The sequence below is a fragment of the Melozone crissalis genome, unplaced genomic scaffold (assembly GCF_028551555.1).
Source record: "Melozone crissalis strain CALT ecotype California unplaced genomic scaffold, PUWL_Pcris_2 ptg000023l_1, whole genome shotgun sequence".
NCBI lineage: Eukaryota > Metazoa > Chordata > Aves > Passeriformes > Passerellidae > Melozone > Melozone crissalis.
The window spans coordinates 490,804-559,333 of NW_026535801.1; the positions used below are offsets into that span (position 1 = coordinate 490,804).

The following is a 68,530-nucleotide window of genomic DNA, read 5'->3' on the forward strand; positions in this document are numbered from 1 at the left end:
TCAGGAATTGTCTTAAAAGGTATCCTGAGACGGATAAACAACATTTGGGCTGCTGGGGGACTATCACCCTTGCCATCTCCCAAATCCTCTCCCCAGCATGGCTAAAGGCCCTGCACCTTGTGGCTGCCCTGACAGTAAAAGCAAAGGAACCAATTGAATTTTTTTTCCTGGTTGCTCTCTCCAGTGAAGCATGCATTTCCAGGAGAGGCAGCAGTAGGCTTCTCCCACCAAAAACCTTCCATCTGCTGATCCATGGCAGCGGAGAGCACAGCTCCATCCCTACATGGCCAGCTCGCCTGCTAGCTCTCATGGACTACATCAGGAAATTTGGTCAGGAATGTTCAAAAGCATCACTCAGGATGCTGAAGGAGTCATTTCTCAACAGCAGAGTGCCCAAACCCCAGCAAAATCCCGCCTCCTGCTCCCAGATAAAAGCACCTGAGGATGCAAGGAATTCCAATGCATCGAGATGTGACCAATCCCAAAAATCAGCCTCTGGAGACTACAGGATTTCACTGCCCTTAGCTCATCCCAGTGAGGCCACAGGGACCCAGGGGCTGGGCAGCACCTGCAGCTTGATGACACCCCCTGCACTGGAGCCCTCGGCCACTCCATTGCAGGGGGCTCGAAATTTGGTCTGGGATGGGAATAGAGGAAACACAAACATGTGGACAGATCTGGGGCCATCAGCAGAACGCCAAGGAGAAGGACTGAGGGTGGCTCCTTGCTCATGCCCATCTTCCAAGGTGAGCTGGTGGTACTTCCACATGGGGGCAGCTCCCATGCCTGGTCCCACAGGGTTGTGAAAACTCCCTGCTCTCCTACCACCCCAAATACCACATCCCCTACTCCACACCACTCCCCTTCCCCAAAAACACCAAAGCCTGCTGCAACACCCACCCTGCCTCTCCTGCCAACTCAGGACTTCAGCTTCCCCTTGCTGGTGAGTCCCTGGATTTTTGTGACCATCAGGAACCTTCCTTGGGATGTTTGGGACCATGGGGCACATGTGCAAGGTCCAAGCTCTGCAGAGAGCGTGGAGAGCTCGGAGAGGTCCTACAGCTTTGCTGTGACCCTCCAGGGAAAATTCAAGGTCTTTTGGAAGGCATGCCGTGCAATGGTGAGGGAGGGATGGGATGGGAATGGGAATGGCTGTGATGGGATGGATGGTATGGGGATGAGACAGGATGTGACGGGATGAGATGGATGGAATGGGGCAGGATAGGATGGGATGGGATGAGATGAGATGGGAATGGAGATGGGATGGGATGGGATGGGATGGGACAGGATGGGAATGTTCTCCCACCACACCACCAAACCCTGATCCACAGGACACCCCAAAGGCAGGAATACCAGTGAGATGGCTCCATCTGCATTGACCCCCAAGCTGCCAGCCCCCTCTGTGCTGGAGGGAACTCCCCTTCTCTCTCCTGGGGATGCAGCAGCCCCCACACTGCCGGGATCTGCGCTGCTCTGGGGTTCTGGGCGCCACCGCTCCCTGCGCAGGGAGAGAGGGATCCTGCCCTGACCCGTGTTCCCATCACCCGCCCGTCCGGGTGCTCCACGCAGACAGAGGCAACGATTGTGATGTCCCAGTGAACAAGCTGTCGGGATGCATCAGCCTCAAAGAGCAGCCTTCAGAGCTGCCTTCTCCTCCCCTGCGCTGCCCGGGCGAGGAAAATGAAATCCAGCTTCGAGCACGCACACACACGCAAACACGCGCGCACACACACACACCGCGTCACCAGTGCCTGAGGTTTTCCAGCCTTTTAGCTAAAAATCCTTGCAAACCTTGCCCACGAGGAGGGGGAGGCAGCAAGCCCGGGGTGGGGGTCGGAGGGGAGGTGCTGCCCAGCTGGCAGAGGGGCAGCCCCACGGGCAGAGCCCCGTGACGTGATGGAACCTGAGCGCTGCAGAGCCGTCAGGAGCATGGGCAGAGATGAGCTGAGAAAAGCCATGAGCAGAGCTGACATCTGCCCCCTGGGTGGGTACCTAATGAGCGGAGACACTGTCCATTTGTGGAGATGAGGAAAAGTTAAAAGATTTCCAAGCTGACACCTGGCAGCCTCCATCGGTGTTCCTGACCACACAGCACGGCAAGGAGAGCAGCGGTCGCCCCCCGGCGCTGCAGGGCTGGGTGAGCTCCATGGCCGTGGGCTTGACATCTCAGCAGCTCATCCACGCTGCCCAAATCTCCCCTGCTTGTGTTTTTCTGTCACCTTAAAAGAGAAACTGGTGCTTTATGGGAGCTGGGGGTGGCGTGGTCTGGCAGGGTCCCATGCCCATACCCATACCCCAGGAAAAGGCAGCAGCATGGCAGGGAGCACATTCCTGGGTCTAGCAGCACGCCAGACCTGCTCTAGGCTGGGATCTGGGCACGGGCAAAGGCTCCCTGTATCCTGTGGTCTCCACATCCCAGGAGCAGGACGGCACTCAGGAATGCCTCAGCCCCCGGCGTGGCCCAGCAGCCCCCCACGCTTCCACAAACCCAGTTCTGTCAGTGCCTATAAATCCAGCCTCCCTAAGCCCACTTGTCACAAGTTCTTCTGTAACTCACCTCCAGCCTCTTCCCTACCCACCACCTTCCACTGGTGACAAGACAGGAGCAATGGAGCAGAAGGGAGAGCCCTGTATCACTCCAACCGCCTCCCAGCTTTCTCCTCAGGAAAACCTGGGTCTAAAAGTACTTGTGAGCCAGTAAACAGCCCCATTCCCCCCAAAACCCACAGTGAAATGCTCTTCTCCCCACCTGCCTGCCTGCTTTCCTACAGGCCAAGTGGATTTACAGAGAAAACACCTCTCTGCAAGTATCCTGGCTGAAAGGGGAGACCCTGGAGCATCCTCAAGGCTTTTCACCAGCCTAAAAAGCACCTTAAAAAAACACTGACATTACTTCACATGGTTTTCACCACCTCCATCAGCCAACAGTCTCAGGTCTAAACCCCATTACAAGCATGACTTTCACCTTCCTGGCTCCAGGGACTTTTGCTCCTTTCCAACAAATATAGCCAGAAATGACCAAAAGAAGGGTGCAACCCTTTCCCTGGGATGCCTGGGAGTACAAACAGCAGCTGGGTTCAGGCTGCTCTTCCCTGGCACCCACTCACCTGCTGGGCTCGAGCAGATGGAGCAGCCACAAATCCCCCTGTAAGCCAGGGAAGGGACTAATCTCCTAGAGGACAAATCGATTGGCGAGGGGGGGGAACCTCAACATTCCACCTTTTCCTCCCTCCTCTGGCAAACCCAGCAGCACCCAGCACACCTAGAGGGATCACAGCACTCCCAAGGGCAGAGGAGGCACCAGGAGTTTGGGCACCTGGTGGAGACCCAGTCTGGGGACAAGCAGACATTCAGGTCACAGCGAGCTAAGCCTTACATGCCCTGTGCAGACAGGGGCAGCAGCTGGCGTGTCCCTGCGGAAAACCACATCTGGTGAGCTCTTAAAACTTCCAAAATGCTCTCCAGCCATGACGGGCTGAGGCTTCTTCAAGACTGAGAGGTCCTTGGTGGGTGTGGAAAGCCAGAGGAGCAGCCACTGGGATGAGGTGGATTACGCACAGTGGAATCCCTGGTCCTTCCTCACTGTTGGAGGAGGATTAAGTCCACTGGAGAGGGTTAGTCCAGGTTCACAGGATGAGATCTAGAGAGCCAAACACGCTCTCTCCAAAACACAGATATGCCCAGAAGGACTGGGAATGACAACGTGCCAATGCCAAAGCCCCACAGCAGATCCCACCACGGACATCACCCCATGTCCTTCAGAAAGGTGTTTCTGCCCCAAAGACCCCAAACCACAGGTCAGCCCAAAGATGCACAGCCAGGTCCCACTCCTGTGGCCATCCACAAGCGCCAACCCTCTCCAACTCATTTTCCTTCTGCTCCAGAGGCCACAGAAAGTAAGAAGGTCAGCAAATTTCGTGCCACCCTTCATTCTTCTGGGTTGTGTTCTTTTCTTTCTTGTGCTCCCTCTTCCCTTGCCTAAGGGCTGGAAAATTCCTCCTGTGTGCTGGCAAGGGACAAATGTCTCGCCAGATATTGTCGGCCCTGCTCAGAAAGCTCCAAGGCGGGAGCGCTGATGAGGACAGGCACGAGAGCTCTCAGAATCGCTTGGGAGGAGGAGGCTGTGCCCGAGGGAGAGGATGGAAAGGTACAGGCTGGGCTGTGCGGCATCTGGGTTTGGATTGCACCCTGCCCCTCAGATGGAGGATCAGGAATGGCCAGCAGAGCCCGGGGAAGCCCTGATGAGGTGTGATACCCATGAGTGCAGCACAGCACCAGGGCCACTGCACATCCAAAGGAATGGCCTGGGACAGAGGGTAAGCCATTGCTGTGTCCCTGGGGATCATGGCCACTCAAGCTATGCAGCCAAAATAGGCAATTTCAAGTCCCCCACAAATCCATCCCATTGTCCTGGAGGGGAGATTTGGGGAAAATCCCAAAATTTCCCTGAGGGAACCCCAGAAAAACCTGTTTTCCAGTTGAGGAAACTGAGTCACAGAGGAAACCACCATGGACAGGCTTGCCTGTCCCATGGAGCCACACAGAGGCCAGGGAAGGGCTTAATTTCCTAGATACCCTGGGCTCATGTTGTCATGCCCTACCTTCATGTTATCAGTCCAATAAAAGCCTTTAAATAGAGAATTGTTTCTACATTTTAAGGAAAGTTTAGAGGCACAGAGTGAGTGAGCATCTCTGGAGGTCTCTGGCCCAGCTCCCACCCCGAGCAGGGTCACTCCAGAGATGGATTAGGCTGCCTGGTATGAAATTACTCCACCCTGAAACCTCAAAACTTTTTCCAAGCCCTCCATTTTCTGCCTGCACAGAAGGAGATGTTCCCTGGATGCCCTCAGCCACTGCCATTGCCCAAAGGTCTCATTTTTATCCTTTTCTGAGCACACTGGACAGCAGGGACATCATCACCTGGATAAAAGGGGACCACTCCATGGGGGTGCCCACAGTGGTGACGTCCCCATACCCACGGTTGTGACCCCATGCCCACAGCAGTGTCCAGCCTGGAATGGCCACCAGCCCGCGTGACCCGTGCCGGGGGGAACGTGCCACCATCACCCCAAGGGTCCCCTGGACAGCCCCAGGCCCGGGATGGGGCTGTTCCTGCCCCCTCACCTCTGGAGCGGGCTGCAGGCACTGCACAACCTGGAGGCACATCTGGAAGGGTGGTGCTGCAGCTGGATGGGCAGCTCCTTCCCTGCGGAATAAAGGGAGGAGAGTCAGTTATGGACCAACTCTCCCCAACAATGTGCCTACCACAGGTCCCCATCGTGGGGACACCCACACAAGCGTCTGAACCCGTGCCAGAGATGTCACCACCACAGTTCTCTCAGGACAAGCAAGTCCTAGATGCAGCTTTCCCCAGCCCAGCTGAGCAGAGCCCTATAAGGCATGATCAGAGGCCTCTGGGGCAGCTGGATTTTCAGGAAATCATCACCTTGGGCTGAGAAAGTAGGGACAAGAGGGTTTGCTCCTGGGTGGCAGGGATGCATGAGTCATCCTCCAGCCTGATGCCCTTGAAACAGAGCCAAAAAAGCTTTTACCCAAAGTAGCCAGCAATAGGATACCAGAGCTGGAGTTCCAGCATTAACCCTTTCCTGGCAGAAGCTGGCTGGCTGCCCTGCCATGCAGACCCTTTCTCCTCCTCTGCTCAGTGCTGGGTTTTCCCCACTGTGTGCACCCACCAGATGCCAACACTGCCCTGGCAAGGGCAGGGGGGGACATGCCGTAAGACCCCAGACCTGGGCTGCTGCCAGACCAAATGGGGTTGGAAACACAGGCCCCTCAAGTGGGGAACATCATTTCTCTTCCACATGTCTCACCACAAAGCCTGCCCAGCAAACAGGACAATGTTTGGGGTCCACCAAAGTGAAAACACAACTCAAAAAAATAAAGTGGAAAATTTAAAGCTCTCTATTTCCACTGCTTTGAGGGGAAGGCTCTTGATCCCTGCAGTCCTGAGTCCTTGCTTCATTTAGGAACCCACCAACCATCCGTAGTTCTGATGGGATGGTGTGCCGAGACTTGGTGTGCCAAGACTGGATGAGCTTTCCCCAAATAGGGGGAACTAGCCTACTGGAGAACCACATATTCCCTCCCTGATGGAAAAGTGCCCCTTGGGGACAAGTGGGAATTTCTGTGTTAAAAGGAGGTTTTCCTCCCTGCAGGCAGGCAGAGAGGTGGCAGCTCCCAGCTTTCCTACCAACCTGATGACAATGGACCTATTCCTGCGTGGAAAGGTGGGAGCTTCAAACCATGGCCGTGGCAGTGGGCACGAGCATCACTGAGCTGGGACAGGGCAGGAAGATGAAGGGTGATGCTCCCAGCTCCCAGGGCTGGGAGTGAAGGATCCACCCAGGAGTGGCTGCTGCACTGCAGCCTTGCTGTACCGGGCCCCAAAACAAGCCCAGCCTCTCCTGGGGCCGTCAAAAAGAGAAGGGAAAGGTGCTGGGGGTTACACTGGTACTAAGCTGGGCTGGGGCCTCCTGCCATGGCCCCATGGACCCAAGCATCACTCGATCCACTTTAGCAGTCTGGCAGTGCTTTGGTACCTGCAAGGACCCGCCCAGGGCATTTAAAGCAAGACAGAGATTTCCCTCTCGCATTCTCCCACAGGCCGCTACGCAAATGCTCCTTGAAAGCACGGATCAGGTCATGGAGATTTTGATGAGCTTCACCTTGCCGAGGGTTCTCCATCCCCAGTTTGCTTCCTTACAGTCTGCAGTGGGGGCTGCTGAGCATCCCCTCAACCCTGGGGGATCCCTGTGCCCCTGCCAGCTCACCCAGAGCCCAGGTGCAGCGCCGTGTGTCTCCCACCAGGACCACCCGCTCCCTGGCACCGCATCCCTTGTGACGCACCGACGCTCTTGGCTCTCCCGAGGATGGGCAGCATGAACCACCCAGGCCTGGAAAGCTGGAACATCCAACCTGTGCCACAGCAGCAGCAGCAGGCGTTCCCCAACACCCCCAGCCCCCAGATGGGGCCCCGAGCTGCCCCACCTGCCCTGCCTGCCTGCAGTGATTGCCGGGGAGCCACGCAGCACCCGCACGGGGTGGGGATCCCTGCAGCGCCTGCGGGAGCGCGCTGCACTGGCCGGGCTGCTGCACAGAGCCCTCCCCAGAACGGGGGTCACCCAGGCCCCGGGAGGACCTGCTGAAAGGAGGTCAGCAAAAGACACAGCCCTGGGAGCCAGAGCTGAATAAACTGGCCCCTCCTGAGCCTGCTCCGTGCGATGAGAGGTGGTGGCTCCAGTGGGGAGCACAGGGCACCCACTGCTCCCTTGATGTCCCTCGAGGCACATACTGAAGAACCAGCTCAGTGACACAGTGGGTGACAGCCCTGTGTGTGGCAGGGGGTGGTCTCTAAGGTCCTTTCCAACCCAAATCATTCTGCGATTCTATGATGATTCTGACTTCGGAGGAAGGACACAAAGTTCTGCCTGGGGAAATGGGTTCCCAGGAGATATCTACCCAAATACAGCAGAAATTTTGAGGCCTAGGACCCCTTTTCTCCCCCCAGTGCTGATGCTGAAGCTGCATTTGCATCACTTGGTAATCACCACACCTGGAGCACGGCTCATAAATGACCACCAGCCTGACACTCGTGAGACGCCATGGGCGCTGGCACCCAAAAATAGCAGCCAGGGCTCAGAAAAGCACCGTGGGACTCCTCGGGATATTCCCAGCCAAAGTCACGAAGTATCCCCGCCGTCACCCATCCCTATGCACACTTCTCCCTGCGCTAGCGAGTGGGGGCGGAATTGGAAAGCCGTTCCCCTTGGGGATCCCCACTTATCCCCACGCGGGGACAGCACTTTGGGATTGTTTCAGCAGAGTCCGGGAGCCTCCCAGCGACGGGAGCCAGGGACCGCAAACTCCCAGCAGCCGGGAAGGCGGCAGCACACGGGGGCACCTCTTGGGGACACGGGGACAGGCTCGGTGGGCGCACGCCCTCCGCTCCCCGGAGCGATGGGGAGCGCCGGGAGCCGCCCAGCCCCGGTGCTGCCGCCCCCACACGCATCGGCGGCCCCGCACCGGGACCCTCCTTCCCCGTTCCGGGTCCCGGCCCCCCAGGCCCAGAACGCGCCCCTCAGAGAAGGCAAAGTCCTACCTGTGTCCGGACGGACGGACGGACGGAGCGACGGACGGCTGGGGCAGGGCGGGGAGCGGCGGGGCTGAGCCAGGGGCGGTGGCAGCCGGAGCCGAGCGGGAGCGCCCAGCCCAGCCCTGCCCGCACCCGCCCGGCTCTGCCCGGCCCCCCGACTTCCTGCCCCGGCCCCGGCCCTTCCCGTCCCAGAGCCAGTCCCTGCCCCTGTTCCCGTCTCTATACCTGCTCCTCCCCTGCCCCAACTCCTCCTCTAGCCCCTGCTCCTGCCCCAGCCCCTTCACTGCCCTCTCCCTAATTCAGCCCCTGCCGCAGCCCCTGTACCTGCTCCTCCCCTGCCCCTACTACTGCTCTTCCCCCTACTCAGTCTCTGCTCCTGCCCCCGCCCCGTCATTGCCCTCTCGCTAATACATCCCCTGCCCCTGTTCCTGCCCTTAAACCGGCTCCTCCTGTCCCAGCTCCTGCTTTCCACCCTATTCAGTCCCTACTCCTTCCCCCGCCCTTCACTGTCCTCGCCCTACTGCAGCCCCTGTTCCTGTCCCTAAAGCAGCTCTGCCCGTATCCAGTCCCTGCCGCTGCCCTGTGGCGGCTGGGGGCAGTCCCAGGTGACGCCGCCCACGGTGACTCTGCCCCAGGGTGGCTCTGCCCCAGGATGCTGGCATTTCCCGGGTGCCCAACACCGCCCCGTCCCCACACCCTGCGGAGCTCCTGCACCCGGAGCCGCCTGCGTGTACGGGAGGGACCCAACCCTGCCTCCATCCTGGCCACCAGCGAGGGACAGACAGGTCCCACCTGCCCGCGGGAGGGACAGCGTGCGCACCGGGAACTGACGGACACGTCTGCTGTGGTCTGGCCACCCTCCCCAGGACCACCTGGGGGGCTCAGTTGGGCTGGAAGCCTCTGGGTTGGAATATCCAGGGCTGCCTGGACCTTACAGGCTGGCTTGAGTGTGTGTGTGTGTGTGTGTGTGTGTGTGTGTGAGAGAGAGAGAGACAGTCCCCGGACGTCTGGGATCCTGCTGCCGCACTTCCAGGCGGGAAGACATAAATATTTCAGCGGAATAGCCGAGCCCTGTCAGCTTGCATTTGCTTCTGGCAGGGTGAGCGCTGGGAAAGGGGGAGGAAAGGCGGGGAGAGAAGATGCCCTCGGAAGATGCACTCTGAAGATGCATCATCTCCCGGGAGATGGGGCACTAGCTCACTAGCTCCGAGGCCCGATTCTCGGGGGGCTCCACCTCCTCTAGGGATGCTCTTCCCTCCGGAAGAAGTGCACGGCCATGCTTCAGCCCCTCCAGGTCCTGAAGGTCGGACTCACCCCATAAGCAACTCTCGGGGGTCGCTGCCAGGCCGGGTGAGGGGACGTGAAGTTTCGGAAGCTCTGCTTGGAGCACAGCGGGGACTGTTCGGGACCCTCTGGGATACGGCACAACTGCGTAGACTGGAACAAATCCACCCCCAGGAAACAACCGGAGTGCAGAAATAAATCCAGGCAGCCATGGGTATCATAAATCAGCGGAGGCAGCCAAGGCGGGGGCAGCGTCCCCCAGGACCCGCAGCCCAGCGGCCACGGCAGATGGGCAAGGAGCGGAGCCCGGCTGAGGGCAGTGGAAAAGGGGCTCCTTCACGCCCTGCCGACGCCTTCGGAGGGGCATTTGTCCCTATACGGGACTCAGGGGCCGGCACAGCTCTGTTCCGGCGTGCCCGGGCTTTTCCTGTTCCTCCTCTCCCCTTCCTCCCGCCCGCTGCACTCTGGGGTTTGGAGTCCCCACGCCGCCCCGCACCTGGACATGGACTACATTTCCCGAGGTACTCCTTCATTCTCCTCCTCCTCCTCCTCCTCCTCCTCCTCCTCCTCCTGCTGCTGCTGCTGCTGCTGCTGCTGCTGCTGTCGCTGTCCCGGGCTCGCCGCCGCCGACCGGGCTCGGGTGGCAGCGGGGAGCCGCGGATCCCGCCTGGCCGCGGTCCGCAGTGCCCATGCCCACAGGTACGGGGGGCGGGCTGCGGGTGCCGTGCCCGGGGCGCTCCCTGGGATGCCGGCAGTGTTGTTTCCCCCGGGTGCTGGGCATGTGTGCCGGGTGCTGTGTTGTTTCCCCCCGCTCTGTTGGTTCCCACCGCCGTTGTTTCGGGGTGATGAGGTGCCGCGTGCCCCCAACACCCTCCTCTGCCAAGCGCACCCCGCACCACCCCGCAGCGCCCATTCCTTGGTGCTGGGCGGTGGGAGGCAGAGAGGTGCCCGTACGGTGGGCGAGGGGGCATTCTCAGGAGCTTCCCAGCCCTTGTTTTAGGGAGGGTACCCCAGGGATTCGCGCGCCCCATTCGGCGCGGCAGCTCCGCACACAGCACGTGGCGCCTCGGCAGTGTCCCTTGTGTGCCCCAGGGCCGTCCCCTCCGGACCGCGGTGGCTCTGCCGCCAGTGTCGCCTCTGACCCCGGGATGGCAGCGGTGTGTGACGTGACAGTGATCCATGTCAAGGTCACACCCAGGTAACTCGGTGATAAGCAGGTTCACACGGTGATAACGGACCGGCTCTGCTCCCTCTCCCTCCCTTTCTCTTCTCCTTTTTCCTCTTTCCTCAACTCCCTGGCTTGCCCCAGGTACTCATGCCCTCTCACTTCGAGCTAAGTAGCTCCATGGATGTTTTGGACAAGGGGGATTGAGTGCAGCTAGGTGGGTTCTGGTCTGGAGTCCCTTAGTGTGTGGGGACACACATGCTGGAAGGTAGGAGCCAGTGCTCCTGGGAATGGAGCAGCTTCATCCTGGATTTAGTGTGGATGGTGTTCTGTGGGCCAGGGATCCATGTATATATCCCTCCTGGATGGACAGGGCAGGAATGGGGAGCGGAGGGTGGCAAACATCCCTAAGGGGTTGTGGTGCACGTGGCGGCAAGCAGCTGCTGCAGGTGACATCTACAGCCCAGCCTGGGGACAAGAAAGTGATGGAGCAGAGTCCAGGCTCCCGCAGCTGGCAGTGGCCCCGGCATGGTGCTGGGCTGGGTGTTTGCCGGGGGTTAGCCCTTGTTCCTTGCTCCTTGCCCTTCCTGCCACCGCAGGGGCCGGTGCTCCAGCCGGTGCCGGACTGGCAGCGAGGGAGCAAGCGAGCGCCTCTTTGATCCCCAGGGATCTGTTTAGGGGCTGCCCCAGCCGTGAGCTCTGGCACACACATGTTTTGGTGATACTCAGGCACCAGTGCTGAAATCCCATGGGAATGCTGCTGGAGTGGTGGGTCCTCACTGGGGTAGATGGACACTTGGCGTCCTGTAGGTTTAGGTCACCACCAGCTTCCTCTGCCACCACTGGTGCTGGCTCATGTCCCTGTTTATCCTGTGTTATCTGGCAGCAGGGCGCGGGATTATCCCCCAGTTTCACCATGCAGGATGCAGTGGGACAGAGACTAGGACCATGAACTTACTTTTTAATGACTGTGATTAGTTGTTCTGTGGTTATCTGGGTAATCAGGTTTCTAAACCTTGCTCCTGCGGCGTGTGTTGGAATAGAAGGAATCATGTGGCATGATAAGTCACCTAGGTGACTTCTTGTGGGAGTGCGGAGTGCTGGGAGGACATCAGTCCAGGCCTTCTCCTGTCCCTGCCCTCATCCCATGACTGCTAATCGGGTCTCCTGGCACTGCCAGCTTTCCTGCAGCCAAACCTCAGGATTTGAGCTTTTAATCCCTCTCTGGACCATGAATCTCGTGGCATTTTGCATTTCCCCAGGCTGGGCATTGTGTCCCCCTGGGAAGAGCCAAGGGGCAGCCGCTTGCCTGCAGCTCAGCTGAAGTCCTGCCAGTCATCCCGCTACTGAGTAACACGGGTGGCCCCGTGCCCGGTGTGCACATTAACTCATTTCCACAGCCAGCACATTCTTGTGCCGTCCCCTCCAGAGCATTCCCGGTGCAGGGCGTCTGCATCCCTCTGCCTCTGCAGCCCAGAGGAAGTGTTGCTCCAAGAAGCAGCAAAACCCCACTGAGTCTTAAAGGGGAGGAAAAGGAGGTGTTGGGAGCTGAGGATGCCCCACTGTGGATCCAGATGCTCCGTGCATCCAGGCTCCGGATGCACGTGATGTACGAATGACCCCCCCCCCCCGGCTTCTGCACAGCAAGATGCACGGCTGCTTTTCTTCTTCCCAGAACATCTCCTGGGGAGAAGGTAGTGGTATTTATTTGCCTTGCGATTCTTGAGGAATTTTGAGCCTGTGCCAAATGCTGCTTTTTCCACAGAAACTGCAGCGCCCTGGTTTTCCATGCGTCCGAGAGCGCCTGTGGACAGAGAGGGGCTGCGTGGTCCAGCAGAGCCAGTGTAGCTGATGGCTCCCAGGATAATGCTGCTGTCCTGCTGCAGAGCCGTGCCCAAGAATGATGGCGCCAAAAAGCCGGCGCCGGAGAAGGTGCCGGACCAGCGCTGGAAGCTACAAGTCTGCTACCTCTGCTTCTATGGCTTCATGACACAGATCCGGCCTGGGGAGAGCTTCATCACCCCCTATCTGCTGGGGACCGACAAGAACTTCACAAAGGCAGAGGTGAGCTGTGGACATCTGGTCCCCCACCCTGGTGTCCCCCTTTATGGCCATGTTCACCATCCTGGGGCTGTACAGAGCATCCCTTGGTGCTTCTGGGGTGCACAGGGGTGTCATGTCCTGGGCATGGCAGCATGTGGTGACTCATGGTGGTGCTTTCTGGGCAGGGAAGGTGGGGTGTTGTGGGGCCTTGTCTCACTTGGCTGTGAGGTCACCCTATGCCCTGAGTCTCAGGCTCAACTTGCCCTGGCATAAAACCTCGTGCCCAGGCTGGCAAGTGATTTTGGGGGCAGTGTGTGACTGCTGCCCAACTTAGCAGCCTGTTGGAGAGTGCTGGGCTGGGAGAAGTCATGCCCCATCCCACTGGGGAGACTTTTCCGTGATGGCATAGTGCACTGCTAGGCCGCTGGCAACGATGGGGTTAGACAAGGAGGGGCACAATGTCTTCATCTCCCAACCAAGGGATGCTGGCCTCAATCCCAGCTGGCTGCTGCGCTGTGGGAACGCTGCATTCCCGGCACGGGAAGGGGCCAGGGCTCAGCCAGACCCCCAGCTGAGCATGCTGCTGGTCACAGTCCTCCCCGAGGAGGCGCTGCCATGGGGGTCAGCAGCCAGTGCCCATGCCACCTGCAGGTTGGGGGGCATTGCCAGGGATGTGCCCAGCGCTCAGCCCCTCCTTGCCCTCATGGCAGGTGACCAATGCGATCACACCGGTGCTGTCCTACTCCTACATGGCCGTGCTGGTGCCCATCTTCCTGCTGACAGACTACCTGCGCTACAAGCCCGTGCTGGTGCTGCAGAGCCTGAGCCACATCTCCATCTGGCTGCTGCTGGTGCGAGGCAGTTCTGTCCTGGCCATGCAGCTGATGGAGTTCTTCTACGGCATCACCATGGCTGCCCGCATTGCCTACTCTTCCTACATCTTCTCCCTGGTTGCCCCGTCCCGCTACCAGCGGATGGCCAGTTACTCCCGCTCCGCTGTGCTCCTGGGGGTTTTCACCAGCTCCGTGTTGGGCCAGCTCTGCGTCACCTTGGGTGGTGTCCCCTTCCTCACCCTTAACTACGTCTCCTTGGGCTTCGTCAGCTTCGGCCTCATCCTCACCCTCTTCCTCGAGCGGCCCCGGCGCAGCCTCTTCTTCAATCGTCCCGGGGGGGCTGGTGACGCCGCTGTGCCCACCGAGCTGGACAGGATGGCCGGGGGGGACGGCGGGAGGGGGACACGGGGCTGGCGGGACATGGTGCTCTGCCGGATGCTGCAGGAGTTGGGAGCGCTGGCCAGGCAGCCCCAGCTCCGCCTCTGGTCCCTGTGGTGGGTCTTCAACTCGGCTGGGTACTACCTGATGCTGTACTATGCTCACATCCTCTGGAACGAGATCTCTCCCTCCACAGACAACCGCCGGGTGTACAATGGAGGCGTGGATGCTGCCTCCACTTTGCTGGGTAACTCGCCTGGGTTGGGACACTGGGGGTGTGGGGGGACACTCACATTCTGCTGCCTCCTGTGGGAATGGCTGGGGACACCAGAGAGGCAGGGAGTCACTGCTGTCCTGCTGCACCCCTTGGGAATGGTGGTCCTTACGGTATTTTTGGTGGTTTGGCATTGGGGATGACATTATGGTTACTGGGCTGGGTCCCAGCTTAGGTAGGGCGGGGGATCCTTGAGCTGTTCACAGCATCCTTCATCCCTCCTCAGGAGCTGTCGCCTCCTTCGCTGCTGGCTACGTGAAGATCCGCTGGAAGCTGTGGTCAGAGCTGGTGATTGGAGTGGTTACGGCATTCCAGGCGGGATTGCTCCTGCTTATGAACTCCACCACCAACATCTGGCTGTGCTATGCTGCCTACATCCTCTTCCGTGGCTCCCACCAGTTCCTGGTGCCCATTGCCATGTGCGTGGTGCTCCTGGGGACCCACTCCCACCCCGGCAGCTGGGTTGATGCCAGGGGTTCACCAGTGCTCCCATTTTTCCCAGTTTCCAGATTGCTACCTCCCTCTCCAAAGAGCTCTGTGCTCTGGTCTTCGGGGTCAACACCTTCTTTGCCACAGTGCTGAAGACCATCATCACCATCATCGTGGCTGACAAGAGGGGCTTGGGCTTATCCGTGCATCCCCAGGTAGGGGTGGGGTCGCACCTAGGGTGGGGGTGGTCCCTGAATGATGCGGGATGAAGGGAGGGCTCCAAGTGCTCTTCTCCCCTCTCTCCTCTTTTACAGTTTTATGTGTATTTTGGCTACTTCACCCTGCTGGCAGTGGTCTACCTGTTGGCGGCCATCAGAGTGGGTGTCCAGCACAGCCACCGCAGGCAGCCGGTGGAGCTGGCCCTGGCCAAGGAGCCGTGCCAGCTCCCAGTGGAAATTCCAGCACAGGAGAAAAGCCCAGAGGCGGGCACCGTACGAGCCTGAGCGCTGGTGCCGTGACACTGTGGCCGGCTCTTGGCTCCCCACGTGAGCATTGTCGTCGCCACCGTGTGCTCGGCATCCTGTCCCACTGCTGGTCCTGGCTGCTGTTCCGTCAAGGATGGAACGGCTGGGACATGTCTTCTGCTCTGTGAGGACAGGGCTGTGCCCCTTCCCTGTCCCCACACACAGAGTGGGGGCAAGATTCCCATGGTACGACTGCCATGTGTCACACACACACAGGGTATGGATGGGGATCCCATCCCGCTGCATCCCCATCATGGTACGGAGCCAGGCTACAAGAGAATGTTTCTTTATTCAGTGCCTTTAGAAAATGGTTTATAGGACACAACCGATGACAAAAAAAAAATATAAAGATCCACACGCTTTAAATTGCATTAATTACACAAAATACAGTAGACTGTAAGAAATAGAAACCGTGTGACTCGCACAGCTTTTATGGTAATAATTTCCATAGAATAACAAAAAAGCTAGTTACAAATTTCTCTTTTTTCTTTTCTTTTTTTTTTTTTGGTTTTTTTTTTTAGCACCTTGGATTTGCCCCCACCAATTCCAACCAGCTTTGCTGTGCCTTTGCCATTCGAGCCCAGCAAAGGTGGCACGGGGAGGGGGAATTGGCAGTGCCGGCCCTTGGTAGCACATGTGCTCAACACGCACACATAGAGAAACACGTGCAGGGGCACAGCTGGCCACACCTTGGGGCCACCCTGTCACCCCAGTACCTGGGCTGGCTGGAGCTGTACCTGGGCTGTGGGGGCACAGCCGGGGATCCCCAGGGTGCATGGATGGGATGGGGGAGACCAGACCCCCACCAGAGCTCTGCTGGCTGAGAGGTGGAGGTGAGAATGATGATGGGATGGTCCTTACCTGGGGAGGATGGAGACCATCTGGGAGAGCCCCAGCATCACCACAGGACAATCCCTTGGGTGGGATGCTGGTGTCTTGGCTGGAGAAGACCCTATGGCCTCAGCAGCGGGGATTTGGTTCCAACCCCAAGCTCCTGGTGAGGACAGTGTGGGGCCGGGGGCTGGGGTGAGAGAGGCCCTACAGGCTTTTTTTACGGGCGGGGAACAGCCCACATGGCAGCATTGAAATCTCCCTGCCGAGCATCCTCCCACCCAGCCATACCAGAAACAGCAACTGAGCAGGGAGGGGAACAAGCTGAAGTGGTTAAATATTAGGAGTTAGAAGAGGAGGAGGAGGAGGAGGAGGAAGGCCACCAGCCCATGGCTGCCCTGCCCCGGGTGGGACCTGAGCCCCTGCCAACCCAGGGCAGGGGCCATGGCAATACTCTTTGGCTTCAGGTCTGCAGGAGAACGAAACCCTGCGGGGCAAGAGTGGGCGCGTGGAGGGGGCTGAGGGGCCCAGGGGTGCTGGGGTGCAGGCTTGCCCAACCCTCCCCAGGGACATGGGGGTACTCGGGGGTGCCAGGGCGGGTATCACTTTTTGGTGGCGGTCATGAAGCTGTTCTCAATGCAGAGGACAATGAAGGCTTGCTGGCAGCTGCTGGCTGCCTGCTCCAGCAGTTTTCCAGAGGCCAAGGAGGAAGCCTGGCCGGTGACTGCGCGCTCCTCTGTCCGCCATGTCTCGCAGTAGCTCTCGGGCAGGCGCCGACCCTTGGCATCTGAGCCGTGCCAGACGCTCTTCTGCGGCCTGGAAGGGTGAAAGGTGGGGGGCTGCTGCTGCCCCGCCATGCTCCAAACCCCAATTCCTCATCACTCATCACTCAGTCCTGCACTCACCATCCCGCATCCCGCAGGACATCCCGGCCATCAAAGGAGAGGATGCGGGCGCCGGTTCTCAGTGGGGCCCCGCTGCCCGTGAAAAGGGCTTCCCAGTTATTGAAGAGCACTTCATCCTGGTGGGAAGGGTGGGAAAATGGAGGAGGAGGGGGTTTAGCACTGCCTGGACCCCAGGAGCAGCCCAGAAGCTCCAAGCCCCAGCAGCCTCTGGGAAGGAGGTGCTTCATAATGGATGGCAGCTTTGCTATGCTCTGCATCCCAGACCTTGGTGGTGCTGGGTTAATAGCTGGACTTGCTGATCTTAAAGAGATCTTTCCCAACCGTAATGACTCTGTGATCCAATGAGAGCTCAGAGAGTGTTGAGAAGGGGATGGGACAAGCATACCCGGAGGTTGACGATGGGGACGGCGGCGCGGTCAGCCCTGCGCACGATGCTGTAGAGATCCTGCAGGCGCGAGGACAAGAAGGCGCGGAAGGTGCCGGCCAGCCCAACCTGTCGGGCTTGCTGGAAGCACTGGAAATCAGCACCCCGGATGCCACGCATGCCGCCGCTCAGTGGGGTGTTCAGGGCCACCAGGTGAAGCTGCCAAGAGGGGACAACAGGGCTTGAGGGATACAGCTTTGGCCACCAGCATCAGCTCCCCTCAGCCTGCATGTGGCACTCACGGCAGGCTGGAAGTCCTGGTGCACATGGGCAGCCACAGGGGCGGGCTCTGGCCGGCGGTGGATGTAGTACCCGTTGATGAGCTCGTGCTGGTGGTGCAGCAGGGGCTGCTCGGGCAGGCGGTGCTGGTTGGCCACCACCTCGTCCCCACGCCAGGGACGGGCGGTGGCCGAGGGGACGTGGTTGCGGAGCGGGTGCATGGGCCCGCGGGGCTGGGGGCCGGCGTAGTGGAGGGTGGGCGGCTTGTCGTACACCTCGTTGTCCTGGGGAGGGGGACACAGTTTGGGGGAGGTGTGGTGCCCCAGGTGGGGATGGGGATGGGGATGGAGAATGTTGGGCATGGATGGAGGTGGTTGTGGTTGGATGAAAATGGGCATGGAGATGGTCGGGGTTGGATGGATATGGCGCTGGGAATGGAGATGGTTGGGAATGGGGATGGATATGGTTGGGGATGAATGGAGAAGGAGATGAAGTTGATTGATGATGGATAGAGCTGGTTGTGGATGGGATGAGGATAGATGAGGATGGAGGATACGGATGGGATTGGGAAGGAGGATAGGAATGAGGACGTGCATGGGAAATAGAGGACTCACCAGAGCCGAACTGGGGATCAGATTGTGCTCCTCCAGCTGCAAGGGCATGACACATCAGATTCCAGCTGCCTCCCTCTCCTCTTCCTCGCGCACGGGTGGGGGGACCCCAGGCATCACCAAGAGTCCCCACCGAGCCCCCGGGGTGGTGCTGTGCGTATCCCCCTCCAGCCGGGCAGTGCAGCCCTCTGCCCCCCACTCACCAGCACCCTGCGGAAGCCCCCGCGGAGGCGCACGTAGAGCTCCTGCCGGTCCGTCAGGAAGACGAGGCCGCCCTCGGGCAGCTCGTGCGCGGCGCTCAGCATCGCCTGGTACGTGGGCATGGCCTGGAGCTGTGGGCACAGCCCGGGGCAGGGCTCAGGGACCGGCTGCCTGCACCATGGGCAACCCCTGCCCAGAGCCCTGACTCACCCCCAGGGATATCCCGCTAGTGCCTGGTGGTCCAGGGGGTCCTGGTGGTCCCGGGGGTCCAGGGATGCTGACAGCTGTGGGGGAAGGAGGGTGAGATGGAGAGAGGTGCAGCATGGGGAGGAATGCAGAGCTGCAAGGAGGGATGCATGGGATACAATCGGGAATGCTGGGGGGGCAGGGAGGGATGTGGGGGTGCAGGGTGGAATGCAGCAGAGCAGGTACTCACCTTGTCTGTGGGGACCTGGGAAGGAGGGTGGCCCGGGTGGACCAGGAGGGCCAGGGGGGCCCTGCCGCCCCTCGTATCCGATACCAGGGGGACCCTGAGGTCCTGGAGGCCCCGGTGGCCCAACAATACTGTCTCCCTTGGGACCCTAGGCAGTGTGAGAGAGAATCTGTTGGAGCAAAGCCCCCAGGGATGCCACCTCCCACTGTGCCCCCCTTTACTCTCCACCCTATGAGGTACTCACCGGCAGCCCGGGGTATCCCTGGGGCCCTGGAGGCCCTGGAAGTCCAGAGACTCCAGGACTGTAGAGTGGGGTGCTGCCTGGCTCGCCCTTCTCACCCTTGGGACCTGCATCCCCCTTGTCGCCCTGTGGGATGGCACAGTCTTAGGGTGAGCAGCTGGGATGCGCTGGGCACCCCAAGTGGTGCTGGGTTCCAGCTGCCAGCGTGCAAAGGGCTTACCCGCAGGCTGGTACCAAAGTGACTCACGTCGTAGGGGAACTGGCCTGTGGAGAGAGGCAGAGGAGGGGAGAGGAGTCAGGATGGGCGTGAGCCACCGCCTGCCTTCCTCTGCCAGCAGGGACCAGTTACCTACCTGGCGGTCCTGGGGGTCCGGTGTCACCTTTCTCTCCCTTTTGTCCTGAGACCTGGTGGAAACCTGTGGGGAGCAGCAGAGATGCCATCTCAGAGTTGCAGCTACAAGGGATGGGAGGGGGTTCCTCCCCGGCCCTGCTTTGCCAAGGTTCCCCAAAATGCCCAGAGGGGGTGGGGAGAGGGACACCCACTTACCAGGGAACGCTGGGTGGCTGGAGTCACTGAAAGTCTGTGGAGATGCAAAGGAAGTGGCTGCAGAGACAGCAGCATCCTTGGAGACCCCCCCTAATGCTGGTGACAGTCCCACATGCCAGCTCCAGCCAGGATGTCACCAGAGCATTCTCAGTTTCCTCCAGGCAGGCAGGGGACACTGGGGGCCCAGTCACCAGCATGTCCATCACGGTGACCGTGGTGATACTCACATTGCCATTGTTGTAGACTATGCTGCCAGGTGGCCCAGGGGGCCCAGGGGGTCCTGGGGGGCCTGGGGGACCCTGTGGGGGTCGAGAAGATTTGTCAAAGTCCTGCAAAGGGGACAATCCCCACCATGGAGGGGGACAAGCAGCCCCTGAGAAAAGGAGACATGCCCTTTGCCTGAGGGATTGGGGTCCTTGGGGAGACCCTCAGGGTGTGTGCCCCGGCCTGCAGGGCCAGCAGCTGGGGGGTCACAGCAGTGCTCACCCGCAAGCCCCGCACGTCCGCGGGGTCACCCTTCTCGCCCTTCAGCCCGTTCATGCCAGGACGTCCCTGCGGATGAGCAGCGCAATGAGCCTTGTCCCCGCTCCCCTGCCAGCCCCCGGTGTCACGTCTGGGGCTCCAGAGTCACCTCCGCCCCCCCAGCACCCCCCATCCCTCAGGGACACGGCGGGGCGTGGGGCTTGGTGCGTGCAGACGCAGAGGGGGGCGCGGTGGACACAAACAAACCGGGAGCAGCTCTTACGGGTCTGCCCGGAAAGCCAATCTCTCCCTTGGTCCCTGCTCGTCCTGGGGGACCCTGGAAGGGAAAGAGGATGAGGGTGAGGGATGCTCAGTATGGAGGCGTCCCCTCTGCCTAGGATCATCTCCATCCCTCCCCATGCGACACAAGGAGGGGGATGGTGAGGGTGACTTACCAATGGTCCCATTGGGCCCTGCAGCCCTGGCTCCCCCTGCAAATAATGGAGACGGACAGGGCATCACCACTGGGACCAGCTGGCACTGTCCCAGGGGGATGTGCCCCCCATTCCTGCCAGGAACCCACCTTTTCTCCTTTCACCTTGGCAGTGACCACGGTCCCGTCAGGGCTGATGATGACGCCGGGCTCCCCCTTCTCCCCCTGCAAGAGAAGAGGAGGTGAGAGGGGACACGCAGGGACCAGGCTCCCTCCCATGACAGAGCTGGTGTCACCTGATGGCCAGGTAGGATAGGGGACCAGGAATGTGACCACTCAATGGGGTGCAGGTGGCCTGGAGCAATTACCTTCAGCCCTGGGGCACCCTGGGGACCAGGTGACCCCTGGTCTCCTTTCGGTCCCACCGGGCCCTGCAGAAAGGACACAGAGTCCATGTCATTCCCAGCTCAACAAAGGCAGGCTCCAAACTCCCCCTCCATCACCACCACTCTGCAGCAAAGCACAGCAGGACTGGCGACCACAGCTGTCACCAGGGCCACCCCGTGGTCCCCAGATGTGTCACCAACTCACCGGGAAGCCAGCGCGGCCTGGTCTGCCCTGCAGAGAGAAGCAGAGATGCTCCTAAGAGCAAACCCCATCTTTCCAAAAACAGGCTGCCCTCCTGGCACTGCTGAGGGGTGGGCACAGGTGGCAGGAGGGCACCTACCTCTGGACCAGGAAAAGCCACCAAGGACTTCTGCAAAAAGAGACAAAATGAGGTTTTCCCCCCGATCTTGGCTCTGAGGGTCAGAGCTGCTGGCAAGGTCTCCCTCACGATGGCTGCTGGAATACCCCTTCCCCTGCCCCGTGCTGAAGCCAGGTGCCACCACTTACATCTTCACCGGAGACCCCGATGACCTGTCCGGGGGGACCAGGTGGGCCGGGGGGGCCAGGCAGCCCCACTCCATCTTGGCCTCGCTCTCCCTGGAAAACACAAGCCATCAGCCCCGGGACACCAGTGGCTGGTCCCCATCCCCAGCCTGGTGGCACCTACCTTCTCACCAGTACTGCCTTTGTCACCTTTGGGTCCCTGCAAAGAGGAGCAGGAGGGAGTGAGTGCCAAATGGAGAGGGACTCTGCCTCACCAGTGCAGACCCCCTCCCACCTCTGGCTCAAAAATTCCTTCAGGCAGCCTCACCTCTGCCTCCAGCTCCAGGCAATGGGCCGAGCTGCAATGATTTTGGGTGGAGGTGGTGGCCAGTGAGGTGACAAGGTGGGGGGGACAGGATCCTAGGGGGTGTGGGCACCCCTGACATGCGGTGAGCCAGGTGCCACAGCAGGGAGGGGGAATTTGGGCTGCTGGGGATGGAGCAGCTGCCATCAAAGGTGCCCTGCCTGGAGTGGAGGCGTGTCTCCTGGAGCTGGGGGGCTGAAGCTCCTACCTGTGGTCCAGGGAAGCCCTCCAGGCCAGGGCGGCCATCCAAGCCAGGCATGCCAGCATCTCCCTGCAATGGGAGCAGGAGAGGGCAGGATGCAGCCTGCAGAGCACAGGGGTCCTGCCTGCTGCCCTGCACACCCGGGTGCTGGCACAAAGCCATCCCAATCTCCCAGTGCTCCTACCTTTGGTCCCGGCAAGCCAGGCTGTCCGGGGCTGCCGACCTCTCCCTGCAAGGAAAGAGGTGTCAGAGGCATCCCTACAGGCTGCCTGCAGGGATCCCACGTGGATGGAGCCAGGAGCATGTTGTAAGGGTTCCTCACCTTCAGCCCCGGCAGTCCTGGCACGCCCTGCAAGCAACAAGGGGACCATGAGCACTGGGTGATGGCAGGGGACATGATGGCCAGGAATTCCCCAGGGAGCCCAGGATGGAGAGGAGGGAAAGGGCAGGACTGGCCCTACCTGTGGTCCTTCAGGCCCAGGCGGTCCAGGGGTGAATGACAGCCCCGAGCCCTCCATGTCACCCTAAATGCAGGGAGAAGGGGCTGAGCTGTGTCTGTCTCTGGCTCCATCCCATCCCAGCCCATCCCATCCCATCCCAGCCCAGCCCAGCCCAGCCCATCCCAGCCCATCCCTGCAGTGACCACTCACAAATCCAGCCTCGTAGCCCGGCCCCGGTGGTCCCGGGGGGCCGGGGGGCCCTGGCTGCCCTCGGGGTCCCACGGGCCCGGGAAGGCCGGCTAAGCCCATTTCTCCTGGGGGCCCTGCTGGTCCTGTTTCTCCTTTGTTGCCCTGCAAAGGAGGCAAAAAGGGCACGGATGGAAGGTGGCAGTGGTCACTGCCTGGAGCTTGCAAGCAGGAGGCAGAGCATCCCCTCACAAATCCCCTCTGGGACAGGACATGGAGGATCTCCCTGATGTTCCCCTGTCTAGGGGCTTTGTGGGAGGGGGCATTGCCCAGCTTGGGCGCCCTTCATCCCACCAGCTCTCCTTGCAATGTCCTCAGTGGCCACCAGAGGCTCGTCTAAAATCATAAAATGGGAATGTCTTTGCACGTGGGGCTGGCTCCACTGCTGCAGCAGAGCTCAGTGCCGTGAAGGAATGCTCACTGGTATTCCAGGAATTGCAATGGCTCTGGAAGCAGCGAGCTTGGACCTTACACATGCTGCCGCCCCATCTGCCCTCTGGGTGCTGCAGAAGTGCAGAAAGTTAGAATTAAGGTTAAGAAGCCTTAATTTTTGAGGTTTTTGCCCGCAGTTCAGGCTGTAGTGGACGGTCATCACAAGGGGCAGCATCCCAACTCTAAGGAGCTCCCATCCCAGCAAGCCTTTGGGGATGCAGGGTGGAAAGAAGCTGGAGCAAGCAGGCAGGAGAGAGTGATGCACAGAAGATGGGGTGTTTTCCAGTGGGGTGTGAGCATCCCCCAAGCAAAGTCTCCTCTGTGTCTTGAAACACCTCTCCTTGGTTTTCCTGCCCACTTCCTGATGTGGCAGTGCCTGGAGCAAAGCCAAGGCAGGGTGGCAGGAGCCCAGTGAGCATCCTTTGTGGGCTCAGCAGCTCCATGCACCTTTGACGTACGGCCCTGATCTGGGAGGAACACAAGTAGCAGCACCCCCCTCCCCATTCCTGTGCAAGACGGCTCCCCCAGGCAACATCCCTGCCTCCAGTCTGCAACGGAGGATCCAAAAAACCCACCCCAGGCACAGTACCTTGGGTCCTGGTAGGCCAGGGAGGCCAAGGTCACCCACATCGCCCTGGGAAGGAGAAGAGGGTGTGGAGAAGCTGCCCAGCCCCAGGCAGGAGCAGAACGGTGCTCCCCAGCCCAGGAACTGGCGCCTCCTAGAGATGTGGGACGGCTGTGACACGCTCCTGGGGCACACGGGACAGGGCCAACCTGCCACTCACCCGCTCTCCTTTGGGCCCCGGCTGCCCATCCTCCCCATCTCTTCCTGGAGGACCCTGAGGACCCTGTAAGATCCCAGGAGTTGGTTCCAGCACAGGAAAACCCCGTGGGGCTGGTGGGCACTGAGCCCCCACCGCCACAGAGTGGCCCTGGCTGGGTCTCCCTGGCCACCCCCAGACCTACCGCTGGCCCCGGGGGCCCGGGGGTCCCGTCCCTGCCTGGCGGCCCCGGCGGTCCCGGCAGCTCCGTGCGGTTCGTCCCAAACCGTCCTGGCTCCCCGGGCAAACCAGGCACACCAGGCGGCCCTGGGGGACCAGGTGGCCCTCGTGGACCCTAGAAGAGACATGGAGGGCCATGGCTGAGGGTGTCCCCTGCTCCCAGCTGGCAAGACAGGCACTCAACCCCACTCACCCGCAGGCTCTCCAGGTCACCAGCGAAGCCAGAGCCCTCCATGTCGATGAAAGTCTGGGAGAGAAGCACAAGGGGGATGTCAGGGCACTCGGTGGCACTGGGGCTCGCCCGGGGGCTGGTGGGATCACTCTGCACCTCTGTGGCTTGATGGACCCCCCATCCCTCAAATCCCTGTGTCCCAGGGGGCACCCACCAGCTTGTCATTCTTGGAGGAGGGTCCCGGTGGTCCCGGAGGGCCAGGTGGTCCAGGGGGTCCCCTCGGCCCCACGCCTGGGTCACCCTAGCACAGAGGAGAGAGCGTGGTTTGGGGGTGCAGCTGAGCTGGGACGAGAGGAAGGGGGGCAACACTGGCACTCACCTTGTCCCCCTTCAGGCCCGGCTCCCCCGGCATGCCAGGGAACCCTGGGGGCCCCATTTCACCCTGCAAAGGGGAGCAGTGGAGGGTCAGCAGGTGGCAAGGCAAGGGGGTGGCCATGCCCCATCACCCTGCTGCACCCCCTCCACCCCACTTACGGGTTTGCCGTCCTCGCCAGGATCTCCCTAGGGATGGCAGAGAGGGGACAGGTCAGTGTGCAGGCGGGTAGAGTAGGGGCACAGGCACACCCTGTGTGGGGGGAATTGACTCACAGGCTCGCCATCCCTGCCAGGGGCTCCGTCCTTCCCCGGTGCCCCCGGAGGGCCAGTGACCTGCTCCAGCACCGAGCCATCGGCATGCCGAGAGAGGGTCCCGGGGAGTCCAGGGTCACCTGGTTCTCCTTTTTGGCCTTTAGAGCCAGGGTAGCCAAATCCAGCACTGCCCTAGGGAGGGGAGGGAGATGGGAGAAGGTGGCAGGTCTCTGAGCTGGCAGCCTGGGTAGGGCATAGCTCTGTGCCAGCTCCCCCAGTGATGCTCACCTTGACACCCAGGTCTCCTTTCTCCCCCTGAAGATCAGAAATAGAGAGAAGTGTGTGTCAAACACAGACATGTCACTCGCACCCTCGAGCCCCTAGGGACCAGCTCTCACCCACCTTTTGACCCTTGACACTGCCTGGCCCTACAATGCCACTGGTCCCTGAGTCCCCTTTCAAGCCACGTTCCCCCTTCTCTCCCTTTTCGCCTTTCCGACCGGCACCTGTGGAAAAGGAAAAGGACCGAGTCGGGGCTGAGCATGGCCACACTACCGCCCTGTCCCCACCTGTGCACCCTGGGGAAGGGGAAAGATGCTGGAATTACCTCCCGTGGAGACCCGCAGCGTCTCCTCTGCTCTGGTCCTCTCGGCTTGCTGCGGGGCCCCCCCGGCACTCCTGGGGCCACTGCCCCCCACCACGGGCGGGGAGGTCACGGGGACGGCGTCCAGCAGCCCTGGGACACCCTGCACCAACAGCGAGGGGACACCACGACACCCTTCACCTCCCAGTGCCTTCCCGTAAGGGACAGGAGCTGGGACATCATCAAACATGCCATGACCTCAGCCATGCAAGGCACTCTGCTCTCCGCATCGCGAGAATTTTGGGGTCCTGCCCTGAGTGCTACACCTGCGGGCAGCAACTCACCTCGACCTTGCCTGAGGGCTGCTGTCTGCCTTCCATCCCGCTGCCAAAATCCCCAGAGACCTGCGTTTGCCCATGGAGAAGGGGTGAGAGCTGAGCTGGGAGCATGGTGGGGGCACCCCCGAGCCCTCCCCGGCTGTGCTGCCAGTGCTCACCTCTGTGTCATCCTCCTCTTCCTCGCACTGGCGCTCGGCCGCCCGAGGGTCCCCCCGGAGCTTCAGATCTGCAATGACCCCCTGCAAGGAGACCGTGCGTGGGTGGGGGACACAGATGAGCCACCCGGCTGTGACGGGACCTGCTGTGCCACTCGGCCACCACATCCTCGGGCGGGAGACAAAGGATGGATGAGATCTGCTGTCCGCACTGCGAGCAGCTGGAAAAGGTCACCACCCAGCTGGGGGCATTTGCTTGTGAGAGGAAATGTTATAATTTTTAAATTATATATAAACTATGTATTTATAATATATTTATTATATAACTTAATCTACTTGTAATTCATTAGTATTATGTCACAGTCAGCCTAGCTGAACTGCGACTGCCCTGATCCCTATTTTCCCAAGTCCATCGCATTTCCTTGCCCGGATGTGGTGCCCTGTGCTTTCAGGCCAGCTCAAATATTATTTTAGTTGTCTTGCCCAAAGAAGAGACACCAAGGGGGAGGTATCTCCTCTCTCAGAGTTCACTTCCCAGCATGGTCCCCTGCTCCTCCCCACTGAGATCAGAGCGATGGGCAGCATCCCAGCTTGGCAGACTCCCATCCCGAGAGCATCCCTGTGTGCCACCCTGCACCGAGGACCCAGGCTGGGCTCTGGGATGTGCTGGGGGACCCCGCTTGCAGTGGGAGCTGTGGGGTCCAGCCTAGTACCCGCACCACCTCTCCTGCTGAGTCCCGGATGCTACAGAGGTTTGGCTGGAGGCAGCATCCTTAGGAAGGGATTTGTGGTGGTTTCTTGCATAAACAAGTGGCCTGGATGCACACGGTGCTTGCAAAACACAAATAAATAGTAAGGAAGTGCAGATTATCCCAGGAAATACAACACGTGGGCTGCAGAACCTGCCAGCTGTCCTTGCGTGGGGCAGGGCAGTCAGCTGTGGCCAGGGAGCCCTCAGCAGAGGAAAAACAAAGAGCACGGCCAAAAGATCCCTGTAAAAGCTCTGCTGGGTGTCCGGCCGGGTCCTGGCTGCTACCTCTGCTCAGCCCATGTGATGCCAGCTCTGGCACGTGGCTTGTCCAGCCATGCTGGTGGTGCTGGGCAGTGGCTGCAAGGTTGAAATCTAGGGCTTTCCAAAGGCATGGCAAAAAAGCCCCTTCCAAGCCCTGAAGCGAGGCAGTCCCACAAGAGATAGCGATAGGGGACCTTTGCAGCCCCTTTGCTCTGATAAAGGAAGCAGCAGCACCAAAGATCTTATAGTAGATCCATAGAACCATGGAATCGTTTAGGCTGGAAAAGCCCTCTAGGACCATTGAGTTCAACCATTAACCAGTGCTGCCAGGTCCCCCAGGCAACCATGTCCCCAAGTGCCACTTCCAGCTGCAAACAAATCCTCCTGCCAGGCCCTAGCTGAGACCCCGTTTGCCCCATGAGAGCTGCTGTCCCAGGGGCTTCTGCGTCACCTGCAGGCTTTGCCCCTCCAGGTTTCCTGCCATGGCCACAAAGGCGACCCGGGAAGGAGCAGAGGTGCCAGGACACTCCTCCAGCTGCCTCCCAGCAAGTTCATCCTGAGGCCTGACCCAGGGCCAGGCTTTAATCCACTTGATGCCCCATTAGTTCCAGATAACGGGAGGCAGGGCTGGACAGTGATGGAAACACCACGAGGCAGTCAGATGCCGCTCCCCTCTCGCCCAGCCAAGGCCTCCTTCCCTCCTCGGCCAGCTATTCCCCATGGGAAAACCGGGGGCGAGCAGTGGGATCAGGGGTTGGCAGGCCTGGGAGCATCACCTGCTAGAAGGGTCTGCTCTGCTCCAGGCTGCTGCCGTGCCTTCCATGTGGTGCCAAACCCCTCAAGCTGGGGAGAGGAGCTCCTCCACAGCCATGACCTGGCCCTCCCAGCACGTTCAAGAGCAAAGAAATTGCTCTTCAAGAGCAAAGAGTTGCTCTTCAAGGGAGCAGTCGGAATCCCAGTGCAAACCAGTTTGTAGCCCATCAATGATTAACCCCTTCCTGGGGGAGCTTTCCCTGCCCAAAGCCATTCCAGGGGGAATGCGGCCGTACAGTCAGGATGATGTTTAAGCTCAGAAACGTGCTTTGCAGAACTCCACAGGAAAAACATTGCTCCCCTCAGCAGAGCCTCTGTTGCTGGGCAAATCCTACTCAGCCCAGGATAAACCTGAACATTCCTCTCCTCAAGTAAAGCAGGGAATTTCCATGTCAGCTGGGCATTTTCCCCACACTTTCCGCAACCCTTATCTGGAACACGAGTCCTGCTCAAAGCACTGGCTGAGCTATCACATCCTTCCTCACCCTCCAAAGTCTTCCTGGAGATACCGCCCAACATCAGCCAGCAAAGATATGCTCCAGCCCAAGCATTTTTTCCATGTAAGGGAGACATTTTCTCAGACAAACCAGCTTCTCCACCAAAGGAGCTGGGTATTTTTAGGAATGGGAAGATCTGAAGAGGCTCCATGTGTTTGCTGGGAAAAGGCAATGGTGGGAGCTGCATGGCAACCCCATGTCCCCCTGCCAGCCCAGCTCGAGAGCTTTGCTTTGGTGAGCTCCAGGACAGTAAATCAGTGGCATCTCAAGCCACCTCCATGTCACGTGTTCCCTTTCCCAGGGACACACATGGAGCTGGCTGTCTTCTGGGCATGGGCAGTGTCACATGTCTCCAGGCTTTTGGGGGATACTCCCTGGGGTGACCCAAGCTCTTACCTGGTATTTGTCTGGGTCAGCGCCTCCAGCCTGAGCAACAAAGAGCCCGGAGCCCTCTTCCAACTCCATCTCATCCGGGGAGCGCTCAAAGCGGACACGCTCGTGCTCCTCACAGTCCAGGTAGAGGACAACCTCCTCCTCCTCCACGCTGATGGCGAAGCGCGTCCACTGGTTGAGCAGGGTGGGCACGGTGAAGGTGGCGGCCGGGTAGGAGCTGGGCGAGCCCGGCTCCGTGTAGTAGAAGATGATCTGCTGCTGGCCCGCGCGCAGCTCCGAGAGCTTGACGCCCACGTAGATGATGCTCTGCGAGGAGTCCGTGACGGCGAAGAGCACGCCGGCCCGGGGTGTGGTGGGCTGGATGTGGAACAGCAGCGAGAAGTCTCGGTAGAAAGGGCTCGGCAGGTGGTACCGAGCCACCTGGCCCGTGTTGGCGTTGGGACCAAAGACGTAGCCAGGGTTGTTGTCGGGGCCATAAATTCTGTGGATCTCCTCCGTCGGCGGGTCCCCAATCAGCTCCAGCAGGCTGATTTCAGCACTCAGGCTCTCTGCAAGGAGGAAGGACAGGGGATGGTCTCAGGTCCAGCCAAGGATGGTCACTCAGCAAGGACACCCCTGCCCGTGCCTCCCAAACACACTGTCCTTCAGTGGCTCCCTCCACTCACCGGCCCCAAGATTTGTGTGTTGGCCGAGACAGTGACCTTCAGCTGCTCCCACTACATCATTCAGATACATCTCCCAAAATGCTCCCCATTCCCAGCTGCTGGCCCTCCAACCACAGCTGGGACATCACAGAATCATAATAATACTTGGGTGGGAAGGGACCTTAAAGACCATCTCATTCCAATCCCCCTGCCATGAGCGAGGACACAATCCACTAGACAGGTTGCTCAGATTCCCTGAGATGGGATAAAACCAAAGGGGTTTTGCCCATGGTAGGGAGATGCTGCTGGAGCACCAGGATGCTGAACTACCATGGAGCCCTGGGGCAGTGTGTTGCATCCATACTCATTCCAGGACCACAGTGACCTCTCGCATCATCCCAGGACAAGATCCAGCGGTCACCCCAGCTGGGAATAAATCAGAGCCATCCCCTCGCAACACCCTGGGAACGCAGCTCAAGCCAGCTCAGCTTCCCAGATGCTCTCAATTTGGAGGTCGCCTCCTTTCCCAACTCCTACTGAGAATTAGGGAATTGGGGAAGTTCTGCTGGAGAGAGTCTCTCCTGCCCAGCACAGCTGAACATCTGGTGAGGGTGAGCCAGCGCTGTGTCTGCCAGCTCCCGTTGTTCTGGCAGCCAGCACATCCTCATCGCCCACACACCGGGCGCTGGATTCCTCCTCTCCTATGTCAACTGCTTGGGGCCAGTGCCAGCTCCAAAGGAGAGGCTTTTTAACCTCTCCTTTCCTGGGAGGGAGGAAACCCAACTACCCTGGCTCCGAAACAGCTGAAGGATCTGCACTGGGAATGGATGCTCAGCGCTGAGTTTTGGCCCCATCCCGAGCCAGGAGCAAGAGCTGACACAATTCAGTGTCCCCAGTTCCATCACTGATTTTCACATGAGCAATGGGGAGTGAGGGAAATCAGAGGTGTATCCAGAGGTAACCTGGGCTGAACCCAGGAGGATCAGCCAAGAACCTCCACCCAACTCTGGAGCCAGGCATTTTCCTCCAAAGCTCTTTAAAAAAAAGAAAAAGAAAAAGAAAAAGAAAAAGAAAAGAAAAAGAAAAAGAAAAAGAAAAAGAAAAAGAAAAAGAAAAAGAAAAAGAAAAGAAAAAGAAAAGGAAAAAGAAAAAGAAAAATAATCAGCCCAGCCTTGCCCAGCCCAAAAGGAAAACACGTCTCTTGGGGTGGTGATGAAAACCTGGGTGCCTCTTCCAAAGCCTGAGACATGGAACATTCCCAGGCTCCCCTACTGCCAAGCCCCCATGCCAGCAACAGACCCGTGACAGGGACCCAACAGTGGGCACATAAGAACTGGCACCAACTAAAGGTGGGGGCAAACTTTTGCTCTGTCAGAGCCAGACACACTGATCCTCTGAAACTCTGTCTCTGAAACTGCTCCGTGTCCACCCTGCTCCCCAAGCCCCCAGTCCCTCCCAACCTTGGCACCCCAAAACTGAACACCTGACTGGGAGAAAATCTCCTTCCCAGGCTTTGCACCAGTTCCAGCCCCTTCATGTGCCCTGCACTGGGATCAGGCTTCCGCATGGGGCATCCCCTTGGCCTGCTGAGAGGAGAACCTCTGGATCCTGGGGTCCAGCACCTTTCACTCCCAGATGTGCACAGCCCCACACCAAACCCGATGGGGTCAGTGAGTGGGGCTGCCCCAGACTCTCAGCCTGCCACCCACCCTTGAGCCACGCCATGCTCAGCACCTCACAAGCTCATTCCAACTGCAAATGCCAGGATGCAGGGACTGCGTTTATCTGGGGTTGGAGGAAGTCAAATTCATGGCAGGTTTAAGGAAAAAGGAAACCAGAGCTTCCTCCCAGGGGTCTACACGGGTGTAAGAGCCAGTGCTGCAATTCCTGCAGCCAGACAAGTCACTGTGTCCCCCCCAGGGCTCAGGATGACAGGACACACTGAAAGAGGCTTTTGTTAGCAGGGCAATTTGCAACCATTCTCCCCTTGGAGCTGCAGCCGGCTCTGGGAATCTCCCTCCTCCTCAAACATGCCACTCGCCCCCGAGTCCGGGTGGGAGCTGGGTGCTAGCACTTCCCAAAGCAAATGAACTTTCTTTGTGTGTGACAGAAGCTGGATGGGAACTGGGGAGCAGAAGGGTAAGGGGAGACCCCTTCAAATGCCTGCTCTCCTACAAAAGCCAAGGGGCCCTTCTCATTCCCAGAGCTTTCAGGCCACACCTGCTTTTTCCAGAGGGCATCCAGAACCCAAACATCACAGCCCATCATCCCTGTGGCAAACTGGGGATGCACCAGGGAACATGAAGAGTTGGTGGGGACCGCAGTGAGTTTGGCGCTGGCACGGGATGGCTGTGGGGATGTCTCTGTACACAGTGAATCTGCCATTGGGAATGTCCCCAGGATACTCCAAGCCACCTTCCCCCTCTGCCATAACCTTCCTGAGCCCAGGCTGCCAGCATGGGATTCAGGGGACCTCCAGCACATGGCAGCACACCAAGTCACTCCATGGGGTGCACCACAGCCCCCACATTCCTCACTCGTTCCTGACACTGCCCATCCAAGCAATCACAGTGCAGTCCCAGATAGGAATGCACCTCCTCTGCAAGCATCCCCATGATCCCAGTGCATCCCCCCACAAACAGAGCCTCTTTGACACCGAGGGGACCCTGTCCTCGACCCTGGTGTGCCAGCCCCCAGTCTCGGCATTCCTCCTTGGCATCTCCCGGCCATCCCCCGAGGGCGCAGGGGTCGGCACGGGAACACAGCCTCATTCAGAGGCTTTGGCAGGCGGGGGGGAGCTCCAGCTTTCATCCCAACTGCATTTCTCCAAGCACCAGTCAACCCCCGTCCCCACTCCCTTCTCTCACCCCCTGCCCTGTCTGGGTCCCTAGAAGGTCACAGCCACCGAATGATGAAGCCGGGGGTGAAGTAACCTCTCCCTCTTTTCCAAGCAGCAGGGATCAAACATTAGCCGCCATCGAGTGAATCATTAACCCCGAAGGGCTGCTCGGGGAGAGGGGAGCGTGTGGGCATGGCTGAGGGTCACCTTGAAACCTCCTCACCACCACGGTGCTGTGGCTGGATGGGCACAGGGTCTGCGTCCTTGCCCTGCTCCTGCAGGGAGCTGCCAGCTCTCCACGTGCTCCGATCCCAGCCAGGACAGCCCAAAGCCCTGTGACACCTGGGAACTGGCCCTGAAGGCCAGCACGATGTGCTTGGGGAGCATCCCCTGCGCTGGCCACTGTGATTCACCGGGAGTGATGCCCGGTCTTGTGAAGGGAGCTAAAACTCACTGGTTCTGCTTGGAAAAGCCAAGGCTGGATAGAAAGTGATTTTGGATTCAGCAGCATCCCATGGGCACAAGGCAGAAGCATCCCCCAGCGCCTGGGGGAGTCTGGGCAGGGGAGACACAACGCAGGGACATTGCCCAGCCACGTTACCTGCAGAAGCATTAATAAAGACGCAAGAAACCCCTTCATCCTCCTCAGGGAGAGCATCGCAAGGCAGAGGCAGGCGCCTGCCGGCCAAGGGAGTCCAACACAGGTCTCTGACGGCCTCGCAGAAGCCCTGGCACGGCGGGGGGGTTATGGGGACCGAGGGGCTACAGCCGGGGAGCAGCAGCAAGCAGAGGAACCACTCCAGGTAGCGATGGCACCGCGACTCAAGCAGCCCCTCCCACTCATGCAAAGCCGCCCGAATTTCCTCCTCGCTGCCATGCTGAAGGTAATTTGGCACTCGGACATGGCTGGTGCCCAGCACGCTGCAGAAGGGCAGGCGGGTCGGGATGGGCTGGCAGCGGCCAGCCACTGGCATCAGTCCTGGAAAGAAGGATGTGAGCCCCGCGCCGTCACTCCTGTAGAGCTGCATGGTAGCACTCAGTAAATCAAACTCCAGAGGGACAGAGCTATCGGCAGCAGGAGAATCCACACCCTTATCCACCCTCTGGTCAGGCCAAGGAGGGCTCTGGCTCCTGCTCCTGCTGGCCAGAGCCAGCCCTGGGTGGCCAGGGCCATGCCATGGGTTCCGTGATGCTGTGGGGAAGTAACGGGGAGGTTGTGCCAAGGGGTCCTGGAAAGGCACCGCCTGCTCACGGGTACTGTCACCTGGTGAGAAAGGAAAAGGGGCACTACCTGGCTGGAGACCCGCCGGTCTCTGCAAGGACACCTGTGACTCCATTGTAGGAGTTCCCGTCCCCAGGAACTCTGGGTCTTCAGGGGTCACTGTCCTCAGGAGCTGTGGGTTCTCAGTGTTCCCCAGCAACTCTGGGTTCTTGGTGGTCACTGTCCTCAGGAGCTCAGTGTTCCTCATCACCAGGAGCTGCAGATTCTCAGTGGTCCTCGTGCCTGGGAGCTCTGGGTCTTCAGTGGTCCCTGTCCCCAAGGGCTGTGGGTCCTCAGTGGTCCCTCTCCCCAAGGGCTGTGGGTCCTCAGTGGTCCCTCTCCCCAGAAGCTGCAGGTCTGTGGCACTCATCATCCCCAGGAGCTGTGGGTCCTCAGTGGTGCCCAACCCCAGCAGCTGCAGGTCCTCAGTAGTCCCTGACCCCAGGAGCTGGGGGTCCTCGGTGGTTCCTATCCTCAGGAGCTGCGGGTTCTCAGCGGTCCCTGACCCTAGCAGCTTCAGGTCCTCAGTAGTCCCTGTCCCCAAGAGCTGTGGATCCTTCGGGGTCACTGACCCCAGGAACTGGGGGTCTTCGGTGGTCCCCATTCTCAGGAGTAGCAGGTGCTCGGTGGTTCCTGTCTCCAGCAGCTGCAGGTCCTCGGTGGTTCCCGACCGCAAGAGCTGGGGGTTCTCGGTGTTCCCTGATCCCAAGAACTGTAGGTCCTCAGTGCTCCCTGAGCCCAGGAGCTGGGTGTCCTTGTGGGTCCCTGTCCCCAGGAGCTGGGGGTCGTCAGTGGGGCTGCTGGCCGCCTGCTGTCCTGGGGCAGGTGACACGCTGCGGAGAGGAGCGATGCTCGGCCACGCCGCGCTCTCCACCGACCCTGTGGCATTCCTGTCCCACTGCTCCGTGGTTTTGGCTGCGGCTTCCTCACTCACAGGTGCTGCTGTAGCAGGGTCTGGCTCCTGCTGCCGTGGGGTGGTGACATTTCCTGCCACCTCGCTGCCCCACATCCCTGGGGACAGGCTGGGAGCCGGAGCCGCCGCTGAGGTTGGCGGCTCCGACTCTGGGATTCCCTCACTGGGTAGTGCTGGGCTTCCTGTGGTCTTCGTGCTGTCCCAAACCCAGTCCAGGAGCTGTGTTTCGGAGCAGGAGAAGCAGCAAGCCAGGAGGAGCAGAACCCCCAAGCGAGGTGGGGCCATCGGAAAGGGAAAACGAGCTCCGTTGCTCCCGCGAGCAGAGCAGAGAGGCTGGAGGAAGGAAAGGAGGGAAGAGGCAGGAGCTCTGTCCCGGCCAGACTCTCGGAGCACTCACATCACTCTCTCCTCCCAAGCTCCGGCGCTCGACCCTTCAAACGGGAGCAGAGCAGGGGGAGGAGTGGCCGGCCCTGCCAAGCCTTCCTCTCGCCAGCGCCAGCCTCCCGCTGCTGGCACAGCCCCTCAGGGACCCCTGAGCCTGCCTGGGGCTCACCTGAGCCCCCCAAAACCTCCGGCAGCCAAGCCAGCCTTCAGACCCACCCCACTGCCTGTCCCAGCTGCTGCCGCCAGATGTTTAACTCCTCCCTGCCCGGAACATCCCAAATCATCTCTCCCTGCTCGATGGTTCTGGTTAAATCACCAGCATACAGAGCTGTACAAGGTGGGGTCGTGCACGGACATGGTCGTCATGGGGTGCCCAGCTTTGGTGGGACACCCCACTTCTGGCCTCGGGAAAAGGTTATAATCTCAGAGCAAAACTGAACGAGGAGGGAAACAAATCCCAGAAAACATTTCCAACATTTCCACCGGCCGGAAACAAAACAAGTCCCCAAAGCCAAGTGCTTAAAGCCGCTTTCCCGGCTCGCTTACAGGGCCAGGACCCCCCAGGTGCTGTCGCAGGAGGGCCAGGGGAGCACTGCAGCTTTCCTGCCCCCCCCAGGCATCACGCGCCAGCAACGCCTCAAAGCCAGGTCTGAGCAATCACAAGTTTCCCAATCACAAGTTTTCCTGGAGCTCGGGATGAAAATCTTCCATGGGCGGTACTGGCACTCTCCCACGCCCCAAAAATTTTGATTGTTCTTTGCCTCTGCTTAAAAAAGTTACCCTCAAATCCACTTATCCAGCTCGGGTGACAGTGCCTCTCATTCCTAGGGACGGCCAAGCAGAGATGGAGCATTCCCCGGGCCTACACTACCATGGTGACACCAGGCAAGTCACCTGCATGGCTCAAGAAGTGTCCCTGAGACAGGGTTTTGATGGGAAGGTGACAATTTTGGCTCCCCTTGGCTGTGTGTGACCAGGAAGGTCAGAGCGTGCTGTACCATGGTCCTACAGAGTAGACATCTCCGCATGCCGGATCTGATGCTCCAGTTTAAAAATATTCAGGAAAATCACCGAGACAAATGCTCAGATGTTCATTTTGCTTTATGCAACATTTCCCACAGTACTTTTGAAGCAAAACAGGCGAGTTTTCCCCTGAAAATGGGAGCTGGCTGCTGCTGCCAGCAGCTCTCCCCGTGACCGATGCTGTTAGGGGCGCCCGCTGTGGAACAGCCCCCACCAATCCGCACGGGACACGGGTTTGTCCAGATGGCAGAGCTTCCACAGGGCCCCTCCCGGAGCTCCAGTGCTTCCATCAGCCTGGGGAAGGAGCCAGGTGCCTGCCAGCCTTCTCTGGCGTGTCCTGACGGGCTTGGCTGCCCTAGGGCCAGGGTGCGGTGCAGAACTCCTTGGCACATCGAGAGGGATCGGAGCGACTGCTGCTTCCATTCCCAGCGGTGGGATGGAAAACCTCGGTGCTCCCGGAGCCTCTCCCCACCCCAGAGCCGTGCGGCTCCAGCGTGGGGAGCATCACATGCCCCCATGAGCTGCCTGGCCTCTGCCAGGAGGATCTGGAGAGCAGCACCCTGCTGGGGTAGCCCAAGCATGTGCAGACAGGATGCCCAGCCAGAGAAATTCCCGCTCCTCCCTTCTGCTGGAATTAGGCGGCTCAGGACAGCAGAGTGGAGCTGAGCCCTGTGGGACACCCTCGTTAAGTCAATGATCTCCATTTCATTGCACACCTCCTCACTGGAAGCTCCCTGGGAAGGAGTCAGGGCTGGGGCATCCCCAAAAAAGGGATTTCCAAATTAGGTGCCCTGAGGGTGGGCTGGCGGCACGGGTGGCACTAGAGCATCTTAGTCCAGTGCAACCAGCTCTGCCACTGACCAAGCAGCGAGGCAGGGACTGGGCAGGCAGCAGCTGGTGAAATATTTTGGAGAAGCATTCCCCCAGGGAGAAGCCATGGCAGCTGGCTTGCCGGCAGAGCAGGGAAAACCCCTTGCTTTTGCTTCCTCCAGGCTAAAAGCTCACAAAAAGCGTTTTGCACACTCCATGAGATGCTGCTGCCAGCTTGCCATAGCCTTGGACTTCTTGAAAAGCAAAACTGGACCCTCACCCTGGTCCCAGTTCCCTCCCAAAGAGGCTGACTGCATCTTCCCAAAACTGTCTGGCATCTGGTGCTGCAACATAGTTCCTCAGGAAAAGGGGGATTGGGCTGCCCTAAGAAGGCACTGAGGGCTCAGTCCTGGGCCAGAAGAATAGAGGGGAGAGAGGGGAGAAAGGGGGAAAAGGGAAAAGAGAGAAAAAATCAGAGGTGGGGGAAAAGAGTGGAGATGGGAAGAAAGGAGATTGGGGGAAGAGGGTGGGGGGAAAGAGAGTGGGGAGAAGGGGAAAATGAGAGGGGAGGAAGAGGGAATGAAGAAAAGAGAAAAAAAGAGATTGGGGAAGTCAAGGAAAGAGTGGGAAGGGGAGGGAAGTGCATGGAGGAAGTGGAAAATGACAGTAGGAAAGGAGAGAGAAGGAAAGAGAAAAGAGGGGAGAAAGGACAAAAGAAAGGAAAAAAGAAGAGGGGAAAAAGAGGAAGGGAAAGAACAGAGAAAATAAGAGAAAAAAGAGAAGAAGGGAATGAGAAGGAGGAAAAGAGAGGAGGACAAGGCAAGAGGAGGGAAGGGGAGGGGAAGAGAAAGAAAAGAAGATATGGAAGAAAAAAGAGAAAAAGAGAGTGAAAAAGGAGAAAAAAAGGCGGGGGGGAAGGGGAAAATAGATAAAAATAGGAAAAAAGAGCCTGTCATCCAGACCTGCAGCCTTTTATCCGTGGTCAAAGCACACCGATGTTTCTCTCCAGCGAGGATTGCTCTCCCTGCAGGATTTTGGGGGAGGACAGGGAGCCTGCTGCAGCCCGGCTCAGCAATTCGTCCTGCACACGCCAAGGATCCCCCAGCAAGAGCCGGGCAGACGGACGGACAGGCTGAGAGGCGGACGGACGGATGGACAGCAGAGGGAGCCTCAGGCTGAGCAGAGCGCAGACGCTTCCTCAGGGGAGCCCGCTGGGCTGGACACAGCCCTGAGCTCACAGAGCTCCGGGCAGGGGAAGGGGAAGGGGAAGGGGAAGGGGAAGGGGAAGGGGAAGGGGAAGGGGAAGGGGAAGGGAGGAAACCGTGATAGGAGCACAGGCAGAAAGCCAGAGGTGGGAGCACTCTTGGACTTAGCAGGAAAATTCAAGGACTGTCAGCAGGTATCCATAAATCCTATTGACGTTTGGGATTCTACTCCGTTCTCCGTCTGGAAGCCCCACACACGCAGCAGTTGGAAGGCCCTCCTGGAGATGGAGGCGCCCAGGCCGTGGGTGGGCGCCCATCCAGGGACAGGGGGAGGCGCAGGGGTGCCCAGGAGCCGACCTGGCGCAGCGACAGCAGCCAGCCCGGCCCCAGCAATGACACAGGTGCCGCTCTGCCAGGCTCTGCTGTGCCTCCGGGACAGCGTGCCCCCCTGCCTCTGGCTGTGCAACACCACGGAGCCCCCGGGAGCGCAGCGTTCCTAAACATTTACTCATGGAGAGCCAGAAGCATCCTCCCGGCAAATTCCTCGATAAGATAAACTGTGAAAATGTCACGACAGCCCGCAGGAGCCATCAAATAGCCCCAGGAGGGGAACAAGGGTGGTTGTGCCCAGACCCCTGTCATTACCTGCATCCTCCTCCTGCTCCTGAACTGAGTAGGGCTGGAAAAGGCACAGCCAAGAGGTGCTGGTGTCCTACTCTGCCCCATCCACATGGACAAGCGGACTGGGCAGCAGAGAATTGGTGCTGGAGTGACTTTGGCCACTCCGTGAGGTTTCCTGGGGAGAATGGATGGTGGAGAGGGACCACCAATATTTGGGCACAGCCAAACCCAAAGGAGGTGTATAAAACTCAAGGTGAGTTTGGGGTGAGCTGTAGCTCCCTGTCCCCCCCATCCTGCCTCCACTGGGGCAATGTCTCTGCTTCCAATCACTCACCTGCCCCCCGAGACCACCGACAGCCTGGAGATAAGGCAGGGAAGGCAAGGGAAGGAATGCGACCCCCTGGATCATCCTCCTCCACATTCATAAATCATCTTGCAGACTAATTGCTCCCTGGACAGGAGAAGCCTCTGCTCCTCACCCCCCACCAAGGCTCTGGCTCACTCGGGACAGGCAGCTGGCGGAGGGTGTTGGCTTCAGTCTCCCTGAGGGACAAGGAGGAAGTGCGTTCCCATTCCCAGGCATTTCTTTCCCAGAGGATACAGGGAGATCAATGCACCTGGCACCCCAGTTAGCACTGTAGACAGATTCTGCAGTAGCAGGACTAGGGGAGATGAGGGATGGGATGGAGGGTTTGTGATCCAACTTGATGTCATCCCACCCAGAGAATCAGAGGAGGACAAGGCACCCAGGCGGGTACATGTCCCCAGAGTTCAAACAAACTTTTCCAAGCCAATGATGTCCCCTAACCACGCCAGGATTTTAACCCTCCAACGTGACGAAGAAACAAAGCATAGTCAGTGGGTAACCCAGCACCAGCTTTGAAGCCTACACAACAAAAACTGGGAGTTGTCTATCCCCAGCTGTTTTCCAGGACTTCAGAAGCAAAGAAAACACCAGCACTGCTTAGAGACCCCAATTCACCAAACAAAATACAGAAGAGCTACCAAGCGATGTACCTGAAGCTACAAGGGATCATCACAGCCTCCATCCCGCAGAACAGCATCCAGGGATGCTGGGTGCCAGCTGGTCCGTGCTGCTGCAGGAGGCAACTGCCACAGCTCGTGGGTGCTTCATAGAGCCTCACCATGGATTTTCAGGGAGGAAAACCAGCTGGCAGGTCATTAACCTCATCCTCAACACAGTGTGCAGCAAATGGAATCCAAGCTCACATGCTTGCTGTGGGGCCAGGTGGCGAGGAACGCTATTTTCTTAGGGAATGGACAGGAAAAGGGGGATCGGGGAGTGGGGTTTGTTTTGGGATTTCAGCTGCAATCTCCAGCTCATCCAACCAGCCTGGCTCTTGTCAGCGCTGCCCTCCTGCAGCGCAGGGGACTTTGTTTGGCTTGGAAGCCCCCAGCTGTGCCCGTAATAAGACTCTGTGTCCGCTCTGCCGTACTTCCACCTCTCTGCACTCCTCAGACAATAGTTCGCCTGTGCTGCTGACTTTGGCAGCATTTCCAAAGTTTTGGCTCCCTCCAAAGTTTCCCCTGCACCAGGCAGCCGACCTTGGCCATCGTGCTTTGTTGTCACATCCCGTTGCGCCCCATCCCGGGCTCTCTGCTCCCTGCGGGGCACTGTTCTCCGTGCTGGAGCTCTTGGGCCCCAAAACTGGGGACATGACACGGAGAGGTGGCTGGCAGGCCCTTTGAGGATGGATGCTGGGGTCAGGAACAGCCTGGATAGGGGGCAACTGGAAAAGGGAAATCATCACCCAGGCCTTGAACCCACCCAGCTGCGCACATCCCAACGCTGTAGTGAGAAATCAATCAATTGAACACCTTGAAATCAAGTTGAGCGATGACAACCTGATATCAGCCAAGGCTGAAATCCCTCTTTCCCTGCCATGTCTCCACAGGTATTGAAGCAAAAAAACTTAGAGCTTTTGAGGAAGTCCAAACAGCCCTGGAGATGGATAGTAAGGGGTCAAACAGGTGGGTGATCCTTTGCTGCTCCATGCAAATGCTGGGGAAAGCCAGCAGGAGCTGGATGAGGCCAGAACTCACATCATTCCTTTCCAACCAACAACCAGAGCCAGTATTTGATTATTCCTTTCAACTATTCCTTCTTTCTACAAGTAATTTGATTTTGAAGCAAAATACAACGCAATAAACAGCTTTAATGCACTGAAGTTCACCACCTGTAACAGGACAGCTGCCAAGAACAGGAAGGGTGTAATTTGTGTCCCTGCTTGCACGAAGACAGAGATTCCAGATCAGGTTTGCCCCCTCCTGAGCGCAGGGATGATGCCACAGCCAGGCACCATCCCAGGTTCAGCATTCCCCACGGGCACAATGCCATGAGCCAAGGGCATCCCTGCAGCACAGCACCACGGAGATGGGTACCCATAAGCTATTTCCTGGGATGATAAGGGGTTAAAAAAAAAACCCAAACCACACAAAAAAGCTCAGCAGGCATGCCTGAAGGGGAGGATTAGAGAGAATAGGGCCATTTCTCAGCAAAGACTATGGCAACCTAAATAGAAAAGTAACATTACTCTCAAGACAGGGGCCCTTTCCCTTTACTCCTGCCCTACAATGTCACTATTGTTTTGCTGACAACTGGTAATTATCCCAAGCTGCACACACTGGTATTCCCACCCTTTAACCGGGAGGGATTTTGCAGCCGCCGACCCTCTGACACCAGCAAAAATTCGCATACCAGAGAGTTCAAAGGGGGGGCGGGCTGGGAAGGCCGGGCAGCCTTGCGGGGATCGTCATTCCCAGGGTCCCGGAGGGCTGGGGCTGGGAAGGCACCTCTGGAGATGGGCAAATCCAAGCCCTGCTGGAGCAGGCTCACCTGCCGGGAGCACAGCACCGTGTCCAGGTGCTGCTGGAGCATTGTCAGAGAAGGAGAGCTCAGAGCCTGAAGGGGCTCCAGGAGAGCTGCAGAGGGACTGGGGGAAAAGGATGGAGGGACAGGAGCCAGGGAATGGCTCCCAGCGCCAGAGGGCAGGGATGGATGGGATATTGGGACTTAAGAATTGTTCCCTGTGAGGGCAGTGAGACCCTGGCACAGCTGTGGCTGCCCCTGGATCCCTGGCAGTGCCCAAGGCCAGGCTGGAGGGGGCTTGGAGCAGCCTGGGACAGCGGGAGGTGTCCCTGCCATGGCAGGGGTGGCACTGGATGAACTTTAGGGCCCCTTCCAACCCAAACCTGGCATTCTGGGATTTGGGACGGTTTTGTTACTGATGGCCACGCTTTGGGTTCAAGGTGCCCCTAAAGTCAGGGGGTCTTTTCTCATATCACCATCCCAGATGAAAAAATGTTCACATCCCAAGAATCCAAGTCTAAGCAGTGAATCTTTTCTGGAAACAAAAAACAAATTTAAAAAAAAAAAAAAAAAAAAAAAAAAAAAAAAAAAAGCCCAAACCCAAAACCAAATTAACCAACCAAACAAAAAACCCAACAAAACCCACATAAAAACAAACCCCCAAAAATAATGCTATGGAAGCACAGTTTCCCTTCCCTGCTTAAAAGTTCTGGGGAGCTGGGACCCCCAGGATGAGACCTGCAGGCTGCAGCTGTCCAACTGCAAGAGGATGGGGATGAGTCAAATCCATAATTTTTCATTTACTGCATGGAGGAGTCATAGTCCCAACATTCCCTGCCTGACAGGAGTTGATCTTGGTGCCAGCCCCAGCTCAGATAAGGTGATAAAAAAACTCTGGAAACTGCCTCAAGATGGATTAAAACATTCCCATGGTCAAAATGTAGATTTTTTTTCCTGCCTTTGCAGGCTGGTACAGGAGCCAGAAAGCCCAGAAAAAGTGCAAAAAAGCCCCTTTTTTTTCCTGCCACAGGCTGCAAGCAGCATAGCCAAGGTCCGAACAAGGCAGAGGACACACACAGCCTCCAAAGGACCCAGCTATGAGCACCAGCTCCTCTGGTATCTACTTACTTATTGCTATTTTATTTTTTTTCTGCATTTTAATTACATGATCACAGAAGTTTCTTCCTAATGGGAATGCAGGAAACCAGTTTTTCCTGCAGCAAAGCCAATTCCACAAATACTAGCAGTGACCTGTAAAGTTAAAAAAAAAAATCCCCATAAATCTTCCCTTCCTCGCAGCAGCAACAGCAGTGTCACTCGCAGGTCTGGGACTTTATTTATTGTTGTTTTAAGCACCCAGGAGAAAAGAAAACGCTTCTAAAACCCCACTTAACCCGCTCCAGCTGCAGGGGAAAAAAAATCCCACGTAGGCAGGAGCTGCGCTCTGGGACTCCGGGCAAGCTGCAGCCTGTCTCCGGAGCACCCAGCTGGGATTTGGGGGAACGAACCCCCCCCTTCTCCCAGGCCCACAGCAGCTCCTCATTAGCGCGGGGCCGTTTGCAGGGCGCAGAGCCCCACACAGCCGGGCCCTGGGAGGGAGCAGCACCGCGCTGGGGAGGATGCTGCAGCCTGCAGGAGCTCCTGGGGCTGCGCTGGGAGCCAGCTCCTGGCTCCTCTCCTTGCAACAGCAAGGATTAAACCAAGATGGTGCTCCCCAAACCCCTTCTGGCTCCTCTGCACCCCGCGCTCGGGGACATCAGAGCTCAGCGGCATGGGGCGAACAGCAAAGCTTGCACGGCTCTGGGGAGAAACCCTGGCTGGCCACTCCACAAGGAAAGAAGGCAGAAGAAAGCCCGGAAAGAGGCCGCTGGGAAAGCAGAGGAAAGGCTGAAAAAGACTGAAACGGAACAATGTTATCAGGCAGCTGTGCCACGGGTGTGGGGGCTCCAGAGGCACAGCACCCACTGGGAGCCACCCATCGCTTGTTTGGGCGCTGAGCTCCGGCACCAGCTGCACACGGATGGGCAGGGAGGCCCCACCAGTAACACCTGGAGGCAAACTGGGCCCTCAGGTGATTGAACAGCAGCAGGGAGATAAAATGATTAAACAGCTGAATGAAGGAAATGGGAAGTGGTTTTTCTCCCGACCCAAATAGACACATTTTTACTGGTGTTGCTGCCGCCGAGGCTGACCCCGAGGCCGGAGGGATGACAGGGGTTAAGAGCCACCCCTGCACAGCTGGAACAGAGGGAGGGACGTCCTGGGAGACCCAGGTGCTGGGATACAGGGGGTGTAGTGGGAGACCAGAGCACCGAGAGGCAAGGAATGTCCTGGGAGGGAGATCAGAGCGTTGGGATCAGGGGATGCACTGGGAGACCCATTTCCACTGTGAGAGTCACATTTACAGTGACACAGGCTGTCCCACGGTGCCGGTGTGGAGCATCCCACTCCAGTGCGGTCCCCAAACCCGGCCTGGTGTCCTTCTTGGGGCAGAGGTGCTTCACCAGCTGCCTGGGGCGGGTCAAGCATCCACAAGCCTGCTCTACCCCCGGTGTTCTCAATTGCCCTGCCGCTGGGCTGATGTTTGGCGCCAGGAGCCGCTGGCAGAGCCCGGGGCAGGCGCAGGGAGCGGGGCCAGAGCCCAGCCCACCCCTGAGGCTGCCCGGCCATGCTAAGCGACACATCCAGAGTCGGGATGGAGCGGGATCCCGCCAGTGTCCGCCCGCACCGCGGGTTAATCCCGTTGCTAGGACACCCGCGGGGGAAGAAATACAACACTTGTCGGATTAGAGTCTAGACGGGCTGACCTTTCCCTCCGAAACCGGCCGAAAATCAGGCCCCGTTGGCTAAAAGGAGGGATTTTTGTCGCTGTTTAGGTGTTTGGTTTTGTTTCAGATGGGAGCCAAAGAGGGAGGGACATCGCTGTCGCTGAAAGAGTCGTTTCAGTACCTGCCGCCGGAGAGGCATGTGCAGGAGACGGCCCGGGGCTCGAAACCTGCTGCCAAGCCCGGGCTTTGCCCAGCAACTCGGCTGACAAAAGAGCCTTTCATGAGAGGGGACGATGTCAACTCCGCAATTAGCGGGGGAAAAGAGAAAAGAGCCGAAGGAAGATTATTACCTCCAGCAGTTGCCTCTGGAGGCCCCTCTCCGGTGGCTTCCTTAACTCTTTCAGCTGAGCCCAAGGAGAAGGTGGGAAAGGAGCCATCGGCCAAGGGCTGGCTGGAGCCAGGCTGGCAGCCAGCCTTGAAGGGTGTCATGAGGATTGCCATCCCCCTGGCACCCAGAGGGAGCCAGGCCCACAGCCCCATTGCATCCTAGCTGGGAGGGAACTGTCTGATATCTCCATCCAGCCCAGCACCAGGAGAATCCTGGTGGGATTAGACTCGGATCAAGAGCCCAGCCCACTGGGTACCACACACGGGCATGGGGATGCCAGGACACCCACACACCCTCCATCTTCATGGCCTGACATCACTGTCTCCCCCCCAAAGAGACGTGCCCAGAGCAGCTGCAGAAGTAACAACTGGTTACTCAAACCCTGAAGTCTGAGCTACCTGGGATAGTGGAAGGTGGTCCTGCCCATGGCAGGGGGTGGAACAAGATGGGCTTTGAGGTCCCTTCCAAGCCAAACCATTCAAAGAATCTACAGTAAAAGCCAAAAATCAGAGGCTGCTGTCACACACCTCTCTCTGCCCACAGTGCCACGGGCTGGGACTTTCTCTTGCACCCTGATATCCAGGGGGATTTAGTGCCGCCTAGAATCATTGCACGTTTCTACTCCACTCACTCCCACCCGTCAGCACCCCCTGAGCCCCAGCTCCCAGCACGACAGGGCACTTCTCCAGCTTTGGAACCCAGCTGGGGAGATGCTGGCATCACTGATAGGGTCACACGATGTGTCCAGGGGTTCCCTGTCATCCACATGTCCTGGGTCCCCAGGATAAGGCTCCTGGCCCCTCTGGGAAGCATTTTGGTGTCCCAGGGGAAGGAATAAGCTGTACAGATGCCTTCCCATCATGCCACAAGTGAGCACCACCAGCTTATCTGGGGATTATCAAAAAGTTGCTGTTTATGCAAATGTCAACAATCTCCAACTCAATTAAGCTACAGACTAACAAGGAGGGTGGAAAAGAATAAATTGGTTTGATTACTGTGTCTTCCAGAGGGAAGGCAAGTGTCTAATTTAGGAATGATGAACTCAGAGGTAGCTTCAAGGACCATTGGGCTCTCAGAGATTTATGCCAGTGGTGACAGTGGGAAGAGCATGGGGATGGTAATGCTGGGTTCCAGGTGCCCCAGCTCCTATTCCCACCCTAGGCTGTTGGAGCAGACTCCCACAACCTGAGGACAGGGTCAGAGGAACAGCCAGACCTTACAGTCCCCATGGGAGGAGGAAACCAGCAGACTGAGCTTGGGAATAAAATAAAACTACAATAAAATCCACTAATGACCAATTTCCATCTTAGAAGAGGGCTGGGAGGCCATGCCAAAAAAAAAAAAAGGCAATAAAAATTCCGCAAAAGCAACCCTTTTAAGACACGGGATGTTCCGGAGCAGATGTTGCTTGCTGAGAAAGCCCCAGCGCCGGCGCTGCCGCTCAGAGCCAGGAGCACACCAAGCCTCTGAAGCCCCGGCCCTGGGGCAGCCCCAGCCCACAGCCCAGGGGGTGTCAGTGCCCTGCTCCATTCCAACACTCCCTGGGAGGCCAAAGCCGTCACATCTGCACGGTGGGAACCACCCCTTCACCCCCAAAGGGCAGATTAACCATGCTCACACCCCCAGAGTGCGGAGGGTTTTTGCCCTCGAGCCTCTCCCTCTGTCTCTCCCAGTGGTTCCAAATCCATATTAAGGCAACGCCAGAGCCTCTGGTAGCTGCACACATTTCCAAACCATTTTCTAACCCCATCTAGCTCCTTGTGCTTCAATGATATCTTTGGCAACAAGCTCCCAGGCTAACCAAGTATGACACTAAAATCACACACACTGGTGCTACCATGTGCCTTCCTCCCCCCAAAAATTCAGGGACTTGTTCCCAATCCCCAGAATTTAAGGGGACTTAGCACCAGCTGAAATCATAGCAGGTTTCCCCTGCACCACTTCCCACCCATCAGCAGGACAGGGCACATCCTCCTGAGGGCAGCAGCACCGCTGCTCCACGCGCATGGCCACCCAAAGGATGAGGAATGTGGCTGGAGGACAGCAGAGCCAGGGAGAGCACTCCCACAGCTGGCAGAGAGGAAGCTGGGACACGGGATGACGAGGAGCTCATCCATCATGGAGCCTCACAGAGTGGTTTGGGTGGGAAGGAACCCAAAAGTCCCACCCCCTGCCATGGCCAGGGACAGTTGCCACCATCCCAGGCTGCTCCAAGCCCTGTGCAACCTGGCCATGGACACTTCCAGGAATCCAGGGGCAGCCACAGCTTCTCTTGTCAACCTGCACCAGTGCCACGACACCTTCAAAGGGAAGAATTTCTTCATAACATCCAAGACACTGCCTCCAGACTTGCACACAGAGCGATTGCAGCATGCTCTTGGAAAGGATTCCTCTCCAATGCTTTCCCAAATGTCATCAGATACAACAGAAGAATCACTAGAGTGTTTTATTAATCCCATACCTCTGGACTGCTGATATCCATCAATACTTAATCCCAGATGTCTCCTTCCGCATTTTGAACTCTCTACCGAAATGCCAGAATTAATTATTTTCTTGGTAAACTATCGAGAGTTAGGGAAAAAAGACAGCGCACTTGCTGGGATTGTTATTCCAGGGTTTAGAGTATCATCCCTGACACTTATGACAGGCCAGAGTGGTGCAGAAGAGACTCGGTGTCCCTGTCACAGAATATGGGGTGGGTTGGAAGGGACACCCAACCTCACCTTGTTCCACCCCCTGCCATGGACAGGGACATCTTTCACTCTCCCTGGCTGCTCCAAGCCCATCCCACCCAGCCTAGAACACTTCCAAGGGATCCAGAGGCAGCCGCAGCTGCTCTGAGCACCCTGTGCCAGGGCCTCACTGGGAAGAATTCCTTCCCAATATCCCATCCAACCCTACCCTCTATCAGTGTGAAGACATTTACCCTTGTCCTGTCACTCCAGGCTCATGTAAAAAGTCTCTCTCCCTCTTTTTTATCAGAGGGCTCAGCCTTGGATGAGTCCTCGCCCCTGGCCCCGCATGCTCCTGCCTCCTCATAAAGAAGTGGTGACATCCCCCCGAGAGCAAAGCCAGTTTCCCGGCAGCACATTTTTTTCTGCTCAGGGAGTTTTTAAGCCAGGCGGTGACGCTTGAAGCAGGATTGCAAAATGTTTTCTCCAAGGACTTGGATTTGCTGCTTAACAGCACCCAAGTTTTGTCGCCATAAACACTGGAAGGAGAGGTTTGTCCAGCTGCAAGCCAAAATAAATAGTGAGCAGTGTTACTGAGAGGCTGCTCTTCGGAGAAAAAAATAAAACCCCATTTCTCCAGGATATGGAAGTGTATGGGCAGGGTTTTCTAGTGGTCACAGAGAAGAGCAGCTCTCCATCCCTCCAGGGACATGCAGCAGTGGGGAGGGAGCTCCCAGGCATTCACGCTGCTGGGCCAGCAGACACCATTTGGAAACCTAAAACCAAGGCAAGAGCTCTGGGAGAATGGTTGCTGTGGATGGACCAAGTTCAGGTATAGAGCTGAGGAAGTAATGGGAGAATTAGGATTAGGGCTTGAAAAGGCTGTGTGCTTCAATGGAAGCAAAGTCCTGCCAGGGAGCACAGCCACTCTGCAGGAATACTCAGTCTCTTTTTAAACCTAATTTCTAGCCCCAAAGCACCATCCAAGCACGGCCACTTCATCCCTGCCACCACCTTCTTGGGACAGGCAGGAGGGATGGGATCCGCCTGCCAGGGGGATGGACCAGGAGCTCAGAGGTGCTGCAGGGAGATGCCCGCAGCCTTGTCTCCTTCCAGCTGCTGGCAGCCTGGGCAGCTCCCCCTCCCCAGCAGCTCCCACGGCACAGATAAGGTTTTGCAAACAGCAGCCCTGCCAGCTGATAAGCAGCTGAAGAGCCTGAGGAGCTTCTGGAGCACAGCATCCTCCCCAGTTCCTCCAGCCCCTGCTGGGAACCTCAGCGGTCAAACGACGCTGCCAGAGCTAAGAGGCGCCAGCCCTGCGTGAGCCAAACCCACGATGCTGGGTGCTGCCCACAGCCAATTCCCCGTCTTTTGGACATTCCTAAAATAATGCTAGGGAAGCTCTGATGCCCCTGTCAAACCCCCCCAGGTGCTGACAGCAGAGCAGTTGTGTCACAGGCTGTAAATCGCTTCGCACAGCAATTCCTTGTGAGGAATCCCAGACAGAAGGACCCACAGCCCCCTGGGGATGGAAATTATCAGGAATGAGCCTCTCAACCTGCAGCTCCAGCACCTGTTCTCCATAACAGTGGGAGGAGGCAGCTTGAATTCCCAGGTGCTGCCTGCACCCTCAGCAGCAGCACAGCAGAGAGCTGGGGCTGCTTTTGGGGTTCTTCCCAGCCCCAAACTAAAGCACAGAAATTCAGTGGGAGAGAAGATAACAGAATCATGGAAGCACTACAGTTGGAAAAGACCTCCGAGGTCATCAGATCCAACCACTAACCCAGCACAGCCAGTTCCACCATTAAACCATGTCCCAAAGAGCCACATCTACACATTTTTCAAACACTTCCAGGGATGGTGATTCCATCACTTCCCTGGGCAGTCTGTTCCAATGCATGGTTGTTTCTACCACCAGACTGGGGAGGTCTGGCCAGCAGATCGCCCCTATCCAGGGACCTGGGACAGGATTGCCCCCTGGGAATGGGGATTTTCCCAGCATGTGACCCAGCCCATGCTTGAGGTCACTCACAGCCCTATCTGTGATTCCCCCCACACTCGCCAGACCAGACGTGTGACAGCATCCCCAAGCTATTCCTCACAGCTATTCCTCACAGCTACGTGCCCTTTCTGAGGAATCCCAGAGATCCAGTGATAAGAGGCCAGCCAGTTTGGGGCAGCTAAGCCCCCAAATTTGCAAGGCAGGCAGATAAACAGAAAGGTTATCTCCATGCCAGGACAGCCTTTGGAGCAAACATTCCCCAGAAGCCATCACAAAGGCGGGCTGGCAGAACAGGCCCTGCAGTCCTTGGACATTGAACCAAGGGAAGGGGGGGAAGGAAAAAAGAAAAGAAGGAAAAAAAGCCACACCAACCCGCTGAATTCCTTTAAAACCCGATCTGCAGGCTGCCTTTGGGAGACGGCCAAGTCAGCTGGGTGAGACGGGCGCCTCCTGCCAGTGGTGACCAGCGCTGGCCGCGCTCCCCCGGCACTCATCCCCCCTGCACGCCCTGGGGAACCTCCTGGGGGCCCCAGCACGGCTGCCCAAAGCTGGGGGATGCACCTGCAGCTCAGCAGAGGCTCCTGGCTGGCCCTGAGTGCCCAAGGATGCTGATGCAGAGGAGGGGAAGGGCATGGATAACTCTGAGTACCCACTATTAGAGCAGTGCCCAGCCCTCCAGCTCAGCCTGGCTGCACTGGACAGTCTCCAGGGACCTAAAATAGCCAATTCAGGATTTCACATGGGAACGATGTTCCCAACTCTGCAGATCTCCAAGGGGGGCTTTGTTCCCGTGGCCCCCTGGGGAGGCACCCACGCCACTGAAAGCAGCATCATAAATACAGCCCGGGGCACTTGGAGAGCTTCTCCCAGTGTTCCCAGACGTGCTCTGGGAGTGCTGGGCATCCCCACTGCCCCAGCCAGCCTCCTTCCCTCCACAGCTGACCCCGCTGCCCACAGAGCAGTGCCAGAGCTGTTCCTAGATGACACAAAGCCTTGCCCCAGTAAATAATCCACCAATTTCATGGCCAATTTCCTGTTCACCTGCACCTGAGGATGCCACTAACAGAAACGTTGTGCCCAGCCTGGGACAGCAGAAAGGGACTCGAGTGATGCTTCACACCATGCTGGCACAAGCCAAAAACCAGACCACTAGCCCAGAGAAAATCCACCCTATCCTTGTTTTTGGATCATCACTTGCAGCTCAGCTGCTTTGGCAGTTGGGGTTCCCGGGATCCAGGCGGGGGCTCCCCGCGTCAGCCGTGGCTGTTCCCGCCTCCGGGCACTGGGCACACATCCAGAGACGGGCTGCGAGGGGAGGAGGGCTTTCATCCCGCCTGGCAGCCGGCAGGAAGCTGCCCTGTCGGGGAGGTAAAGTTCACCAGAAACACAGGCAGTAGGAGAACCGGCTCGTGGGGAAAAAAGGGCTGGCGAGCTGAGTCAGCACTGAATTCCCCTCTCCCGGCGCGCCAGTACCTTGAGAATTGGGATGTTACAGGGAGCCCCGAAGGCAGGGGAAAGCCCAGAAGCGTGTGGGAGGTGTCGCATCCCCAGGGCATAGGCTCGAGGCTCCCGACCACTCACAACACTTCCAAGGACATGCAGCTACAGGGAGGATTTGTGGAGAAAAGCTAACACATGGAGCACGGCCACTCTGGGGCAGCTCTATCCTGCCTGTGCTCAGCCAGCACGGACCTCTCCTCCCAGGGAGCTGCAGTCAGGGATTTCCCCAGCATCCCTGGCCGCCGATGGGATGGAGCACACGGGACCCCCCGGGCTCGGGAGCCACAAGGGACGTGGCCATTGAAGGAACCAGCCCCAGCTTCGGGAAGCACGACTGGGCGCAGCATTTGCTCGAGGGGAGACTCCAGCCCCCATTCCTGCTGGGGAGAGCCTCCCGAGCGATGGGGGGCGTCAGGACAGGGAGGAGGTGTGGGACCCCGAGCAGGGCGGCAGGCGCTCCCCTCCCCAGCATCCCGCAGCATCCCGTGCACGTTACCCGGCTCCGGGGAAGCAGCGGGGACCAGCAGGACAAAGAGCCCGAGCAGCAGCCGCGGCGGGGGGCACCTGCGGGGAGGGAAGGGGACAGAGAGGTCACTCACCTTCCTGCCGGGGGCGAGGCGCCCCCCAGCCCCCAGCCCCAGCCCGCGGTCACAGCCGGGACCCCCAGCCCTCAGGGCTCCCGTACCCTGCGGCCGCCCGTGTGTCGGGGCACCGGCTTCCCGCGCTCCCCTTGCCCCCGGCGGCTTCCCGGGCCTGGTGCCGGCCTTTCCCGGTGTCCCCGCGGTACCGCTGCCCCTGGGCTCCCGCCACTCTCACACCGAGGTCCCCCCGCCCTCCAGGGTCCCGGTGTCTCCCTCCCCGGCGGATCCGGATTCCCGGCGCCGCCTCTGCACGGCGGCTCCGTGCTTCCCGCACTACCTGTGCCCTCCCCATCCCCGGCGGTTCCACGGGCCCGCTGCCCCCCGCAGCCCCGGCGCTCACCCCGTGCGCATGGTGCCCGCTCGGCGCCGGCAGCGCAGCGCGGCTCGGCTCGGCTCGGAGCGGCGGGATCGGCACGGCCCGGGGGGCGGGGAGGGGAGGGGCGGCAGGGCCGGCCCGCCCCGGGCGGGTGAGCCGAGGCCGGGGCTCTGCCCGCCCCCAGCCCCCGGGGCCGGGACTCTCACAGCCGGCGTCTCCGGCAGGGGTCGGGGACACTCCCCGGGGATGGATGAGTGGGAGAGGCACAGCTCTTCTCACCGAGGAGCATCCCTGCCGAGGAACATCCCGCCCCGAGGAGCATCCCAGCTCTGCCCGGGGCGCGGAGAGCACCCTCGCCCCCAAAGGGCACCCACTGCCCGCAGGACCTGCCCGGGCACCTCCTACTCCACCAAGCCCTGGGCTTCGGCCTGCAGGCCAGGTCTGGTCTTGAAGGAGGGAGTGAATCAGCGAGCTGAGATCATTGCCTCTCCCAGCACTTATTCGAGCCCCGGGGCACGGAGCAGGGCTGGGCGCTCTCGGCATGGCACCGCCGCTCTCCCTTCCTGGCCCTTTGCTCGCCCTCACTGCGTGCAGGGGCTCGGGAGCTCCACGGTCCTGCCTCCTTCATGGTGCCGTGAGCCCGGCCCGGCCCGGCAGGGTGCGGAGCCGGGGGGTTCCCGGACACCCTCCCGGGGCAGCTCTGGCTGCGGGCTGCGATGCCAGAGCCACGGCGGCAGCGCCCCGCACCTCACCCTGCCCGCGGCGGGAAAGGAGTTAAAGCTGAGGCTGGTGCTGCTTTCACTCCTCCCCGTACCCCCGCTTTCATCTTCCTCCAGCCCCAGGATTATCCCAGCGGGATAATCCCCACAAAACCTGCTGCCACACCTTGCTTTGTCTTCCGTAGCATTTTAGTGCCCCGCGGCAGCAAAAAGCTTCTGAAATCCAAGTCCTGGAAGGTTCGAGGGGATGTAGAAGTGATTCACTAATGATGGCAGAGGCGTGTTTAGTCTAAGGCAGGGTTTGGATCTAGCAGGATAAACCATGACATCCAGCTGCTCGGCTCTGCGCTCGCACAGGGGCACGCTAGCGCTCTCCGAATTTTGGCCATAAATCTTTCAACGGCATCAAAGGCAGGCAGCCCCTCAGCACAACCCCGGTCTGGGGGCCATGAACACACACCGAAGCTGCCTCTTGTTTGGCTGCAGAATGTTTTCACGTGGTCAGGACTCTTGAATTTATGCTTTCCCAGCTGGATGCTGAGTGATTTACCGGCCCTTTCTTCTCCCACAGCTGGATTCCTTCCTTCCAGGTAGAGGTTGGAATACCTGAGCTGCACAAAAGGCAACATGTTGGCAGCCCTGAGTCACAGGGCTGCACTTCCGCGAAGGGATTTTGGAGGGATGGATGGGCTGCAGGGCCTGGAGCAAGGGCGAGGAGAGTCCTGGGGCAAGGATGATGCTTGGAAAATAAATCTCCTTGAAAATGGAGAAGAATCCTGCCCGATAGCAGAGACCTGTTTGGAGTGACCTGGCTTTGTGTGGGCTGGATCAAAACGGGTGGATAAGTGCTCCGGTGGGGTGGGAGAGCCTGTTGGGAGCTCTGGGAAGGCTGCTTTGGCTCCACGGGGGAATTCTGGCCCTTCCAATGTTATCTTCGCTGCCGGGGCCGGGAGGTGCAAACACTCGGGGCTCCCCTGACCGCCTGCCCGGACCTTCCCACACGCGGAGCACAGCGATGTTATCGCTGCTGCAGGTGAGTGTGGAGCTGGATTACATCCCACACTTCCTCCTTGCTGCACCTCCGGACTCCACCTGACCCAGCTGCGTTTGTTCGAGCACATCACCTTCTGCCACCCTCCTGTCTCGCCTGTCTCTCAGCCCCGGTGCTGTCCCCATTGCCCCGGTGCTGTCACCACTGCCCCGGTGCTCTCGCCACTGCCCCGGTGCTGTCCCCATTGCCCCGGTGCTGTCGCCACTGCCCCGGTGCTCTCGCCACTGCCCCGGTGCTGTCGCCATTGCCCCGGTGCTGTCGCCACTGCCCCGGTGCTGTCGCCATTGCCCCGGTGCTGTCGCCATTGCCCCGGTGCTCTCGCCACTGCCCCGGTGCTGTCGCCATTGTCCCGGTGCTGTCGCCATTGCCCCGGTGCTGTCCCCACTACCCCAGCGGGGCCGTGGTCCCCCGCAGCAGAGCTCCATGCAAAGCCCGCCTGACACTAGGGCAGTTTCCCATCGCAAAATCTCCTCCTGCTGAGCTTTAAAGTGCAAGAGCCACGGAGGACAGATAATGAGGCTCATCTTTTCCCAAGCAAACAAACACTGCCCGCCGCGGGAGGAGGGACACCCACGCTGCCAGTGGAGGCAGCTCTTTCGAAAGCCGACCAAATGGAAAACAGCGATGCTCCGATGGTGGCTCTTGCAGACCAGACTTCCCAAGCCCCAGCCAAAAAGGCTCTCCTACCCCGCAGGCTGCCAGCTCCAGCAAAGCTTTGGCATTTTTTCATCTCTGTGTGGATCCCACAGTGTCCCGCTGTCGCCCCACCCCTGTGCCTGGCTCCCACCTGCATCCCGCGGCCGGTGGTCCCGCATCCCGTGCTGGGTGGCCCCGGGCACGGTCACCCCGGTGCGAGGACAGAGGGGCTGCCCCAGCTCCCAGCGCACAGCCCCTGCCAGCTCCGCGGCCGCGACAGCGCGGCCGCCAAGAAATGTCACCCCGGCAACCTTGCGGGACACTGGCCTGTTTTCCCTCCTTCGGGCAGAGAGGAGGGGTTGGAAACCCGTCTGCTGCGGCCCAGGCGCGTCCCCGGCAGTGGCTCCGGGGCTGGCATGCATTCCCAGGACCCGTGTCCCCCTCCCGGCCCGCGGTAAGGCTGCTCCGGCGCTGGGGGGGCGGCGTGTTCCGGGAGCCGTGGGGGCGGCGGGGCCGCCAGCGGGCACCGAAAGCGACACCGGGGCCCAGAAACGCGGCTCGTACACGGCTGCCTTCGGAGGCTCCTGCGACCTGCTCAGTCTCGCTTGCCAGCACGCCAAGTGAGGAGGCTGGGGAGCAGTGGGGGGACATAGGAATTGGGTCAGGGGGGCAATAAAGGACAAGAAGGCGGAGGACAATATTTGGCGAGTGTCCCTGCAGAAAAACAAAGGCTGAAGCAGACAGAGGAAGCAGAAAACCACCGCCAGGCAGGGCTGTCCCATCTGGGCCAACCCCCATGGGGAGGCTGTGGCTGGTGCTGCCACTTTGATGTGCCGTTTGTCCGTGTTAAAGCCGCTTCCTACCGGGGCAGCCGGCGGGTGTGAGTGCTCGGCACCACTGGGAGCAGCTGGTTTTGCGTCTTGTTGCCACATCTGTTGCTCTGGCTCGGAGCTCTGTGTCTGCTGATGGCCCAGGACCTGCCAGGATGTCCTCAGGAAAGGGCAGCATCATGCCCTGCCTTCAGCTTACACCTCTGGAGAGGATGTGGCAAGGGATGACGTGAAAACCATTCCTCCTTTCCAGAGGTGAAGCACGCACAGCCACAAAGGTGGGCGTTTGGGAAAGACCCAGGCAGTGCAGGCAGGGCGTGGAAACAACTGGAAATCCAGATAATCCCTCAGTGAGGAAAGTTGGCGGCCACAAGGGCTTGGCTGAGTCGGGAGCACAGCTACCTGCCCATGTAGGCGGGCGATGAGCTCAGCCGGGCCGGGTTGCTGGGGCTGGGAGTGCGGCAGCGCCGCGCCTGGCCCCGGCAGCCGGAGATGGCGAGTGTTTTAGAGAGGGGCTGCAGAGAGCACGACGTGTTCCAGGGGCGGCTGCAGACCTGGCTGGCAGCAGAAATGCTGCCGGATCTGGAACCCACCCATGGATGGGAAGAGGATGGGATGGGACAGCACGGATTGGTGAGGCTCTGCAGGGAGGTGAGCGGGGCCAGGGAACCAGCGCACCATCAGCTCCTGGCGCAGCAGGCGCTGCACAGGTTCCAGGCAGCACAGCCCTGAGCCCTGCACATAGAGCTGCTGGGCAGGGCACCCCAGGCCTGGCCACATCCTGCAGCCGCTGCGGAGAGCTCCCATCTGGCGGAATCCTGACGTGACAGAGCTGGGCCTGGCGCGTTCCCAAGCTGGACAATGTCAATGAAATTGCTGCGAGAGAAGGGCAAGCGAGAGCTCTGAAAAGCCAGCAGAGACACAGCCACTCACTCAGCAGAGGGACAGCTGGGAGCTCACCCCTACGCACAGTGACCTCCTCCCCGGGGAAGGGGGAGAGGGACCAAAGGAGGATCCCCCTTCCTTTCCCAGAACCGGGGAGCCCTGTGTGGTGTCCGCAGAGACAGAGCCAGCCCCAGCTTCTCGGTTCACACGCATGTTTCATGCCCTCTGCCCACGCCCCTGGGCAGCGCCTACTGCCTCCCACACAGCCGGACAGGGCACCTGGGATGTCCGGGCAGCCCCCGCTCCCTCCCGACTTTCTCCGTGACTCATCCGCTCCAGAGGAAAACCAATCCTTCAGCACACATCACAGCAAGGACCGGGAGAAGCATTCCATGGGAAAGGGGACGCGGCGGATGCTTCTCGCATGCCTCATCCCAGCGGCTCGCCCTCGGGTCCCTGCCTCTCGGCCGGCTGTGGGAAATGGCACTTGTTTCCCTTCCCGCTCTGCAGGCGCGGGCCAGCACCGCAACAGGAGGAGGGCAGAGCTCTGCAGCCACCTCAGACCTCGGGGCATCCACGCCCCAGGTGCGGGGGCTAGGTTTAGTGCCCCCAAAGCTTCCGAGGGATCCATTGGAGAGAATGGAGAGACCGCCCCTTTCCCCCATCCCACTGCACATCCTGCCCAAACCTCCCATCCCTCTGCAGGGCTGGGGCTCGCTGGTAACAAGAGCTGTTCCGCACCTCTGCCAAATTCAGGAAGGTTGGGAGAGGTCCCAAAACCTTCTGTGATGCCTGAATTGCTCATTCAAGGGAGGAGTCCTCCTCCCACACTAGAACATCCCGGCTGCCATCTCCAGCCCCTCCACACCCCTCCTACGGCCAGCGGGAGCTATCCACAGCCTCCAAGTCCTGGCTGGGATGGGTTTCCCAGGATCTCCCTCCTTTCCACGGACTGTGCCCCTTCCTGTTTTCTCCATGAAGTGCAGTTCAATTCAATTCAGTTCAATTCAGTTCAATTCAATTAAATTCAATTCAATTCAACTCAATTCAAATCATCGCTGACTGCCTTCCCTGCTGGGTGTGAACTGAGGCCAGCAGCCACAAAGCAAGGAAACTCATCTGGATTCCTGCTTCCCCTCACCAGCCCTTCCAGAGGGACCACTTGAAAAGCAGTTCATTTTTAGCTGGAGCAAAAGAACATGTTCCCCTTCCTTCCTACATTGCCAGACAGGTGTTTGCTCAAGGGAGAGCTCTGAAACCCAGCCAGGCAAGACAAGGACCTCCAAGAGAGAGTAACGGGCCTGAGCCCAGGCTGTCACTTGGGGGACAGCCCTGAAAGCATCCCTGTCCCCTCGGCAGGCACAGCGCTGGCGTGCCTGTCTCTGGCCTCACAGGGAGCTGCATGTGGACAGGATACAGGCTGCAGTGCAGGGTGGTGGCTGCACACGAGGGAGCAGCAGCGCCCTAGGGATGCTTTCCCAGTGTGCAGGTGACACAGAGGAAACAGCCCCAAAATGAAAGATCCTGGCATGTTCTCGCTGCTTCCTTGGGGATTGTCCCAGCAGCCTCAAGGCTGTCGCCTCTTCTCTCCCAGGCTGCACCCGGCATCTTCTCTGCAGAAGAATGGTCAATTTTGACTCATTTGGGGAAAAAAAAGAGAAAAAAGAAAGAGAAAAAAAAAATTAAAAGAGAAAAAAAGAAATCAATGCCTTTTGCTCTAGCAAGACTCAAAATAGGAGCTGTTTCCTTCCTGGGAAAAGGAAACTTGCAGCTCCCCACTGAAGACTGGGCTGCTCCAGGCTCCTCAGCAGCTGGATACGCCGAGGTTCTGCCCCAGTTCCGTGCGCTGGGATGCACAGGCTCCCTCCTGGGGAGGGGGAGTGGCCCCAAGGAAGGACTGCTCCTGTGAGAATCCTCGTGGTCCCCTAGGTCAGGAGGAGCTGACCGTGCTCCTGCTGACCCATCCTGGTGCTGGCCACTTCCAAACTGTCCAGGACATTTAGCTTGTCTCTCCAGGATAACCCCATCAGGATTTTTATTCCAATTTAAGAGACTTTCCCACCCTGAGGGAAAAAAATGGGTGGGAGTGTGAATGCTCCCAGGGGAAAGCCCTGTCACTGTGTCCATCCCATCCTTCCCACTTCCCAGTCCCTGCAGAAGACTGGCTGAGCTGGTCACCACTGGTTTGAGCACACTTAGCAGGACAAGCCTCCGGCTTGCTCCTAGTCGTCTTTCTTCCCTATTTATATCTGACTTCATGTGTTTTTTCAGATTTCCTGTTCTTCTGGGAGTCCTTCTACTCCCCAGCATCAGTTTTCCTTGTACTCTTTTTTTTTTTTTTTCTTTTTGTCTGGGATTGGCCGGGTTTGTTGTTTTTAGGGGTATTTTTTGGGACACATTTCCTCATTTTCAGAGCAGATCCACAGTAGCACCTTTTCCTGGTGGTTCTCAGACTGTTTCTGGGGGAAGGGAGCCATGTACTGCATTCAAAAGTTATATCCCTATGTCTTATCCCCAACATTTCAATCCGGTCTGCAAGTTGAAGTGTCCCCTTATTACAGCCTCCCCTAAAATCTGTGAGTAGCTGGTTTAGGTGTCTGATGTTGATGTGGAAGCACATTTAGGTTTGCCCTTGCTCTGTTGTCCAGGCAAAGGAGCATGGAGTAATGGAATCATAGAATTCCAGAATGGTTTGTGTTAGCAGGGACATTTAAACAGCATCTCATGGGCAGGGGCACCTTTCCCTGGACCAGGTTGCTCAGAGCCCTGTCCATCCCAACCTTCAATGTCCCCAAGGATAGAGCATCCACCACCTCCCTGGGCAAGTTGTGCCAGTGTTCCACCACCCTCATCCTAAAAAGATGCTGCCTTACTTCTAAACTAAATCGACGGTCTTTTAGTTATGCACTTTAGCACTCCCCTGGTACTGCAAGAGGTTGGATTTGCTTCCCGTATTTATTGCAGTTACACTGTTTTCCTGCTGGCATTTTCAGAAGTGAACGTGAGGTGCATTTCCCACCCCAGTCCGTCCATGCCCTCTCCCCCAGCCATCTGCTGCTGGTTTAAATCCCCTTTGTCACCGCAGTGATCCGTGTCCTGTAGGAGTCCCTTGCATCCCCAGATGTACTCTGAGCCAAACCGTAGCTAAATGCTCCCTCCCCGACCCATTGTCTCATCCCCACCCTGAGATTCCAGCTCTCCAGGTGTCCCCTGGGTCTCACCCCTGGGAATGGTGGGGTTTTCCCGGGCCCCAGTGTCTGGATGTAGCTGCCATGTCACCTCTGATGCCCACATGGCGTGGCACCGCAGGCGCTGTGCTGCAGTCGGGTCATCTCTCTGGAGGTGTGTGAAGCCAGCGGGCATTGGGACACTCTCCTGGGCTCCCTTAGGCACACAAAGCTGCTGTCCCCAGGCACCACTTCCCCCAGAGAGCCTGACCTGCTGCCTCACCCCGGGGATGAGCAAACTGGGCCATTTTCTTCCAGCACTTACAAGCTGCCTTTGGCTCGTCTTCACTTGCTCAGCAAACGCCCCCGAACAGGTCAGCACTTTCTTCACAGCAAAGCTATGCAAGGAATTTCTCTCCTAAGGCAGCTGGACCCTTTCCAAAGAAGGAAAGCTGCCAAATTCCCACCCCCCCCCCCCCCCCCAGCCCCCAGCAGCGAAACAAGGTGCAAATTTGGCCCCCGGAGGCTTTCTGTTCTCTTCCACTTCTGCCCTTGCTGTCTGCTGGAGGTGGGGAGGAAGGGGCCCTCTCCACTCCCCTCCCATGCTGCGGTTGAGTGTAGAAGGGACAGGGCTGGTTCTGTGCCAAAGAGAACTCAAGGTGTCAGAGTTCTATCCAAATGCAGCAGGTAGGAGACACGGGTGTGGGTTTGCAGCTCCCTGTGCTCCCCTCACAGTGCTTGCTGGGCAGTGGGCACTTCTCTGCTCCCGATGTGCTCCACAGGGCTGGGGACTCTTGGCCAGTGGCCTCCTGTGATTTATTTATTTTTTCATTGCTTCTCCATACTTCCTGCTATTTACGAGCATGGCTGTTGCTGCAGGAAGGAGGCTGCTGATCTGGGCTGTGGGTTCACAATGCTTCTGCCTTCCACTCCGCTTCCCCAAGGCTGCTGCAGAAGGTGCAACTCCTCCACCCCTGTCTGGCCCCTGGCCCCTGGCAGAAATTAGCTTTCAGGCGCATCACCGCAGCAGCACAGCTGGATGCTCATGTGCTTAATTTCTCTGCCTACAATTCTTGGACAGGAAAGTTAGGGCTTTTATCTGCTGCCCATCTGCTGGGAAGGGCAAAGAGCATCCCCAGGGGATGAGGCCGCTCCGCACACATTCACATTCCAGGTGCCAAGGAGGACTCCTGAAAGCCAAGTGCCCAGGAGAACACGAGCAAGTCAGCCTTGGGCAGCCAGTGACCCTTTCCAAAGCTCAATGACCCAGGTGCTCCTGCGATTTCACAGAAGCAAAGGTACCAACTGTTGGGGGTACTCTGGGCTCTGGCAGAACCTCTTTACAAACACAGTGCCCAGCTCTTTCTGCTTTTCTGAACCAGCAGGTCACCGCCAAAAGAATCTGTAAACTCCTGTCTACACAGGAAAAGGTTACAGGGAGCTGGTCACGACCAACCATGGGGATGGGCGCCACCATGCAACTCCCCTCAGCCCCCATCCCGAGGAGCAGCCCCAAGCAGAGCTGTGCCCTCAAGGCACTCATTGCTCCCCTCCCAAACCCTGGGCTGCCCCAAGTGCTGGACCCCTGAGAGCATTAAGGGGTCTCGCTGGCCTCACCTGGGGACCCCACCCACACATCCTCCAGTCACAGCCCCAGGCTGAGTCCCGGCTGAGCTCTGGGAGGGTGTGTTCATTGATGGCTGTGTCTCAGGTGGACCTTGCACCTGGGCAACAGGTAGCTTATCTCAGCTGCTGCTTCCTGGGTGGGCCTCACACTGCTGCGGTAGACAGCTTGCTCCCCGTCTCCCAAAGGATGCCGAGAGAAGAACTCCGGCACCTCCGAGAGCACTTTCACTGGTACCCTGGCTATCTTCTGCCAGGGACCCTGCCCAGCTCTCTGCAACCTCCCTGGGGAGGAGGTCGACTGGACGCCCAGGCCTCCTCTTCATTGTAAGTGCCGCCCACGGCATTGCAGTAGAATACCGCCTCCTGGGAATTGTCCTCATCCATCTTTCGGTGGGATTGCCCTGCCCTCTGCCGATCTTTCAACACATAGGCAGGACAGAGACGGCGGTCCCTGGCTGGGAGAGTGTGGCCATCTCCAAGGACGAGTTTCCCAGGGATCCTCACACAGACAACCTCGTTGGCACAGTCTGGAGTCAGGACTGGATCCAGAGCACGACCCGCTTGTTTGAAAGCCAGTCTAAGCTGTAAAATAGGAGTTTTTCCCAGCAGAATGCACAGCGGGATCATCACCCTGCTGCCCGTGCTCTAACGAGCTGCATCTGTAGTGTTGTCAGTGCTCACCTGGAGCCAGCACTGAGGCACACTGTGGGGAGTGTCTGTGATTTAAAAGGAGGGGGAAAATATTCATAGCAAAACTTTATGTGAATTTTAATAAGACTGAAAAGTCAGAGTCTGGTCCTGGAGAGGCAGTGGCCATGAACATGAGTTTACTGACGGAGAGATCATGTTTATCCAAAGGAATGTGGATTGTGGGGATGCATTGTTTTGAGGATAGCCCTGCACAGACACCCCAACCATCTCACCCTGTGTCTGAGAGCACTGTCCAAACGGTCCCAGAGCTCTGGCACCCTTGGGGCTGTGCCCATTCCCTGGGGAGCCTGTTCAGTGCCCTACCACCCTCTGGGGGAACAACCTTTTCCTGATATCCATCCTAAACCTCCCCTGGCACACCTCCAGGCATTCACTTGGGTGCTGTCACTGGTCAGAGAGCAGAGCTTGGAGCTGTCCCTTCACTGCTCTTCATGAGGAGAGAATGCAGACCCTGATGAGGTCTCCCCTCAGTCTACTCTTCTTCAGGGTTTTATTTTTGTCCCCAAGGGTCAGACTGCAACCTCCACACAGGTCTCTCATCCTCCAGCAGAAAGAGACAAAGAGACATACCAATCAACAACAAGGGCAAACAAGCAGGCAGTAATAACAAACACTAGATCTGCCTAGGTCATAGGCACAACACCAAGATGGGTTGGCCTGTGGGCAACCTCAGTGACAGTGGATCCTTTTCATTGCTTGGTACAGGATCATCACCCTTTGGAATCTGTTAAGGCAGAACACTCTGATTTTGGGGCTCCCATATGTCCCCCAAGGTAATGGAGGGTAAGAAGACCATCTGTGCCAGTCGTGCATCCCAGTGGGCTCAGGAGACATCAGCGTGTCTTTTATTCATGTAGAGCTCCTTCAGAGCTGTCCCACAGCAGGGCGAGTTGGCTGGGCTGGGGGAGGCCCCAGGGCACATGGCACTGTGTGCAAGGGCCCTTTATGACGGTGAGCACTGTGGAAGGAATGTGGCTGCGTGTCACAGTGTCACAGGGCCCTTGGAAACGCGGCTGCTGGTGGCCAGTGTTCAGAGGAGGCAATGGTACAGAGTGGTGCTGCAGGGAGGCCCTGTGCAGCCAGCTTGTTCCTTGCTGTCCCCAGGTTTTAACAACTTTTTTTCCATGTGCCCTTAGGGACAGATCTCGCTGGGACAAGGGAGAGACCTTCCAGCATGGCCAGGAGAAGAAGGAAGTTGCAAACCCTGACATTACACTGACCACACGGCCAACACTGATATCACACTGACTTAGAGCATGGCAAACATGAAGGCTTCTGCTCCCGGCCTGGACATTTTTGGGGAGAGAATTGTTTCCCACCCAAATGAAGTAAGCAGCCTGTGGCCAGGGCTGGATGCCCCCAGGAACTGGGGGCTCCTCAAGCCGGGTCTGCTTGGCCCCCCTCAGCTTTTGAAGCCATCAGAGTGTGGTGGAAAAGGGAAGAACTTCTCAGAGGAAGCTGGGGAAGTTGATGTTCTGGCAGCTCTCCCTGTGCCTCCTCCAGGTGCCAGATTTCATGAGGAACATGCACCAGAGATTTGTGTCCAGTGCACCTCCAGATGACAAGCCGTTCATGGACATTCTGAGGCTGACCGAGGCCCACCCCATTGATGTCGCAGTCACCCTCCTGCGCTGTGCCCCATCATGTGACAGGTACGGGAGCCACCTTCCTTGTGGTCTCAGGGCTCACTGGCCCTTAGGGCCCATCACCCTGTACACCCTGTTCTGACAGACAGGCAGAGAGTTCCAGGACCCACCAGGCTCTCTGTTTCCCAGTCATGCCATGTCAGCCACCCAGTCTGCTTCCGTGTTCCCTCCAGGGCTCTGTCACCTGGGCGCCCACAGCTGCTCAGTCCATGATGCTGTGGCTAAGATCCTCCTGACACACAGCTCTGATCCCACAGGGCTGCTAAAATCATGTGGAGGACCATAGCCTCATCAGCAATGGCACTGGACAAGGTGCTGCCAACACTGCTCAGTGTGCTGGAGGACTGGCCGCTGCATAGTGTGTCCACCTCTGATGGGGATGAAACGAGTGTCTTTGCCCTGGCTGTGAGTTTCTGCAACTGGCCTTTGCTGGCCCCAAGGCCGCCCCTCCAGCAGCTCTCCATCCTCCTTCCCCCACTGCATCTGCCTGCCTCAGGCGCTGGCCTGAAACCGTGCCCAGGGGCAGCTTCAGGCCCACCAGGCCCCGTGCTCCCCCTGCCAAGGTCTCTCCGGGCCTCTCCCTGCCACGCTCGGGCCCTGCCACACGGACACCTCGACACTGAGCGCTGTCTCGGGGCCTTTGTCCTTTGCAGGCAACGAGGGTGGTTTGGGAGATTCTCCGCCTGCCCTGGTGCCCAGCACCATTTATGGAATATTCTCCCCGCCTCCTTGTGGCTCTGTTCCTCCAAGTGTTCTTCAGCACAAAAGGAATGCCAGAGGAGGTCAACACCTTCTGGAAGGAATGTCAGGAGCAACTCAGCATTCCCACCAGCCCCAACAGGTGCTCCATCTCACTTCTTCATGTCCTCAGGGCAGGCACCATAATTCCCAGTGTGACCTGGGCTTTGCTGTGCACACAGGTTTGCAGTGCAGACTATGAAGGCACTGTTCCGCCATCTGCGGTATCTGGATTTACTGATGTCAATGGAACGGAAGCGTGGCTGGGATGAACTGCTGTGTGCTGAAACCCACCACTATGCCGTGGCTCTGCTGGCCAGGTAAAACACCTTCTCCCCACTGCCTCTGACATTTGTGCTCTGCGCCCAGGGTGTCCCACAAAGTTCCTGTGGCCAGGGGCCTGAGGAGGTTGTCACTGAGGGACAGCCAAACACACTGGAAAAGGCTGGGAGAGGAGGGTGCCCAAGAGTAGCTGCCTCCCAAAGGGCGCGGGTCTCCTTGCAGGGTGGTAGGGAAAGACAAGAACTGTGTGAGTCAGTGCTGGGAGAGGCTTCCTCCTGCTGGCTCAGGGTTTTGGTGGCTTTTCCACCTTCCAGGGAGTTGCACCGTACTTCGAACCCCTTGTGTTCCTGCATTGCACTCCGCTTGCTGGGGCTGCTCAGCACACAGGAGCCACACTGGGATCTGCCCGCCCTGGCATTCCTTGTGGAGGTGAGCCTCAAGGCCAGCGCTGCCTGGCTGAGCTGCCTCCCAGCTCTCTGCCCTCTCACAGCCACAGCTGCCAGGACGGTGCCCGTGCCCTGTGCTGCTGCCTGGGCCCGGCCCTGTGCGGCTCCGGCCTCCTGCCGGCCGGCTCCGCTGTCACTGCCCTGTGCCTTGCAGGTCCTCGAGTGCCCTGACATGAGGGAATGGAGTGACAGTGCCCTGGAGATCATTTCAAGGCGCCTGCAGAGCAAATCCAGGGAAAAGCGTCGCTTGGCACTCAGAGGCCTTGTGGTTCTCAGCAAAGATCCCTCAGTGGTGAGAAGGGGGCAGTGGCTGAAGCCATGCAGGCAGCGTGGGACTGGGCAACGCAGTGTTTGGCCTTGCCTGGGCTTCGGGCGCTGGGGCAGCTGCTCCCAGCTCTCCTGCCTCCCGCTTCAGCTGCCCCAGTGCTTCGGGACAGGCCTTTGGCCTCTGGGCCCTGCGGCAGCAGGGTGGGGTTGCAGCGCCAGAGTGGCATTGGTGGTGCAGGCATTCATAAATGACTTGGACACAGCACTGGAAGAAATACTAAAGTTTGCTGACAATACTACATTGGGAGGACCTGTTGACTTCGTTGAGGGTAGAGGGCCTGTAGAGACAGATTTGCAGGCTGGACAATCACCAACCATACGAAGCTGAAAAAGGGCAGGTGCCAGATGCTGCATCTGGCAGGGGCCGCATGGCTGTGTGGCTAGAGCAGGGAATGAGAAACTGGAGAACTGTGGAAAGAGACATGTGGGGATCCTGTGATGGCGAGTAGGAGTCATCAGTGCCCTGGTAGCCAGGAAGGATATCTGGAATGCATCAGGCACAGGATCTTCAGCTGGGCAACAGATAGGAATGTCCTGATCTGCTCTGGGCTGGCATGCCCTCTCCTCAAGTGCTGAGTGCAATTTTGGGCACCATCATATAAAAACCTATGAAACCATTAGAGATGGTCCAAAAGAGAATATTAAAAATAGTGAAGGGTCTACAGGGAAAGCCATAAGTGGTGTGACTGAGTGCACTTGACCTGTTCTGCCTGGAGGAGACTGAGGGGAGACCTCACTGCAGTCTGCAGCTTCCCTGCAAGGGAAGTGGAAGGGCACCACCAATCTCTGCTCTCTGGTGACCAGTGACAGTACTCAAGGGAACAGCTGGAGCTCTGTCAGGAGTGGTTGAGGCTGGATATTAGGCAAAGGTTCTTCCCCCAGAGGATGGTGGAGCACTGAACAGGGTCCCCAGGGAATGGGCACAGCCCCAAGGCTGCCAGAGTTCCAGGAGTGTTTGGACAGCGCTCTCAGGCACAGACTGAGATTGTGTGTGCAGGGCCAAGGGTTGGACTGGATGATCCTTGTGGGTCCCTTCCAACTCAGGATATGCTATGATTCTACAGTTCATGGTTGTCACAGTGCAGCATTGTGTCCTGCACAGGCTGAAGGCATCCGGAGTCTGACACAGAGCCTCATGGACCTACTGCAGGAAGCAGACGGAGAGGTGGTTACATTGATCCTCTCTGTATTCCTGAATGAGCTCCAGGACAGAGCCACCCTAATATCCAGTCCCACCGCCCTGCAGCTGGCCGAGGTGCTACAGCCACTCATTGACAATGTAAGGCTCTGTGCCCCCAGCCATGGGCAGTGGCTGCTGCCCAGACACTTTGCACCCATACGATTTTCAGGCCTGTGCCCAGGTGGGCCCAGAGAAACCATTGCTGGTTCTTTTCCTCTTCCTTTCCGAAAGGACAACAGCCATGTGCAGCTGCTCTCCACTTGCCTCTTCCAAAAGGTGATTGAGCTAGTAATGGACAATGGAAAAAAGCCCCTGAAGAAACATGTGAGCAAGAGCCTTCTCCCACTCTTCTTCCACTGTCATGATGAGAATCAGCGTGTGGCAGAGGTGAGGACTTGTGGGCTGCTGCTGTCCCGCTGGCAGGGGGCTTGGCTGCCTCCTGCCCTGTGCCTGCTGGACTGCAGCCTCCTCCAGGCCTTGGCACAGGGACATGGGTCCTGTGCCCTGGGCTGCGAGGCCATCTCCATGTCTCTGCTACTCTGCAGGCTTCTCAGGAAACGCTGCTTTGTGCGGTGAAGTTCCTGAAGAGAAGGCGTCTGAAGCAGCTGGTGAAGAAGGAGCAGCCATGGAGGTTTGGCGAGTGCCTGGTAAGGACAGCCTGTAAGCCCCAGCATGAGCCTGGAGAAGGCCCGTGAGGGTGGTGCTCAGTGTGCCCACACCAACCCTTCCCTCCTGCCGCTCTCTGCAGCTGGCAGAGGACAGGAGCAGAGCGGCTGAGCACCTGCACCGTGCCCTGCGCTACGTGGAGAGCCCACAGGAGCCCCTGCGAGAGGCGGCCGTCAGGTTCATGGGTGAGTCCCGAGCCCGGGCTGGCTTCCCTGTCCTGTCATAGCAGGATCTGGGGCAGGGTCCATGACAGGCTCTGTGTTCACAGGGGTTGCAGGCCGGTACTTGAGGAGGCAGCAGGAAGAGACTGAGCTCATCTGCAAGGGTGAGGGCTGACAGCGGGGGCTGCCGGGGGGAGAGCTGCAAGCCCTGGCCCGGCTGTGAAGGGCTCTGCTCCCATGGGCAGAGCACACTGACATTTCAGGGCCACGTGGGCCATTGGTGGCCAGCAGCTTCGGGCTGATCCCCTTGCTCCCTGCTCCCTCCTGGCCATGGCAAGAGCCGGCTGCGATGGCCCTTGCAGGAGAGGCCTCCTCAGAGCCCTGCAGACCTAGGCTCTGACACCTGATGGCAGATGGCTCTGTTCCTCTGTTTCAGCCCTTAAGGACATGACTGATGACATCAGCCCTGCCATCTCGAGCTTGGCAGCTCAAACCCTGCAACTCTTAAGAGCTGCACAGAGAGCTCCATATTCTCCAGGTTTCAGAAGGTGCAAGACCACTTCCAGAAGGGTGGGGGGTAGGAAGCCACCTCTGTGGGGCAGGATGTGGAAGCCTATGAGCAACTAATCTCAGGAGCTCCGTCTGCTCAGGACACATGAGCTGCAGAGAAGACCTCATCTCAGCATGGAAATACGAAATCTTTCTTGTCATTCACAGAAGTCCAGGATCTTTCTTTTGCTGCCCAGTGTCCACTGGGCATCAGGGAAGGTGGGGGGGGGAAGGTGCACGTGCTCAGCCAGTTGCCCAAGAATGCAGTGCTGCAGGGGACATGGCCAGAAGCCCCTTGGCCTTTGGTGGTTCTGCTGAAGCCTTTGTGCTGCCCACAGAGCGGCTGGGCAGAGCCGCAGCTGCGGGGATCCCTGTGAGAGCGGAGCCTGGAGATGGCCACAAGCCCTGTACCAGGCAGGAAGCGCCATCGGTGTCCTCCTGGCCGTGTGCTGCTGGCTGGATTGCTGAGGGCTCCCAGGTGCCTCTGCATGGGGCTGCTCTGGAGCTGCTGTGGGGCTGTGGCGCTGCTGCCGGGCAGCTTGGCCGGGCTGGGGAAGCCCTTGAGGGGACGGGGCCACAAAGGGATGCGGGGCTGCGGAGGCCCTGACAGGATGAGGCGGTGGGAAGGAACAAGGGGTATGTGTGAGGGAGTGGGTGGCAGGAAGCTCCAAGGGGGCAGGAGGCCCCTGAGGAGCCAAGGTGCTGGGAATCCCTGAGGAATTGGGTGTCAGAGGGCACAAGCAGCCCCCAGGCAGCCGTCTTGTCCCTGGCACCCGGCTGCTCTGGCGCTTGCCCAGAGCGTCTCCCAGGCCTGCGGCAGAAGCCCTCGAGGCCGGGCCTCAGCAGGAGGGTGGGAGCACCCCTGAGGTGCCCGGGCTGGGCACGCTGGGCACAGGGAGGGCAGGGGGCTGCTGCCAGGGCACGGCCACTGGGTGCTGCCAATAAAGGGCAGGGGCAGAGGCAGGGCTGGCGGCCAACCCGGGCCCTGGCGGCTGCCCAGGCCACAGTGCCGTGACCGCCGCCCCCCTGACCCAGAGCTCTGGGCCCGCAGAGCTGCCGCCATGGGGAGGGTGGCCGCGTCTCCTCCAGCAGGGCTGCGCAGTGGCTGCTGCCCCGGCGGCTCTGGGCCCCACAGAAACAGCACCAGAGCGGGCTCAGCAACAGCAGCACCCCGAACGGCAGCACCTGCTTGCCAGGCGTCCGCACCCGCAGGGATGCCAGACCGGGGGAGCCCAGGGGCACAATGGCCCCTGCTTTGGCAAAAGGCTCAGCAGAGTTGGCCACAATGGCTCTCTCTTGACTTGCCATCCTCACAGCAACGCTTGGCTGCTTCAGCTGCTGCCTTTGCCCGTGAATGACTTCCATGGCAGAGCTTGAAGCCAGACTCGCCTCCCACAGGCGGCGTCCCAAGGCAGCGGCATTGGTGCCACGGGCAGAGAGACACTCTGATGGGGCACCAGCCCTGCACTGCACCTGCCCTCCCTCTCCTCTATGCAGGAACCTTCAAGACACATGCGTCAGCTCTGAAACGAAATCCTGGACTTGCCTGCAACAAAGCAGGTGCTGGGGAAAACCTGGCACTTCCATGGGTCACTTTT

At 58.8% G+C, this 68,530-nt stretch overlaps 2 protein-coding genes across 3 annotated transcripts; one reads left to right on the forward strand and one right to left on the reverse strand.

Moving 5' to 3' along the window:
• The first annotated feature begins 9,896 nt into the window (after positions 1–9,896).
• SLC19A1 (solute carrier family 19 member 1) lies at positions 9,897–15,556 on the forward strand. Of its 2 annotated transcripts, none has more exons than XM_054278019.1 (6): positions 9,897–9,918; positions 12,328–12,626; positions 13,316–14,063; positions 14,317–14,509; positions 14,593–14,734; positions 14,834–15,556. In XM_054278019.1, exons 2-6 carry the CDS (start codon positions 12,414–12,416, stop codon positions 15,020–15,022), a joined length of 1,485 nt encoding a protein of 494 aa, XP_054133994.1. In that variant the 5' UTR covers positions 9,897–9,918; positions 12,328–12,413; the 3' UTR covers positions 15,023–15,556. The 2 variants fall into 2 exon arrangements, with proteins under 2 accessions (XP_054133994.1, XP_054133993.1); XM_054278018.1 differs by lacking the exon at positions 9,897–9,918 and adding an exon at positions 10,006–10,096.
• Positions 15,557–15,690: 134 nt separating this feature from the next.
• COL18A1 (collagen type XVIII alpha 1 chain) lies at positions 15,691–51,383 on the reverse strand. Its single transcript, XM_054278017.1, has 43 exons — positions 51,337–51,383; positions 50,852–50,919; positions 28,499–29,043; positions 25,784–25,864; positions 25,632–25,691; positions 25,312–25,450; positions 25,107–25,210; positions 24,993–25,019; positions 24,726–24,896; positions 24,612–24,638; positions 24,457–24,519; positions 24,292–24,378; positions 24,099–24,152; positions 23,871–24,020; positions 23,690–23,752; positions 23,494–23,538; positions 22,437–22,577; positions 22,248–22,310; positions 22,109–22,135; positions 21,971–22,015; positions 21,793–21,855; positions 21,405–21,440; positions 21,245–21,334; positions 21,078–21,107; positions 20,942–20,968; positions 20,719–20,781; positions 20,501–20,575; positions 20,373–20,408; positions 20,201–20,254; positions 19,942–20,007; positions 19,683–19,754; positions 19,456–19,489; positions 19,262–19,324; positions 19,129–19,172; positions 18,912–19,034; positions 18,671–18,815; positions 18,445–18,518; positions 18,237–18,365; positions 18,037–18,072; positions 17,446–17,706; positions 17,165–17,362; positions 16,780–16,895; positions 15,691–16,690 (listed from the first exon to the last, which is right to left on the reverse strand). Exons 1-43 carry the CDS (start codon positions 51,345–51,347, stop codon positions 16,477–16,479), a joined length of 4,020 nt encoding a protein of 1,339 aa, XP_054133992.1. The 5' UTR covers positions 51,348–51,383; the 3' UTR covers positions 15,691–16,476.
• Positions 51,384–68,530: the final 17,147 nt, after the last annotated feature.

What these genes read in the sequence shown, in the direction of transcription:
- SLC19A1 (XM_054278019.1), top strand. Translation starts at nt 12,414, where the DNA reads ATGGCTCCCAGGATAATGCTGCTGTCCTGCTGCAGAGCCGTGCCCAAG. An exon ending in AGAACTTCACAAAGGCAGAG is followed by an intron (nt 12,627 to 13,315) that starts GTGAGCTGTGGA and finishes CCCTCATGGCAG; the next exon opens with GTGACCAATGCGATCACACC. An exon ending in GCTTATCCGTGCATCCCCAG is followed by an intron (nt 14,735 to 14,833) that starts GTAGGGGTGGGG and finishes CCTCTTTTACAG; the next exon opens with TTTTATGTGTATTTTGGCTA.
- COL18A1 (XM_054278017.1), bottom strand. An exon ending in AGGGCCCAATGGGACCATTG is followed by an intron (nt 20,255 to 20,372) that starts GTAAGTCACCCT and finishes TTTCCCTTCCAG; the next exon opens with GGTCCCCCAGGACGAGCAGG. An exon ending in TAGTCTACAACAATGGCAAT is followed by an intron (nt 19,490 to 19,682) that starts GTGAGTATCACC and finishes GCATCTCCACAG; the next exon opens with ACTTTCAGTGACTCCAGCCA.